At 37.7% G+C, this 72,089-nt stretch overlaps 1 long non-coding RNA gene and 2 pseudogenes across 1 annotated transcript; 2 read left to right on the forward strand and 1 right to left on the reverse strand.

Annotated features, from left to right (window-relative positions):
• Positions 1-4,679: 4,679 nt before the first annotated feature.
• On the reverse strand, positions 4,680-7,148 carry LOC143621331 (uncharacterized). Its single transcript, XR_013151492.1, has 4 exons — positions 6,804-7,148; positions 6,608-6,726; positions 6,310-6,526; positions 4,680-4,895 (listed from the first exon to the last, which is right to left on the reverse strand). It is a non-coding gene; the product is annotated as an uncharacterized LOC143621331 (long non-coding RNA).
• A 13,859-nt stretch (positions 7,149-21,007) lies between these two features.
• Positions 21,008-33,912, forward strand: LOC143621304 (glutathione S-transferase 2-like; annotated as a pseudogene).
• Positions 33,913-61,579: 27,667 nt separating this feature from the next.
• LOC143621305 (AAA-ATPase At3g28580 pseudogene) lies at positions 61,580-63,364 on the forward strand (annotated as a pseudogene).
• Positions 63,365-72,089: the final 8,725 nt, after the last annotated feature.

Below are 72,089 nucleotides of genomic sequence, written 5' to 3' on the forward strand. Positions count from 1 at the left end.
CTTAAGTGAGACTAGAACTTGCGCCATTTGTATTGAAAGTTACACTCCTTTACCACTAGAACAACCTAGTTATTGTATAGTTAGAGTAAACCATTAAATATACATATTTCTTTATCATATATATATATATAATTGTGCCCCCGAAAATTATGTGCCCCTGTCGGCCGCTCACATTGCCCTATGCCCGAGCCACCCCTGTATATCACTAAGACAAATTTATGTGGTGCTTATCACACTAAGACAATTTAGGTAGGGATGACAATGAAACCCGAACCTGATGGGAAAACTAAAAAACCCAAAATATTTGGGACTGGTAATACCCATCCCATTAGGGTGTGGAACGGGTTTTGGATTAGTTTTAAATTTTTCATGGGTTTGTGACGGGTATAGGATTTGTAATATACCCGATTACCCGATAACATAATCTCACTTACCCGAGTATAACCCGATATAACTTTCGTTATATAGTTAAATTAAAATGAATTAAACCATATATATTAAAATGACAAGAAAAGTCACCCAACATGTGCATAAAAGTAATCTTCATTTGGTGAATTGAGATTATATAATTATATAGGTACAAATGAGAATTAACGTACAAAGTTAAAACTAGATTAAATGATTATTTTTTTTGCTTAACAAATGACAATAATGCTTTTGGAAATTAAGTTCATCAATTTTTTTTATAAATGCTAGGTGCGTGTGTTTACGGGTAAACTTGAAAATTGACTTATAAATTTTTGAAGTGGACATTTGTAATGGGACAAGTAAAAAGGAAAATATTGACACTTTTAATTGGACGGAGGGAGTAACAGATAGTATCTCTGGTTTTTAAAGCATATTAAATGTTATATCATAGATATATACGATTATCAAACCTAGTATAGTCTTAAATAATGATATGAAACTTGTTACATGCAAAAATTGACACTTTATTATGATGAAAGCTGTGTTTAAATATTGTATATTCCACTTTTGTAAATTTTCATATTTAGGGGTGTTAAAATGACTATATTCAATGTAATGTGTTTAACATGTTTGATTTAGCTCAGTTTGGTAGTCGGTTGCGTAAACAGTCGAAAAATCGGCTTTTAACGCATAACCGACAAGGTTTTAAAATCTTGTTTAGAACAGCTTTTAAAACCTTAAAAATAATGTATATTATGTAATTTAATATAAATAATAAGACCAAGTTGATAAAACTAAATCTTAAACTGTTCGTATCGCGAAAACAACACAAAAGCGTTACAGATAGCCATTTTTGTGAAAATTATAATTAAAATGAAAAAGAAAATATTTTTACAAAATAACTTATAAAACTTATATATTTTAATTTAAAAAGAAGCTCCTACACTTTAAATAAATCATAAGTAACATTTAATATAATAAATAATATTTAATAATACAAATATTATTAACTGAAATTTTAAAAAAAACTAGTTGCGTTTCACATGATTAATTGATATCTTTGGTGTTTAGATAAAAATACTAAGGCTAGATATGTAAGTATTATATTACTGTATTTTGTGTTTGTGTAAATATATTTGATTATTGGACTTAAAACAAACTGGATGTCGCCAACGAATCATTTGAACATAACTAACTTTAGTAAATGAAATGTTTTTCCTAATAAAATAAAAACATTTGTGTAAATAATTTTAAGTTTAATTGAACAAACTTAAAATTATATATATTGAAATATTAAAACCGTATCATATAATAATAGGAAACAAGGAAAGGATAGAAGAATCGATACCAAAGGTGAGTTTCTTACGAACCTTCTTGTTTTTAATAATGTTTTATAAATATTTTTAGGGATATGCATGTTATTAAAAAATACATTTTAGTTTACAAACCGTATTAAATGAGTCAACTTGAAATTATAAACCGTTAACCTTGGTCTAGGTCGGACAAATATTGATAGATCTATCGGGTGATGCCCTTATTTAGCCAGATTGATTGACTGGTTACGAAGGTGAGAATATTTTGAATTTGGTATGCTTCGTGTTTATTCATTTTCGTAGTCATACATGTGTCATTGTCTTTTGCTTGTTTACGACTAATATAGTAATATGTTTTGTCTAAGAAATAAAATGTAAGTTTTTGGATATATGAATATCTTGTCGTGGGATGGCAAGGTCAATGTGTAAAGTCAAGGACTTTTACACCAGCGAATCGAATAAAAATGTTTATATTGAGAACTCACAACATTCATGTTGACAAACGTTTTTGGCATGCTTTTAAGGTAAATGATGTGTTAGAAACTTCCTGAGAGACCGAGAAAAAATGGTTATGATGTGTGTTTGAATCAGGAAAATGTTGGTTGACGTATTTTTAAGTTGGATTTAAGTTGAATAAAATTTCATGTAATATAACACGTGTCAATACTCTGATGGTTAATAAAGTCCAGCTTTGGTTTAGAAATGTTTACTTGTTTATGATTGGCTAACATGACATCTATCACCACCCGATATAACTTAATCAAAGTCTTCCACTGCTTAATTAAAATTTTCAGGGTGTGACAAATAGATTTTAGTAAATGCATATTTATACCCATTTACAACCTTTTTCACTCAAATTCTCCTTCTTCCCTCATTACGGTCTCAATTTTTAATAATTCATTTCCACAAATTTCTTTTTCCCTGTCTTCTTCACATTGGTCGCCATAGTGGTAAAAACGTGACAATATTGTGATACTCGTACAGTGTTTTCCAATACTCCCATTCTTCATTTCTGTATAGGGTTGTAAATGAACCGAACCGGATAGAATATGGCCTTGTTCGTGTTCATCCGATAAGCGAAAAATTTATGAATAGCTAACTGAATTAAATTTCTAGTTTGTGTACATTCATTAAGAAAATGAGTTGTTCATGAATGGTTCACTAACACAAATGACACAAAAAAAACGTTTCATTTGATTTAGCTACCCAAGTATGGTTAGTGTCAACGGTTCGGTCCAACTACCAAGTTTGTGTTGGTGATTTTTTTAACATTCATATTTAAAAGTTAGTTTTACATATATTTTTTAACATAATACTCATATATATTTTTGTTTTATAGTTAATAGTTTTGCTTAAATATATATGATAATATTAGAAAATATATTAAAACCTTTAATAATAAATGAATCATGGAACATACGTTAGCGAATGTAAACGAACACATTTCTCCACTATAGTCCAATGGAATTCGGAAATGAAGATATTTATATTTGAAATTTATTTGAATTCAAATTAAAAACGTTTTACTAACCGATTTAAAAATAATTGATACCGTAGGAACAAGGTTCAAGTCTACTCGTCAGTTAAAATGCCTCAATTGCATACATCACTACACTTTCACTTGAAACCTATTGTGTAGGAAAGCCCTCATCTCTTTTTCGTGGTCATCGATCTTGTTGGAGATAAATATTCAATCTTTTTATTGTATATATAGCAAAAGAAAATAATTCTTCTCGTGAGATAGTTCGAGATGCATATAACATAATAAATCAATGACTTTTATGAAAAGAGGAAGACACTTGATTTTTATTGTTTACAAACACAATCAAACGAAATTGCTTGTTAATGCCCATTTATATTAGACAAACGGAAATATATTTGTCGAGCGTTCAGTCAGTTTTCAAACCAAATCCTAGCATACTTTTCTCGATTATCGAATTATAGACTTTTACATTACATTCATTAAAAAATAATAATATATACATCATTTATGATTTAGAAACATACTAGCAAAGAGCCCGCGCTTTGCGGCGGGTACACAATGGGATTCGATGGGTAAGGGTTGGTTCGTTAAGGTACCGACATTTTACACATATCGACTCAAACACAATGGTCATATATAACAGCTGAAACTTACATCAACAAAATGCATGTATTTCTCTACTTCATTGATCCTTATAGCCGAAAATGTGACAAATCACAAATGACATTAAATTTCTATCTCTTTTATGTACCTTCTTCCCGTTAACACATTGAAAGAGACACATTAGTATGATTTACACTATAACCTAATTCAAAAGTCAGAACCAAGTTTTAGGACTTTGATCCTGAAACTAAATGGCATTCATCCAAAATGGATAAAACATAAATAAATACATCCACAAACCCATTGGAAATTGATTTCGAGTTTTATGTGTTTTCCTTTATCTTTAATGCGTTATGCCTTGCATTAGCATATTTGAAGTAATCAGATTAAATAAAAATGAAAATGAAAGCAGTTTTTATAAAGCAAATTAATTGTACTTGGAAGTTTATAACAACCTTGGATACAGTGAATATCAAAAAATCAAGAAACACTTTTAATCCCTTAAAGCCTTTGAATACACTTAACAACATAAATAAAATAGTACCTTGTAATTATCAATTTAATACGCGACATAGCATAAATTAAACAAATGTAATAAGCTTTAACCATTACTACCCAAAGTGCTATGTATTGGGAACATCGTTTAATTTAGGATTGTAAAGCATTAGCGAGCCTTGTGTATATTTTAACTTTGGACTATTTTGGGCTTCTATGTTTTAATTTCAAACTACACAAGAGCTCGAGCTGAGCTTATCCTTGCTTAAAATATTTCTCAAAAGATATAAAAATAATAGAAATGAATACAAATTAATAAATAATAAACAAGACGAGCTTTAGAATAATCATCAAAACGAGTCGAGCTCAAGCTCTGGTAAGTCAAAACGATTCGAGTTCGAGCGCAGTCATGCTCGGGCTGGGCTCCGTTTACAACCCTAGGGGCTTATTTAGGGAAATAAAAAAAAACCTTGCTGCATAGAGAAGGTTAAGGTGACTTGTCTTCAATCTCATTCTTGAACCATGCACTTTGCTCCTAATATTGAGATATATTGCTTCACCAGACTGCACTCGAGAAAGACAAAAGCGTCAACCTGTAGAGCTTTATATGATTGGTTTAATATCGAAAACCATAAACCCATAGTGACTCATAGCTTAAAGCAAGTAAGGTGATTCATGATGGTTATTAACTACTTAACTAACAAAAAAAATTAGAATTAAAGTTATGGTTGAAATGGGCAATAATCAGTTAATTATTAATTAACAAAAAAAAATAGGGGCAGAGTTTCAAGACCAAAATGATTCTTGGCCTTTTTTCTACCCGAATTTTCTATCCTAGATGGTAAAATAAAAAACCAAACCAACCCCATTATTAAAACCGAAAAAACAAAAACCGAATTGTTTTTAATAACACATATCACCATTGAAGGGTAGCTGGTTCCGCAGGTAATGAAGTTCAAGTATCTAGGATCATTTGTTCAGAGCAATGGGGAATTAGACAGTGATGTGACCCATCGAGTTCAGGTAGGATGGTATAGATGGAAAGCAGCCACAGGTATATTGTGTGACAAGAGTTTCCCAACTAAACTAAAGGGAAAATTTTATAAGGTCGCAGTTAGACCTGCAATGCGATATGGAACGGATTGCTGGGCCAATAAGAAGGCACAGGTGCGGAAGATGGAGGTAGCAGAAATGAGAATGCTACGCTAGATGTGTGGGCACACAAGGTTAGACAAAATAAGAAACATTGTGTTTCGGGAGAGATTAGGGGTAGCGAACATATCGGACAAGATAAGAGAGTGGAGATTGAGATGGTTTGGACATGTGAAGATCGAAGACAGACGACGAATCCTGTTAGATCCGTAGAAAACATTACCATAGAGGGGAGGAGGGGTAGAGGATGGCTTAGATTGACTTGGGATGAGAGGATTAGACATTTCTGATAGACCTAAACCTCTCAGAGGACATGGTTGAGGATATGAATATTTGGAGAAGTAGAATTAAAGTTAACGATTTTTAGGGAGAAATGAACACTTTAGGGTGTCTATTAACCTTATTCTGGTCACACACAATAATGGTATTTTCTTCCCATATATATAGTATTATTATTATTATTTGTATTATTATTATTATTACAATTTACTGTTGAACTTTGATTTCCTTATATTGCCCATACATATTAGAGCTGAGGGTCTCTCTGGAAGCCACATCTTTATCCATTTGGATAGAGGTACGGTGTGCCTACATCCCACCCTCCCTAAACCCTACTTATAGCTTTACTGTTGGTGGGATTTCACTGTGTATGATTGATTGATATAAACCAAAATTTGGTTTTTGGCTCGGTTTGAACGCAAACCAGCCCATGTGTGATTACCCTCAAAGGGGAAATTGCAGATTAAACTAGCAAACCTGAATGAAACTCCAAATATTGAACGGGATTGTGATTAAAAATTAGTTCCTCGAATGTTAAAATTGTGAAATACAAAAAACATAAAAAAGATAGCAGACCTGAATCATCTTGTGGGCAAACAACATAGCAATATTCGGCGCATTCATCTTATTTACTCGATCGTATTTAACAACATCCGCCATTAAATTAATAGCATAATTGAGAAGTGAAGTCTCAGTAGAATGTAGGTGGGTTTAACAAGGTGACTCGTCTTCTGCATTGCAGGGCATAACTTTCTCTGGGGTCAAAGAGTCGAGAACACCTCTAGGAAATTCTCTAAACCATTCATGTTTTTTTTCAAAAATAATTCATCTTAAAATATTTTTTGTTAGATTAGCCATACTATGAAATGTATACCTTAATCAAACCAGCTAAACAATGAACATCAACTCTATTCGGTACAAACTCTCTGTTGTGCTGCTTCCTAATATACTCTTCTTGACCATTTTTACCATTTATCCGGAATATTTCTTCCACTTTCGTTAATAAATCATGTAATATATAAATATGTCTAATTCAAATGTTACAATACACATATGTGACATCGGCTTACTTGAAGACCGCTTTTGCATCTTTTAAAGTATATGGTTGGCGCACATTGTTACCTCTCAAACTATAAGAAAATTGCATCGACTCCACCGATACTCCAAACATGCACACACCATCAGTTAAACCACACATTATACCAAATCAATAAACCAATATGAACATCAATCATGATTAAAAAAACATAGTCCGAAAATATTTAACAATAAACATTAAAGATTAATTGTTCTTTTCTTCATTAAAATATAAAAGCCAATCATCATTATTCTTAATGCAACTCCACAAAAAATTACCACCTACTTGCCGTTTTCGATTATTAATTGTTGTGGTTATTAGCAAAACTTAGTTGTACAAAATAATTGTAAGGCCCCGTTTCCGGTGCCTCACTTTAACGTCAGATTTACTCATAAACACAGTTCTACAAATCAGAGTTTATTAAAACTTTCGCGGAATATAAAACTGTAACCGTTTATTACAAAACATTTAATCTTTTCTTTAAAACCATAACATAAATCATCATATTAAAACATCATTTCTTCCATTTTCGAATGCCAGCCGTTCGATCCATGCCATGTGCCAACCTCATGCTAGCTCTTTAATCATATACACATGCGTGCATACTAAAAGTCAGCTACGCTGAGTGAGTTCTAGTTAATCAGGCGACATACAATACATACACATATCTTACATACATACATATCTTAACCTTGTATAAATATCTATAAGAGGACACCACACAATATCTATTAAAAGAACTATTACTATTACCCTACTATTTATATTCTTCATTGAAGGACACTCTATATATATATTCTCCATAGAAGGAACATACTATTTACTTCCATAGAAGGAACATTATGCTTTCCATTAAAGGAACACTATGCTTTCCATCAAAGGAACACTGGGCTTTCCATTAAAGGAACACTAAACTTTCCATCAAAGGAACATGGGGCTTTCCATTAAAGGAACACTATGCTTTCCATTTAAGGAACACTCTATATATTATCCGTAGAGGGAACTCTATATATAAGTTATCATTTAATATCCATATAAGGAGACAATCATCACTATTCTTGGCAATACATGCAATATCCGAAGATCGATCACGTATCGACAAGTAGTCATCCCTGCATTACATACAATATCCATATCTTTATTTATAACCTAACGGTACATGCAATATCTGAAGATTGTTCACGTACCGACAAGCAATCAATCGTATCTAACACATATATCATATATGGCATACACTTACCATTTAAGTTAAGTGTATTAACTGTCACATCGAGTATGCACATAGCCCCGAAAACATAACAAGGAAATGGGCTAGAAACTCACCTGAACTCGGTTACTTCTTCCGTTAATGGTTACTCCTTTCTTTGGCTGTGCACGGCTAGCTGTATAACAATTATGCGTATTGATTACTATCACTTTTCATATCGCGTTTCTAGTTAAATTATTACCCTCAACGAACGGGGGTCCGGGGGCAGCTGTCATAGCCCCTGAACCCTATACCCAGGGAGGGAGCCGTGAACATTGATTGGTGGTACTAGTGTTTATTAAATTATTTTGCAGCGGAAAATTTTATCAGAACCGTAGTTAGGAAAAATGATCAGAGTTATAAAAACACCATGATTATTATTATGATAAAACGGGAATTTAATCCCTTTTGATACAAACATAAGTTTTATAGGGTTAAACCCATATTTACAAAACACGTTTCTTTATTCTGGTGACAAGCCACTTATTTAAGCTGGAAGCCCGCAAGCATCATTCCTTTGTCACTAACAAGTCACCTGAAACATGTTTTAAAATATTTGACCAGCAAGAAATACTGGTGAGTACATTCATTTGTAAATGACACATTTTACAGTTACATCATTAAGATGTTTTTACATCTGCCTGCTTACAAATTACCGAAAGGTACTTATCACTCGACCGTATCTATGACTGTGGTCATATTACTTATTGGCTAACACTTGTCCTATAAGTAACGTGTAATAGCCCAGTAGGAAAGCCTTGTATACAAAACCCCACAATACCAGTAGCAACCATCTCGTAAGTCTACAGAGACTTAATCACTGTAATGTATTTAAAATACTTTAAAATATATATTTGAAAACATTTAGTCCAATTGCCATGAGTTTTATAAGTTTTGAAATTATCATGACAATGTCGGAAAAATAGTTGTCTCACGTAAATGTGAGTGGTACAAAAACTCGAATGTCTCACCTTGCAAGTTTACAATTAAAGAACACTTTCTGGTATTAAGCACCTAGTATAAACACAATGTAGTATGTCTAAGTTAGTATAAAACCAATAATCATAACGATAATCACGAGATTAGAAACTTTACACGATGGCACAATGTCATACCTTAACAGGCAGAGCTTTTGGATTCATGTATATAAGCTTCTTTTGATCAGATAGGATATCGTTGCGATAACTCGGTATTATACTATTAATATATAATTATATGTGTGTGTGAATTCAGAGAGAAAGAAAGTTTTGAGCGAAGAAATTAAGTCCCGTTGCCTTTCTATTTATAGTAAGTTTCGGACCCCATCGCGGTACGCGATGGCCATAAATAGAAAGTCGTCGCGTACCGCGAAGCATCGTATAGCTTCGCTGAGTCAGCCCTAGGCTTGCCACGCCACGTGGCAGGCTACGTGTCACGTCTGCGTAACCTCCACGTCGCGGTACGCGATGGGTAACCCAAACTTGTCGCGGTACGCGATGGAAGGATTTTTATTTTATTTTAATTTCCAATAAAAATACTAAGGCGGCCCTTAAGCGGCTCGCGGCGATGCGAGCGTGCAAAGTGCAAAGTGCGCCATCAAAGCGCCACATTGCGCCCATCGCACTTCGCCCGAGCCAGTGCACGTTCGGGTGCTTCGCACCCTCCGCTAGGACCACTGGGTGTGATATGTCTTATAAGAACATTAACATAGAAATTTTCTTTCTTATAAAGAGCTCACTAGTTTGTTAATCTATCGATGTGGGACAAGAGCTTACAAACCTATTTATACTATGGTGGTTCCTTCTCCATTTCTTTCCTCCACCAATGTGGGATGGAATTTCCTTCACTTATCTCTTTATCCTTTATGTGTGGTTTGTTATAGTCTCCCCTCCTTATTTTGAATCTCGTCCTCGAGATTTGATTGGAATAAGTGTGGGTACTTCCGTTTCATTTCGGATTCCAATTCCAAGTATATTCTGGTCCACGTGTTGAATCCCACTTCATTTTGACCAGAACTATTCTTTTATGCTTGAGATTCTTGATCTTTTTATCTTCAATTTGCAAAGGACTCTCAACTAATTTCAACTTTTCATTTACGTTTATATCTTGAAGGGGTACTTCTAGTGTTTTATCAGCTAAACATTTCCTTAAGTTACTTACATGAAATACATCATGTATACCTGACATTTCCTCTGGTAATTCTAGCTGATAGGCTATTGGTCCATTTCGTTTGAGAATTTGAAATGGTCCAAGAATCGTGGACTTAACTTTCCTCTCTTACCAAATCGGATTACTCCCTTCCATGGAGATACTTTCAGTAGCACTTTGTCTTCAACTTGAAATTCCAATAGTTTGCGTCGATGATCCGCATAACTTTTCTGACGATCTCGTGCGGTTTTTAATCTTTCCTTAACTTGATTTATCTTGTCAATACTTTCTTGTATGATTTCAGGACCTGATAATTGTTTTTCTCCTATTTCTGCCCAACATACTGGAGTTCTGCACCTTCGTCCATAAAGGGCTTCAAATGGGGCAGCATTAATACCTGTATGATAACTGTTATTATAGGAGAATTCTATTAGTGGTAAATGGTCATCCCAATTTCCACCAAAATCTATTACACATGCTCTTAGCATGTCTTCCAATGTTTGTATGGTCCTTTCACTTTGACCATCAGTCTGTGGATGGTATGCTGTGCTCAAGTTTAATTTTGTTCCCATAGCTACTTGAAAACTTTTCCAAAAATGAGAAGTAAAAGGCTATCCCGATCCGATACAATGGATAATGGAACCCCATGTAATGAGACAACTTTGTCTACATACAGCTTAGCTAATTGTTCCATTTTGAAAGTTTCCTTCATTGGTATAAAATGAGTTGATTTTGTTAATCTGTCCACAATTACCCAGATTGTGTCATTACCTCTTCTTGTGATAGGTAATTTGGTAACAAAATCCATTGTTATTAATTCCCATTTCCATTCTGGCATTTCTAATTGTTGAAGTAATCCTGATGGCTTTTGATGTTCTGCTTTAACTTGTGAACAAGTTATGCATTTTGAAACATAACTAGTTATGTCCTTTTTCATTCCTATCCACCAATAGATTTTCTTCAAATCTTGATACATTTTATCTCTTCCAGGATGCATTGTGTATTTGGAGTTATGGGATTCTTCGAAAATCTTTTCTCTTAATCCTCCTATAATTGGTATCCAAATCCTGTTCCCCATTTGGAGAATTTCATCATTTCCTTTGACAAGTAGATTAATGGTACCATTTCTTTTCTCATTAGCAATATTATTTTCTTCTATTGCTTGTTTCTGAGCATCCTTTACTTCATCAATTAAATTGATTTGAAGTTTTAACCTTAGAGCTCGCATTCTTTTAGGTTTCTCATGCTCTTTTCTGCTTAACGCATCGGCTACTATATTTGTCTTACCTTCACGGTATAGGATTTCACAATCATAGTCGCTAAGAATTTCCATCCAACGTCTTTGCCTCATGTTAAGCTCCTTTTGCCCAAAGATATATTTTAAACTTTTATGATCTGTGAATACAGTAAACTTACTACCATATAGATAGTGTCTCTAGATCTTTAGGGCAAAAGTTATTGCTCCCAATTCTAAGTCATGTGTTGTGTAATTCTCTTCATGCTTCTTTAATTGTCTAGATGCGTAAGAAATAACTTTCTCATGTTGCATTAGTACGCATCCTAGTCCTATTTTAGAAGCATCACAACGAACTGTGAAATCTTCAGTTCCTTCTGGTAGCGCAAGTATTGGGGCATTTGTTAACTTTTTCTTCAAAGTTATAAAAGCTTCTTCTTGCTTAGGTCCCCATTCAAACTTGACATTCTTACACGTTAACTTGGTTAACGGAACTGCTATTCGGGAAAAATTTTGAATGAAGCGTCTATAATATCCTGCTAATCATAAGAAACTTCGAATTTCTGTAGGAGTTTTAGGAATTTCCCAATTAGTAATAGCTTCTATTTTGGAGGGGTCCACGTGAATACCTTCATGGTTAATCAAGTTTCCTAGAAACTGTACTTCTTGTAACCAAAATTCACATTTTGAGAATTTAGCGTAAAGCTTCTCTTTTCTCAATAGTGTCAAAAGTGTATGAAGATGTTTGACATGTTCTTTACTGGTCTTGGAGTAAATAAGTATATCGTCTATAAAAACGATTACAAATTTATCCAAATATGATTTACATATTCGGTTCATCATATCCATGAATGCAGCTGCTGCATTGGTTAAACCAAATGGCATGACTGTAAACTCATAATGACCATATCTTGTCCTAAAAGCTGTTTTAGGAACATCTTCTTCTTGTACTTTTAATTGATGGTATCCTGAGCGTAAATCGATTTTAGAAAAATATCGAGCTCCTTGTAGTTGATTAAATAAATCATCAATTCTCGGTAAAGGATACCGATTCTTAATTGTGACTTTATTCAATTCTCTATAATCGATACACATACGCATTGACCCATCTTTCTTTTTGACAAACAGTACTGGTGCTCCCCAGGGTGATGAGCTAGGTCGTATAAAACCTTTTTCTAGCAATTCATCTAGTTGCTTTTTTAATTCTAACATATCTGTTGGGGCTAATCGGTATGGTGCTTCAGCAACTAGCGCTACTCCTGGTATTATATGGATTCTAAATTAAACTTCACGATCAGGCGGTTGTCCAGGTAATTCTTCTGGAAAGACATCAGGATATTCCGATACTACCGAAATTTCTTTTAACTCTTTTCCTTTGGCGCTGATGATTACAGAAATCATATATACTACGCCTTGTTTCCTTAGATAGCTTGCCGCTTTCATTACTGATATAAACTTTCTAGGCTTGAGCATCTTATCTCCTTGAATTGTAATAATTTCTCCTGTTGGCGAGCGAATTTCAACAGAATTTGTATTACAGAGGATTCGAACATGATTGGCTGCTAACCAGTCCATTCCTAGTATAACATCGAATCCAGCTAGATTCATTGGGAGTAAATTTGCTTTAAACTGGTGGCCTAGTAAGTTTATGTTTTCTTCTTGGAGTACTTCATGAATATGAATGGAATTTCCATCGGCCATTTCTACTGTGCAGACTTGATGGAGTTTGGTTAATGGTTGATTTAAGGCTTGGCAAAACTTCGTGTTTATAAAACTTTGGTTTTCTCCGGAATCATACAATACTTTAGCGTAAACGTTATTGATAAGGAACGTACCCGCAATGACGTCTGGAATCATTGATGCTTCTTGTGCAGTAAGCCGAAAGGCTCGTGCATTCTTCTTAGGCCCATCTTTGTTCTTTGCCTTGTTGTCAGGCACCTTTATCAACTTTGGGCATTCTGGACGGATGTGGCCAGGTTCTTCGCAATTATAGCAAACATGACTTTCTTTTCTCCTACATTCTTCATCTGTATGTCCAGCCATTTTGTAAAAATTGCAATACTTAGTTTTCTTAAAAGCGCATCTCCCTGAATGCCTTTTTCTGCAAATTTTACAAAAAGGATGAGCATAAGATTGCCCTGTTCCTTTCTTCCGAAATTATTGGGAAATCTTCTGGGCTAAATCTTTCCTTTTATTTTCTTCCTGAGTTCGGACTAATCCGTCTGTCAGGGTATTTGCTAGCTCAACTGTTTCTTCAATAGTCTGAGGTCTAGCTGACTTTACCAGATCGCGGATTTCACTTACTAATCCCCAAATATAACGAGAAATTAGTACTGATTCTGGCGAACCCAAAGCCGGTACCATTCTTGCATATTCGAAGAATTTTGTCGTATACTCACGACACTTAACACCTTCCATCTTGTGGTTTAAGAACATAGTAGCAATCTTCTCTCTTTCATGAGGAGGACAAAATTTCATTTCTACTATTTTTTTAAATTCTTCCCAGGTCATAGTATAGACTATGTGACTTCCTTTTGATTGGAGAATCGTGTTCCACCATTCCATTGCTTCATTAATGAAGAGGTTAGAAGCATACAATATTTTATCTTTTTCAGCACATTTACTGATTCTTATAATAGCTTCTGTCTTTTCTAACCAGCGTGGTGCTGAAATAGGTCCTTCTTTTCCAGAGAATTCGGTTGGTTTACAAGCCAAGAAATCTTTGTAAGTACAACCATGAACTTTTGACTTTTTGGGTAATGGGTTACTATTTCCTCCATTCACGCTATGACTAGCCTCATCGTTAAACTTACGTTTATTACTCTCGGTCGTATGCCTAATTGCAGAAACAGGTTGCCTAATAGCATCAGCAATTAAAGGAATTGTTTCAGTGATTTTCAGAGCTATCATATTTTCTATAGCATTCATATTCAGATGAGTTTCTTGATTATGAATTTCATGATTATGCTCGTTTCCGGGATTGTGCTCATTTATGTGACTATGCTTATGTTCGCGATTGTGCTCATTTTCACGATTATGCTCATGTTCGCGATTATGCTCATTTTCGTGATTATGCTCATTCGACATCTGAATTATATATGAGAAAAGAATTATTAATATTGCAATCAAATAAATAAGATAAGCAAGATATTAATAACACATAGACACAGAATATGTCAAAATCGTCGATCTTTGCGACATTTACTCTTTATATATATATATATATATATGCATCACTATATTTTACATCTATACACTTTTACATATATGCGTTAATACACACCTTTCTTACATACATACACTCTTTTTTTTATCAAAGAAATTACGATAATGCACATATAAATATTATATATATAGCTTTACATATAAGGCTCTCGGTCATAGTATTTCCAGAGTAGGGTCTCCCCAATATTCCTCAGCCTGTTGGCGGTATCCACCAATTCATCCCCATAGTGACGGAGTTCGGTCGTCATTTCCGGCGTTATGGTGGGGTAGTTTGTGGTTTCAGCCTGGAATGGTGCATAAGGATTTGACATCATTGTTTGATATTGCCAATCGTTTGTCCAACATTCTTCCATTTGAGCCTAACTAATGATGTCATCTGGGAGCATGGTATTATTTGTATCCTGGGATGCTGGAGCTTCCTACACCTATATCGTTGAATATTGGTTGGAAGATTTTACATTCATTTAGGCATCTTCCTAGTTGCTCTTCCATTGGTATTGTTGACATAGGTGGTGGTCAAGTTGGTGGTGGTTCTATGGGTTGTGGTTGAGTTGGTTGTTCGAGTTGTGGTTGAGTTGGTTGTTCAGGTTGTGGTTGAGTTGGTTGTTTGACTGTGGTTTTTCCTTTCTTATTTCTTCTCAATCCTCATTTCCAGTCTTTGAGCCTTCTTCTTCTTTTAGGCTTTGGTTTCTCTACAGGTAGGGCTTGAAAGATCATGGGTTCAGGTTGTTGTTGACTAGCTTCTCATTCTTCTATATCCGTGGAGTTAACGGATATGTGTTCAAAAGCATCAACTAGCTCACTCATGCTGTTAATCAAAAATTATAAAACAACGAATTTCAAAAGAAAATAGTATTTATTTTCACGTGTGGTTAAAATCTTATTTTTATGGTTAACACATAGGTTAATGCATGTATTTCCTAACATTATTTTTTTTAAGATTAGGTATTATTAAAATACCCATATTGCTTAAACCAGTGGCTCTGATACCACTTTAGCTGTCACAACCCCTGACCCCTATACCCCGGGAGGGGAGCCGTGAACATTGATTGGTGGTAACGGTGTTTATTAAATTATTTTGCAGCGGAAAATTTCATCAGAACCGTAGTTAGGAAAAATGATCAGAGTTACAAAAACACCATGATTATTATTATGATAAAACGGGAATTTAATCCCTTTTGATACAAACATAGGTTTTATAGGGTTAAACCCATATTTATAAAACACGTTTCTTTATTTTGGTGACAAGCCACTTATTTAAGCTGGAAGCCCGCAGGCATCATTCCTTTGTCTCTAACAAGTTACCTGAAACATGTTTTAAAATATTTGATCAGCAAGAAATACTGGTGAGTACATTCATTTGTAAATGACACATTTTACAGTTACATCATTAAGATGTTTTTACATCTGCCTGCTTACAAATTACCGAAAGGTACTTATCACTCGACCGTATCTATGACTGTGGTCATATTACTTATTGGCTAACACTTGTCCTATAAGTAACGTGTAATAGCCCAGTAGGCAAGCCTTGTATACAAAACCCCACAATACCAGTAGCAACCATCTCGTAAGTCTACAGAGACTTAATCACTGTAATGTATTTAAAATACTTTAAAATATATATTTGAAAACATTTAGTCCAATTGCCATGAGTTTTATAAGTTTTGAAATTATCATGACAATGTCGGAAAAATAGTTGTCTCACGTAAATGTGAGTGGTACAAAAACTCGAATGTCTCACCTTGCAAGTTTACAATTAAAGAACACCTTCTGGTATTAAGCACCTAGTATGAACACAATGTAGTATGTCTAAGTTAGTATAAAACCAATAATCATAACGATAATCACGAGATTAGAAACTTTACACGATGGCACAATGTCATACCTTAACAGGCAGAGCTTTTGGATTCGTGTATATAAGCTTCTTTCGATCGGATAGGATATCGTTGCGCTAATTCGGTATTATACTATTAATATATAATTATATGTGTGTGTGAATTCAGAGAGAAAGAAAGTTTTGAGCGAAGAAATTAATTCTCGTTGCCTTTCTATTTATAGTAAGTTTCGGACCTCATCGTGGTACGTGATGGCCATAAATAGAAAGCTGTCGCGTACCGCGAAGCATCTTATAGCTTCGCTGAGTCAGCCCTATGCCTGCTACGTGGCACGCCATGTGGCAGGCTACGTGTCACGTCTTCGTAACCTCCACGTCGCGGTACGCGATGGGTAACCCAAACCCGTCGCGGTAAGCGATGGAAGGATTTTTATTTTATTTTAATTTCCAATAAAAATACTAAGGCGGCCCTTAAGCGGCTCGCGGAGATGTGAGCGTGCGAAGTGCAAAGTGCGCCATCAAAGCGCCACATTGCGCCCATCGCACTTCGCCCGAGCCAGTGCACGTTCGGGTGCTTCGCACCCTCCGCTAGGACCACTGGGTGTGATATGTCTTATAAGAACATTAACATAGAAATTTTCTTTCTTATAAAGAGCTCACTAGTTTGTTAATCTAGCGATGTGGGACAAGAGCTTACAAACCTATTTATACTATGGTGGTTCCTTCTCCATTTCTTTCCTCCACCAATGTGGGATGGAATTTCCTTCACTTATCTCTTTATCCTTTATGTGTGGTTTGTTATAGCAGCGCCCCTGGTAGTGGGGTCTTGGTGTGGCAGCCCCTAGCAGGGTCCAAGGGGCAGAGCCCCGGGCTGGGGTCGAGCTGCCATGTCAGCTTGAAAAAATTTTATTTCTAATAGTTGTCTTATCACATTTTCGATTAGGATTTTAAATTATTATCTAATTCGCCATCTCAATCGCTTTAACGAATTAAGCCTAATTCGTTATCAAAACATAGCCTAATTCGTTATCCTGCACATGATCTGATTCATTAAACAGCTTAATTCGTTATCTTAGTTCGTTAACCCATTTGCTAAAACGAATTAAGCCCGATTCGTCAACTGGTTCGTTAGCTAATTCGATATCTTTCTGATTCGCTAGCTGATTCGTTATCTGGGCATAACGAATGGGTGATCTAATTCATTATCTTGCCAGAACGAATTGGCTAATTAATTCGTTACTTTTCCTTAACGAATCACATCAGTCTTATCCAGACTTTGACCCTGAGGTCAAGGTTAAAATCGATATGAACACAGAACAATCAAACTACATCAGATCTGCGATTAAACCTTCATTCCTTAACGAAATATCATGATTTAGGTATCAATGAAATCGTCTAAGCAGCGCCTACAAACCCTAACCGTTCAATCGTTCATACATCGGGTTTTAAAGGTGCGATTCGAGCATCTATATTACGGGTCTTTTTAGGGTAATGGTTAACCTGTCAAACTGTAATGGATTTCAATGAGGTTTGCTTTGTTAGGTTCGTTTTTATCATATGTATACAGATCTAAGACTACCTAAATGAATCCAGATCTAAAGGAACGATTTCTAGTTATAAACGTACCTTAAACGAGTCGGTTTACGAACACGGATAAGCCTTGACGTTGTTTTGGTTCTTCACGATAATCTAGCACCAACGGGTTCGGGTTTCCACCTTCGAATCTTGGCTCGGGTTATAGGATGATGTTTGTGTGTGTTTATCAAGGTGTAGGCTATGGTGTAGATTTGGATAAAAATGGAAAGAATTAGGGTTTAAGGGGTATTTATACTCCCTTAAGCCCATGGACCTAAGGCCCATCTTTCCCTTTTGGTCCATAATTAATTCCATCTAAAAGTCTACTTATCCTATCATATTTTATTATTATTATTAACCGAACGGGAAATTGGGATGTTACAATAATATAATATAATAAAAGAGCAAGATTCATCAAACCGTTTAAAAAAATTGCAGATGGATCACTTGTGACATTTGTTTCCGGGTAACATTTCTATTAATTTCGTACATTTTTTAATCTATAATGAGAATTCGGTATCGCCTTGCTTATGATAAAAAGCATATTTAAAACAACGTGTATTCGTTTTTTAAACCCTACTAGTTGCGGTTGATAGGCATTTCATCAAGCAGTTGATAGACACAATGTTAAAATCTAAAAATCCCCAAATTAGTAATACCTTGCACTGGGAACTCTACGAGGGACATTGGTGATTTCTACCCCAGACCTTGCTAGGGTCACCGGCTGCTTGTTTCTTCCTTAGATCTCGAATGTTGCTCGCTACACAAACCGATTACCCTTTTGGCCTTCTAAACTCGCCTAAAATAAATCAATCGTTCAGCAAAAAATTATGTTTGGAAACAGTGAAATTAGAACTTAAATATTGAAATTCAGTTTAACAACCTTCTGATTCACGCTTGAATTGAGCTTTTTCAAGATCTCCAGTGAGGGAGGCTTGTGAAATTTTTGCTGTCATTCTAGCATTTTTTCCATCATAAATATTTCAACTGCATCCAGCCATACCAATAATCAATAATCAAGCTAACAACCAATAAATAATTCTCGGTCTAGATTCAGATTGTACCAATTCATCAGTTACTTCATTGACAGTTTTTTTGTTTAACGAATACCAGTGAAAGTGAAATTAGAGAAGAAGAAGCATGCAATTGGTGTTATATCCGCTGGGAATCTTTTGCTCTGGGCGTTACGTGCGAGTTGTTGGAAACCCTAATATTGTGTGATGATATTTTACAATCATTGTTCTATATGTAACATAAAAGAAGCAGTCAAGTAGTAAATGAGGGAGAAAACAAACGGAAGTGAAATTTAATGGTCGCCGGGGTAGAAACTTTAACCGGTGATATAAGGTCGCCGCAGAAATTTAGCGATGTCCTGTGAGTGGGTTAAAACACAATTTTATCCATTAAAAATGCTTTATATGCAATATAGATAAGGGTAAAATAGTCCTTCCAAATAAAACTACCACATTTAATCTATTAACAGTTATTCGTTGTCATCGTACTCAGTAAATGTAAATCCAACCAATAGCAAAGCTATGGTAGGGTCTAAGAAGGGTAAGATTTAGACGACATTATGTCACACCCCACTTTAGGGCCAAGGGGTGTGACCACAAGTTGGTACCTCTTTTGTAAATTCATTAGAGTTGCGGGTTTTATTTCAGCGGAAGTCTTTAATAAAATATTATTACTTTGAAAACTTATTAGCGGAAGTCTTTAGTAAAATCATATTGATAACTTATTATTAAAAACTCGGGTTTGAATACCCGTTTGATATTTCAAATACCTTTCTTTTAGAAATTATAACTCTTTGTAATATTCTAAAATAAAATATCTGAGCCATCAGATAGCATCTAATGACTATAACTCCAATCTTCTATTCCCCCTTTGCTTATATGTTCTAACCTTTCTTGTTTCTCTGTAACATAGGGGAAAAATACGTCAGCACAAAGCTGGTGAATAATGCTGACTCAAAAATCTCTTTTTCAATACCTTTGTGAAATCAACAATAATACCTTTGTGACTACTCATTAGGCACCCAACTGAATTGGGAAAAAATTACCTTAAGTACCATGTACAATTAATTATATACACAATATCATTTCTTTGAACAGTCCCGTAGACCTTCAGAGGCATGTTTGATGATATGCATGGCCTCTGGGAAATGCCGAGTCACCATGTATGTTTGGATCCCGACACATGTATACTCTTAATCAGAGTGTCCGTTTCTTATTATTGTACACAAAGATTTAAACATTCAGACTCATTATAAAAAGGTTTGGGGTGTATTCACCTTGTCGTTTTGGGATCGGCTTCAACACCGTCCGAGGGTCTTTCCCTTGCTATCTTGCACCTATAGTACGAGTATAGCCTTCTCTTTTGGATCAGCTTCAATACACTGTCCGAGGGTCTTTCCCTCTGCTTTGTTATCTCGCACCTATAGTACGAGCATAACATTTGTATAAATAACTATATCAACGATCTAGCTTTAGACCTTTAGTCTATTTCTTATAGCTTTAACCTTGATAAAAGCTTTTGTTTATTCAAAACATTTGGACCTTTAGTCACTTTGTTTGTTTATCATTTACACACGATGTTTCTTCTTCAAGAAGAAACATTACTTTATAATATTATATTTCTTAACAATAAAGAAATACTATTTAATTATATTCCTTGAATAAACTTGCTTACGTTTCTTAATCAAGAAGAAACTATATTTAAACTATAACCTTTGCTTAAGAAAAGTTATTTTATTCTTAATCGTAATCAAGGTTTGGCTATAACTTCGACTATGGTCTAAGCCATTTATAATATATTAATAACTTACGCAGAACTCCTTACCTCGCACGGGTATTTGGAGTTAGATATTCCTAAGTTTATACGGCAGCACTTCTACTCTATACGCACGTTTATCGAGGCGTTCTTGATCCACCTTTTCTTGGCACGCAAATCGAGGCAATGTTCGGTCGTCGGGTTATGCACGTACTTCGAGATGGAATATCGGGTTTCTTGAGTGGCACGCACTTCAAGGAAACACCGGGTATTAGGAAAGTATAACGAGTAATGATTTTCGAGTCAGTGGCACGCAAAACGGTGTTCGGCACGCAAACCGAGGTAGAGAGAGTGTAATTTTAGAGAGAGAGTATGGGAGTGTGTGTGAGAAATGCCGTGAGCCTCCCTATTTATAGCCAAAATTGGATCCTATCGCGATACACGATAGGTCCTATTTTTCCCGCCATCGCGTAGCGCGATGGCTCCTCTCCTGAGATCACGCCACGTGTCGCCACGTGGCCTGACACGTCTGCCACGTGTCGCCACGTGGTCTGACACGTCTTATGCCGGGCTTCCACGTGTCACCAGAGTGTGACACGTGTTATGCGTCATCACGGCCTTCCTTGGACTCATCGCGTAGCGCGATGGGTCCATATATATATTTATTTTTCAGTGCGCCATCAAAGCGCCACATTGCGCCCAACGCCCTTCGCCGTCGCCGTCGCCTTCGCCATCGTCCTCGTCCTCGCCCGTGCGCGTGCACGTCGGGTGCTACGCACCCTCTGCTAGGACCACTTGGTGCATGATATTCATAAAAGAATATAACTATGGAAATTCTCTTCCTTATAAAGAGCTTCCATTTCTTTACCACTTTCCATGTGGGATGGATTCCATCTTCCTTATTTATACCTTGGTGTAAGGCTTCCACTTTCTTACATCTTCCTATGTGGGATGAAATTTCTTTCATGTAAGTAAACTTAACTTAGGAAATATTTTTATTTCCTTATTTTTCTTATAATTCCTTATTTAATATTTTCTCTTGACTTGTCTTGATATTATTTTTGATCCCTCAACATTTCTTAAGTTGTCAAATTTGAATCGAAATTTTGGGGATGTTACACATTACTTGTACACCGTAGAAATAAAGAGGATGCTTCCATTAAGACCCCGACTCGATAGTGGTTTTGCATCAAGCCTTGGACATAAGGCAAATAACACTCAACCATCGAAACACCGGCCGATTAATGCATATGCCCTCATATTTTGGCTACGAGTGCCACCACATGATGCATGAGTAATCTTACGCCACTTTTAACGTTATTTTCACGAAATTAGTAAAATGACGTCAAAATTAGTGCAATTTTACTTTTGCCCCCGAGGGTCCGCATGTATATACATTATATGCGCTCACTGCAAGCACGACGTTTATTCAACTATTATTGATTTTGTAAATTGTAATACGTAACCGTCTTTATTTTTTAGCCCTTTAATTAATAAAGAAGAAAAGGAAAAAAAAGAGTGCAATAAGAATAGGAACAAAAAGTCATGACTACGTGTGAACCCCCCCCCCCCCACCAAGATTTGTTGACCACAATAAGTTTCTAGAGACCTAACGTCACCCAAAATTTAAAATTTTAGAGCATATTTAAGTGGGAGACATTGCAGAATCACCATTTCATCAAAAAATTTGATCATCATGGTGTGTCAATCTCTCTGTTTATTTCAATATATTTCTCAATAACAAAACTGTTGACACTAATTTAATTGATTTTGTAGTCGAATCTGCAGCTATATTCTTTCTTCATGAGCAGTTGCGCGTATTCTGTTCGTATTGCTCTCAATTTAAAAGGTTGTCTCATCATTCTTGTCTACATGGAGTATATCTATTATTGTATTAGTATTTTAATCCCAAATGATTCATTTGTTGTGGTTTGCCAACAGGACTTGAATATGAATACAAAGCTGTTAATCTCTTCTGAAGGGAGCATGAGAGTCCCGGTAACACTTATTTATTTTATTTAGATATTTGGTGATTTTGTTAAGTGACTATTTGTTTAAACAACGTATAGGAACGCTTGAAATATAATGTTGAGTAACAAATGTTGAAGAGGTAGGTCCCAGCAGAGCCCAGTTGGACCCGCAAGACTCACTTTGAAGAGGAACGTCTGCGCAGAAACCAACTGGATCCGTAGGACCAACCATGCTCAGAGACGTGACGTCCTTACGCGCAGTACGCAAGCTGTTCCCGCAGGAAATGCCTCCCAATGGTGAAGGACTCCGCCTGTCCCCGCAGCCTCGGATACAAGCCATCAGGGAAGGCCACCCGCGCAGCAAGGCTACACGCACAAGGCACTTAGCTCTCAATCACTCAGTGTCACCTGAAGGAATGAGCAAAGCCGGGAACAATCCCGCACAAGGGCGGGAGGGGGAATACTCCCGCCCAAATAAGCCAGTCCGTACGATACGGGAAGATCTTCTGTACTGTACCTGACGAGGTATGGGAAAAAGATCTGACTAAAGATACGACAGCTTATTGACCACAGTATGGCGAGCAGCATGCTCCTGTACTGTGTCACTATTAGCCGCTGCCTACTCACCAACTACTGCCATACCACGTGCGTAGCCGGCAGTTGGTGGAAAAGGAATAGTACACAGCAGGCATGGTCACTATCAGCCGCTGCCTACCCACCAACTACCAGCAGGGCACGTGCGTAGGCCACTGTTGGTGGAACAGGAACACTGTTGCAGCCGGCCACACCTCCTTGGAAACCTACCTTCGGCTATAAATACCACAAATGGTATGACCATCTAATCTTAACATATCTTATCTTGTATCATCATAATATACCTGATATCTGCTCTAGCAATCTCTTAATATACACTTATATTTAAAGAGCAATCTAGTCTGATTCTCACGCCGGAGGGTGGTCACAAGGAGGAACCCCCCCCTTCTCAGTGACAAGCTCACGGTGTCTGTTTTGCAGGTTATCAGAAGAACCATCTTCTCAGGGTCTAACCCCTCGTGGGAAACAACTATCTAACCCCCAGGTTACCAGTAATCTGCCCGGGGTCCGGTTAGTGTTTCTTCATTGGCGCCATCCGTGCATAAAGCTAGAACATTTTTCTCCAGTTTTTTCAAACTTCTAAGATGGTTAAAGAAACTCCGGTAACCACAACCCCAGCTACTGGGGGGAATACCGGCAACACAGTTTTTACAAACACTACCCCGGCTACTCTAGCCGGGGCAAGTGAAGTAAATTTTACGAACACTACCCCAGTTACCCAAGCTGGGGCAAGTGCAGTTAATAATCGCTCACTGGGAATCACCGATACCCAGTTAGAGAAACGAACAAGACTCCCCCGCCAAACACTCGATGAGGTTAAGGCATGGGCGGAGGCACGTCAAAAGGATTCCAAGCTGAGATGGACGAACGCTTGCGTTCCGTCCAACAGGCTGACGAATTCGAAGGATACGGGGACGATGACTCGGAGGAGTCCGACTCCGACGCGAACCCTCGCCATAGGGCAAAAGGGAAGCGTAAGGAAACGGACTCCCAACCGAGAAGGCATTTTGGACATGCCTTCAAACCAAAAAGCACAGGTGGAAGTCCACGAGACTTCTCCAAAACATTCAGACCAAACGTTGCAAATGCGGGAACGTCCAAATTTGCAAGGGACATTGCGGAAGCAATCGCCCCAAAAAGTGCCAAACAAATGTCCAGCATAGGCACATATGATGGTATATCTGACCCAGATGATCATTTGAACAGATTCATAGCGGGGGCAACCGTCAGTAGTTGGACGGAACCCACGTGGTGTTACATGTTCCAAATGACGCTTGTCGGGGCTGCTAGAGCGTGGTTCGATCGTCTACCAGTCAACCACATCTACGACTGGGCAGACTTCCAACGGAAGTTTAGCCAACACTTCAGCCAGCAAAGAAAGTATACCGAGGAGCAATGGACAATCCTCAAGTGCATTCGAGAAAAAGATGAATCTTTGCTAGACTTCATAACTCGCTTCAACTCGAAGAAGCTAAGTCTGGGTAACATTAGCGAAGATCTTGTTCGCGCTGCTTTTATTCAGGGCGCAAACGACCCAGAGCTCATCCGCACCTTAACGGGTAAAGATGGCATGCCATCCACATGGGATGCCATCATGACAGCAGCTAAACGCTTTGCGGAAACGGAGAAGCAACTGGGTAGAGATCTCCCACAGAGCACAAACCTCTACACCCAGAAAACAAGGGAAGACAACGTCCTTACCGCCCGATTAAACAAAAAGCGGAAGCTAGGCATTTGGCAGTCAAGGGTAAACTTTGACACCTCATCCGGCTTGCAGCATCGGTTAGGCGGAAGAGATAACGTACAGTCCAACAAGAACTCCAGATGGACGCCGCTCACCAAAAGCGTCACCGAGATATTCGCCACCGAGGAGCTCCCATGGCCAAAGCCTCAAATAATCCGACATCGTCACAATGCTGATCGGAGCAAATACTGTGACTTTCACAGGACAAAAGGCCACAACACTGAAGAATGCATAGACGTAAAGGACATGGTCGAAGCATTCGTCAGAGATGGGACGCTCGCGCACCTCGTGGCACAATGAACACTGAGCAGGCTGATGCGTGTAGAACCCCAGCTGGGGAATACACGAATAAAATTCCAGCTTCAATATGGAGACCACATGCTGCGTAAAGAACGAGATCCCGAACCAGGTGCGTATCGGCTCGATGGCACTCCCATCCCAACAACATGGAAGGGAGCTCATTTACACAGTTTGCATGTAAATCAATTCCAAATTTGTAAAAGGCCAAGAGCCACTTCTAATGGAAACGATTCTCCTTAAAACATTGACGCTGATGATTCTACATTTATACTTTATGAACTATCAACACTGATGCCGGTTTTCACCGCATACATAAGTGAGTCGTTGCGTGGGGAAGGTGGCAAAACCCGCATAAACCCAAAAAACGACAAACCTTCACGCAAGTCAGTTGAAGGGGAAAAGTTCAGTTTTCCTACTAAATGAAAGTGCCGGTCTATCCGCATGAATCATGATAGAGGAAACTGAACACTAACCTATTAACAACCGCGCGTCGAACGGTTAATTTATTCAACACGGATATGCCGGTTTTCACCGCATAATTAGGTGAAGTCGTTGCGTGGGGAAGGCGGCAAAACCCGCATAAACCCAAAAAACGACAAACCTTCACGCAGGTCAGTTGAAGGGGAAAAGTTCAGTTATCCCATTAAATGAAAGTGCCGGTCTATCCGCATGAATCATGAAAAAGGGAACTGAACACTAACCTATTGACAACCGCGCGTCGAACGGTTCAATACAGAATTTCTAACAAAAGGATGAGGAAAACCTACACGCAGGTCAGATATGGGTAAAGTTTAGCCATCCTACTAAGTGCAAGTGACGGTCCTACCCGCACAATCACGAAAGAGGAAGCAAAACTTCACACCTATTATCTACCACGTTCAAAGGTTAACTTATCCTCGGAAAAGATGAGGAAAACCTACACGCAGGTTAGATGCAGGTAAAGTTTAGCCATCCTACTAAGTGCAAGTGACGGTCCTACCCGCACAATCACGAAAGAGGAAGCAAAACTTCACACCTATTATCTACCACGTTCAAAGGTTAACTTATTCTACACTTGGAAAATTGCTAATTTAAACTAAAGTATGCAAGTCATATAACGTTTATAAAGCAAGGAATCCAATAAAAGAAGCGGTCTTACCCGCACAAAAATTTATATTTCACAATGATTCATTACAAGAATGGCCGGGTAACTACCCGCCTACAAGAAAATAAATCTATACAAGTTAATCTATCCTAAGCAGTGGGAAGGGATCTTCAGGATCAGGCTTCAGGGCCACTTCCACTTGGACCAGCACCATCAGTAGAGCGTGGCAGTTCAAGGAAAGCCTTAAGGATAGCTAGCCCATCATCAGCAGCAGCAACTTCATTCACCTTCTCCACCACCGGATGCGGGAAGGCGGCGTACTGATTCACTGCTTGGTCGTAAACAGCTTCAGTATCAATATTGTACAAAGGGAAGTTGGAAGGCGGGATGCCTTTCTCAACGAACCCTAGACCAAGCATGAAGCCGACCTTTTCCCCATCCTCGTGAGAAGCGTTGAGGGCTGCGCTCATAGCATCATCGTAAGAGGTCTCAGCAAAGACCCGATGCACAACCTACAAGAAAATATACAAGTATCAGAACCTTTTCTATTTACAAAGAAAAGCGTAAAGACAAGAAAAGCTTACCTGAGACAACGCTTCTCGAAGAAGCCATTCCTTGGCAACCAGAGCTTCTTGGAGGGCAGCTTGGGCTTCGTTACGGGCGCGTTCGGATTCACTCTTGTTGAGGTTGGCAAGCAACACTTCTTTAGCCGCAGCCTCTTCGACGCCCTTTAGCTTCCGCTCAGTATGGTCAAGCACCCCCCTCTGGTCCAAGATCTCCTGGAGCTTTTTGGCGTCTTCCATCGCCAAGGCATCATGAGCCTGCTGGAGAGCCTCTAATTTGGCTTTAAGTTCTTCATTCTCCACGCGTAGAGGCTCAGCAACAGCTTCAGCCTTGGTGGCCCTCTCGGTTGCGTTCCTCGCAGTTTCCTTGGCCAGCCGAAGCTGTTCATTAACAGCTTGGGCAGCCTTGGAACGGGCCTCGAGTCGTGCCTAAACTTCAACCTCGAGGGCCTTGAAGGCCTTCTCCTTTTCCGCAGCTACGGCGGAAAGCCTTTGGTTCTCCTCCCGGACAGCCCGCGCCTGAGCCACTTTTTTAAGGCGAGCTGCTTTTAACTTGTCGTTTTCACGACAAAGCAGCTCGACACGCGGCTGCATCCGGGCCAGGAGAACCCGAAGCTCATTGGTTAGCCTACCCTACTGGTAGCTAGCCATGGCTTCCCCCAACGCACCACTGGGAGCAGCGTGACGAGCCCATTCCACGCACTCCACAGGGGTACGAAGGGTTGTTCCTCGGCGAATGTTCCATCGTGGAACATACACTTCATTGGAATCCGACACTGCAAAAAACACAAAGCAGTTAGGAAAAGATAAAGAAAAAATATATATGAAAAGGGCCAAAAGAACCCTACGCACCTGTAGGGTCAATTACAGGCCGATAGCCGCCGAACCCATCACCTGAACCCAACGGAAATCCGTCCAAGAGGTCAGGCAGATGGGAAGGTGGCAGAGATTGGCGAGAAGCCCCATGCGTACCTGATGGATCGGCCGTCGTTGCCGATGGCGGGGGCATGGTGGCAGCCGCCGAGGTCGCCGCCGCGGAATCCGCAGCAATAGTAACCGCCGGCTCGGTGAAGGATGCTGTAAAAATAGCACTCACAGCCGGCGGTGACGTCATCACAGCTGGAACAGTCGGCTCAAAGGAGTGAGCAACTGAACCAGCGGAAGCAGGCGCAGGCGCCTGGGTCGACGCCTCAGGTAGGCTGACCAAGCCTACCGTCATTGGCGGGGAGGTACCACTCTGCGCTCCACCCTGGAATGCGTCAACATCCACGCCTGCACAAAGAAGATAAGTGTTAACGATATCAAACTATGAAGATAAAAGCTAAAGGAAGTTGTACTTACGGGTTTTCTTGAGCCTGAAAGTACGGACGGGCGGGGATGAACCCGATGGAGCCGGCCTCTTCACGCCTGCCACCGTCGTCATCCTGGGCTCTTCGGTGACAGTTGTCACAGCCTCCGGAATTTTATCACCACCGGGATTCCTCGCCACCTCTTCGCTCTCGGTCTCCGAATCAGACCGAGGCGCTGGATCGGCAGTGGAGGCCTTCTCTTTCCCCTTCCCGCCGGCAGCCTTCTTCTTCCGCACCAACGGAGGACCATCTGCGGATTCCTCATCAGAACATACGATTAAAGGAATTCCAGCAGAGGTTTCAACATTGAGGGGTCGAGGGTCGAATAGCGCCTTACCTGGCCGACGGGCGCTAAGGATCTCATGGCCTAGCGGATAGACCTCCACGAACCGATCCGCCGTTTGTTCCAGGATGGGCAACTCATTCTCGTCCAGAGCACGAGTACCCATCCGAGCGGGACCGTCAGCCTCCCGCGGGTTCAGGAGCGACTGCAAGTCGTTCCCCTCTGAAATAAACAGGAAAAAAGTTAGAAGAAATTCTAAATCAACAAAAAGAAAGAAAGCATACCGTAAGGAACAGAGTTCGAACCGTATTCGAGGACGATTGGGATCTTATGCGCATCCGCAGCCTTCCACACCCGGCTCATCCCCAGCATCACCATCCCGGACTCCGCAAACCGGTAAACCGGAGATTGGACCCGAGATATCTTCGCAAACCATTCCGCCTCCTGGTAGTTGGAGGCGTGAAGGCTGGGAAGTGCTTGCCCGTTCTTGAATTTCATGGCAATGGGGATGGCGCGAGCGGATATGAAGAAGAACTCCCGCTTCCACGAGCGAAGACTGCGCTCGGTCGCGCAGATCTTTAAACCCTTAATCCGGGTTGTCAACGTGTACCACCCCTGGATGCACCTCCAAGTATAGAAGGTCATCAGGCGGTCGACATAGGGCTCGATGCCCAAAATCCGGCACACCCACTCGAAGTGGCGAATCTTGGCGATCGCCATAGGGTGCAACTCGGTCAAATGAACACCGTGCCTCTCAAGGAAACGGTAAACAAACTTTGTCAATGGGAACCTAAGATTCCCATAAACAAAGAATGCAGCATAAACCCCGATCTTGCCTCTGGGGGCATCGTACACCGTCTGGTGGGGTTCAGGAAACTCAGGCTCGAGAGACTCGAGCATGAACTTCCTGACGACGTACCGATACAGATCGCCAGGCAGAGCACACTGGCACTCGCCAGCAGTACTCTTGTCATCGACTGCAGATTCGAGATCACGAGACATCTTGTAAAAGAAGAAGAAAACGATTTCCGGAGAATGCTTGCCTGAAAAGGTGAGTATTCGCCGGAAATCGCAAAGAAGATGAAGAGAAGAGTGAAAGTATGGATTACAAAGAGCCCTCTACCCCTTTATATACTAATCGCAATTAATGCGATGAAATTAATGCGGAAGAGAGAGAAAACGAAGGTGCAATGAAACTATGACACGTGGCAAAAAGCAAGCTGGCAACAGCTGTTGACAGGACGCATACCATTAATTTCGCGGCCACGCGCCCGAAAATTCGCGCCCACGCGCCTGAAAAAGCGTCTGGAATGACCATGTACTGACACGTCACCATAACTTCCTGCACGTCCTGACACAGTCAGAAGAAACCGTCGCACGACGTTTCAGAGTTTTGGACTGTTCTTTCCACCAACTCTTCGAATTTCAAAATTCAAAATTCAAAAAGATCAAAAAGTAGGCGGGAAAATACCCCTTACCTTGGCAAACAAGTAACCGTAAGACAGATGCGGGTACAGTGTTAAGGCAAAACCCTTCACATACCTAGCACCCTCAGGGAATTGAAGCCAAGAAAACCTTGGCAAATAAGTAACCGTAAGACGGATGCGGGTACAGTGTTAAGGCAAAACCCTTCACATACCTAGCACCCACAGGGAATTGAAGCCAAGAAAACCTTGGCAAACAAGTAACCGTAAGACGGATGCGGGTACAGTGTTAAGGCAAAACCCTTCACATACCTAGCACCCGCAGGGAATTGAAGCCAAGAAAACCTTGGCAAACAAGTAACCGTAAGACGGATGCGGGTACAGTGTTAAGGCAAAACCCTTCACATACCTAGCACCCGCAGGGAATTGAAGCCAAGAACCTTGGCAAACAAGTAACCGTAAGACGGATGCGGGTACAGTGTTAAGGCAAAACCCTTCACATACCTAGCACCCGCAGGGAATTGAAGCCAAGTATACCTCGGCAACCAAGTAACTATAAGACGGGTGCGGGTACAGTGTAAAGGCAAAACCCTTCACATACCTAGCACCCGCAGGGAATTGACGCCAGGAATACGTTGGAAGTAAAGTAACCGTAAGACGAGCGCGGGTACAGTGTTAAGGCAAAACCCTTCACATACCTAGCGCTCCGCTGGGAATTGAAACCAAGAAGGATCTTTTGGGCAATGCTTGCGGAAACGGTAATAACATCCCCGCATAGCGGGAACGTCGAGAACTACGTTGTTTGAAGCTCCATGATGGAATTGGTGGTTTTAACATAATTGATCACTATGTCCAAAACTACCAAAACCTCATGGAGAATCCACACAAGTGGGACTCAACGCTCCTGACTTGCGAGGAGGTTACAGACCTACCCGCATCATACCCAAAGACCAAGCAGGAAACTCGGGAATTTCTGCAAGTGACAAGGACTTCCGCGGGAGGAATCCCCATGGAAAACCTTAAAATACCCTTTTTAAAACCCTTTGCTTAAGTCCAAAAGTTCACCTCACTTTATTAAACACCCATGAGAAGAACATTGGACTGGGGGGACTTGAAGAGGTAGGTCCCAGCAGAGCCCAGTTGGACCCGCAAGACTCACCTTGAAGAGGAACGTCTGCGCAGAAACCAACTGGATCCGCAGGACCAACCATGCTCAGAGACGTGACGTCCTTACGCGCAGTACGCAAGCTGTTCCCGCAGGAAATGCCTCCCAATGGTGAAGGACTCCGCCTGTCCCCGCAGCCTCGGATACAAGCCATCAGGGAAGGCCACCCGCGCAGCAAGGCTACACGCACAAGGCACTTAGCTCTCAATCACTCAGTGTCACCTGAAGGAATGAGCAAAGCCGGGAACAATCCCGCACAAGGGCGGGAGGGGGAATACTCCCGCCCAAATAAGCCAGTCCGTACGATACGGGAAGATCTTCTGTACTGTACCTGACGAGGTATGGGAAAAAGATCTGACTAAAGATACGACAGCTTATTGACCACAGTATGGCGAGCAGCATGCTCCTGTACTGTGTCACTATTAGCCGCTGCCTACTCACCAACTACTGCCATACCACGTGCGTAGCCGGCAGTTGGTGGAAAAGGAATAGTACACAGCAGGCCTGGTCACTATCAGCCGCTGCCTACCCACCAACTACCAGCAGGGCACGTGCGTAGGCCACTGTTGGTGGAACAGGAACACTGTTGCAGTCGGCCACACCTCCTTGGAAACCTACCTTCGGCTATAAATACCACAAATGGTATGACCATCTAATCTTAACATATCTTATCTTGTATCATCATAATATACCTGATATCTGCTCTAGCAATCTCTTAATATACACTTATATTTAAAGAGCAATCTAGTCTGATTCTCACGCCGGAGGGTGGTCACAAGGAGGAACCCCCCCCCCCCTTCTCAGTGACAAGCTCACGGTGTCTGTTTTGCAGGTTATCAGAAGAACCATCTTCTCAGGGTCTAACCCCTCGTGGGAAACAACTATCTAACCCCCAGGTTACCAGTAATCTGCCCGGGGTCCGGTTAGTGTTTCTTCAAATGTTTTACAATATTGTAAGTGGATGTAAACACCAGTGTTGTTGTAAAGTTTACAAGGGGCTAGTTGGGCGGTTTGGAACTAACTAGAGATTAATTGATAATAATAGGGATTATCGGATTTCAGTTTTGTATGTAATACAACAGATTTATATGTATATACAAAATATTTGAAAATTTGTTATGTAACTTTTCAAACTTATTAATCAGATTGGAACTAAGTATAATGTTTCAAACACTTCAAAGATCTTGACTATTTTGGCCGATTTTGACAGAAAAATTATCAACTTTGACCAAAATTTGGAAGATTTTGACCAAAATTTGACTGATTATTGATTAGTCGCCCCTCAAATCGATTTTTCCAACACTGGTAAACATTAGCCACACAAGTCTCATTTGCATAACTCAATTTAAACAAATGGTTGTTTTTTTTAAACTGTAGAGTATTTGAAGATCAACCCTAGAGTATTTGAAGATCAACCCTATTGGGTATGTGCCTACTCTAAAGGATGGTGATTTTGTTATAGCTGATTTTTTCGCAATTATAATGGTTAGTAGCTTACATTGCGGGAAATTATAAGTGCCTTTTTTGTTTTATTTATTTGTGGTTTTCCCATTATATAATGCAGTACCTTGAAGAGAAGTACCCTCAATGTCCTTTGTTGCCCCACGACCTTAAGAAAAAGGCATTAAACTATCAGGTAGATTACATTTTGTAATTTATGTGCATGCATTAACTTTATGCGCATGGTTATTTTTTACTTTGAAATCTGTAGGCTGCAAATATTGTCACTTCAAGCATACAGCCTCTTGTTCGGTTACCTGTTTTGGTGAGTTAGATAATTACCTTTTTACAAAAAAAAGATGGCGTATGGATTCTTATTTTTTTTCCAATTTGCAGGGTTACATCGGACGGAGTCTTGGCCAAGATGAAAAGATTACATGGGTTCATAAGCATATGGGCAAAGGATTTGCAGGTGAACTCTTGCTTTCCCACAATAACCAGGAAATTCACTTTTGAGATATATTTTACAATGAAAACAGATTCGAAGGCTTATAGCATAATCCAAATGGTTCAAGTTTAAATATGTTACAACTAATGTTTATTATAAGTACAAGAGATTCGTTAACTAATTTCTGTAAACTCACTTTGCAGCTTTGGAGAAATTACTAAAAGATTATGCTGGCAAGTACGCAACAGGAGATGAACTTTTTCTGGTGTTGATTCTTTTTTTTCTTTTTTTTCCACATATAGTCTAGCATCTTATAAGCTGACCTGTTAAAAGTTGTCGCGTATAGAAAATTAACCTAACTTCTTTTAAAATTCAAACAACATACTTAAATATGCTTACAGAGTAATGTATTCCAACCTGTTGCAGGCTGATGTGTTTCTAGAGCCCATCATTAATATGTCACAACGATACAACTTTGACATGGTATACTATGCTCTTATATATCAATTAATTTACAAAATGATATAGAGATTTATAGATGTTTTGAACTTCGTTTGAGAGGATAATTAAAGTCATTGTTATTTGTTGGTGCAGAGTGAATACCCTCTTCTATCAAGGTTAAGCATGGCATACCAGGAGGTACCTGCAATCCAAGCTGCAATGCCGCAAAACCAGCCAGATGCTGCATCCACTAACTGAGAGACAGTATTTGGAGGATTCATCTTGAACAATATTTCTTTCGGGTTTTGTGTTTCAAGTTTCAACTAGATGTTGAAAATCGAGTGAGGATATATCATGATTAAATGGGGATCAATAATTTGTGTTTTTGAAAGTAGAAAATTTTTATTTTATTTGCAACTTTCATATGTTTTACACAGGCTGTAAACATTCATCAAGTTGATATTTTCTAGCAATATTAAAGCAACATAGATAAGTTTGGGAGGAACTTGCAATCTTATTACTCATGATAACAAAAGCATTCTTTGAAGGAAACTTAGTTTTTAGCATTACATATTATAATTTTCAGTATTATCTTCAATGTTTTCAGACCCGGACCGGTGATCGACCCGGACGCCTTACTGGGTCACAGGTCGGACCGACCCGGGAGGTCGAACCAGTCATCGACCCGGATGACATCATAAATAATATACATATACATATATATAATACATGGGACTTATGTCATATATAATATAAGTATATAAAATATGTGGACATTTAACCAATGCGAAACTATGATGACTCTACTTTAAATATAAAATAAAAAATAAAAAAACAGAAGGAAAAAGACGAGGTAAAAGGATGTACTTAATTTTAGTAAATAATATAAAATGAAAAAACATTAACAAGGGAAAAAAATTATCGGCGTTCAAAAAGAAAATTGACAAAAGCTAATTTAATCTTAACTCCCAATTTTAAATGTAAAGAATAGAATATAAGATTTGTGTTTCAACAAAATAACAAGAATATGGTTTGGTTGGTTGGCAACTTGGGAATTCATTAGGCCCTTTTCTCCTCTCCTAATCAGGTTCGATTCCCATTGTAAGCATGGCTTTTTATATAATTAAAAATGGTTTTAGGTTCGATTCCCATTGTAAGCATGACTTTTTATATAATTAAAAGTGGTTTTGCCGGTTCGACCGCCGGGTTACCGGTTCCGTTCGGACCGCAACCCGTCTAACCCGGCCGGTCCATTAGAAAACGGGTTATATACTACGACCCGGACCGGTATTAGCACCGGGCCCCGGTCGGAAAACATTGATTATATTACTATAACGTTGCTCCTGGTTCTAGGGTTGCTTTAGAGCCGTTTGGTAAATATTCCAATACAAATCAACAACATAACAGTTTGCATCACAGCTGAAAAATCAATCATCGTATGGTGTAAATTTTGATTATATCTTAAACATGGGTCAAAACAAAGAACCTTAATCACGTATATTAAAGCAGTAATATAAGCAAACATGTAAATTAGTAAGACTTACTTGTGGGAAACACGATCTTTGATGAAGATGATGAAAATATGGTGAATCCTGTTATGATGCCTTTTAGTGATGTATCATTTAGAGAGTTGAGTTCATTGGTGATTATTAGAGTTTTATAGTGCTAATGATCACTAATGATGAATGGTTATAAAACTTATTGCATTCTTTTTGTTAAAGACGTCTATAGGGAAATCATAAAGCCCCTTAAACTTATTACAATTACTTTCATCAAGTAAATGTTGGGGCTTGTAGTTATTGTCATATTGGTAAACTTAATTCAAATGATTCACAAGGCCACATTAACATATTGTTTTCAACATTCTCCCAGCCGGATGATCATTTGTGATGAACATAAGTTTGGCCAAGTTAAAACACTAATCAAGTTTCACATTAATACTATAGCATATAGTTATAGTCATTTGGATTTTAATTAATTCGAGACCACCAACAGTCATACTAAAGACTTAATATAAAATTAGTTAATCATAAAACCAAAATATATAAATAAACCCTTAAATATACAATATTTAATTTGTACAAATTTGTCTATCATTAAGCACGCATAAACATTATTATAGACAAAACAAAGTATTGATGAAATTAAAATAATTCATACATACTACATGCTATATAAGGTCTCTACTAATACTCATTCGCAGTATGAGTTCTCGGAAATTTTAGGTGGGAGACTTTAAGTTATCGGATCCGATAGCATATCTTTGGTGTTAATGTATTCGATACAAAGATTATTTTCATTTACTCGTTCGCGTATGACTACGAAGAAGTACTTTGTATCAAGATGTAATCCAATGCCACTCGAACTGTTACCGATCAAGAAACTAATGGCATTTGAGTTATTATAGTAAATCTTCAATGGACGTGACATGGAGTTAGTAAGTTTGAGTCCACTTATCATATTTATTAACAACATCCCATGGCACGTTGCATTGTACACTACAACGTATTCAACCAATAAGGCCTCGTTCTCGGTGCCCTACTTTGGCGTTGGATTTACTCATAAACCAGTTCTAAATATCATAGTGAATTAAAACGTTCACGGAATAAATAAAACTTTCAATAAACATTACATAACATTTCAAAAACTTGTCTTAACAAACATCTTTGTCTTTCATTTTAAAACGTCATTCATGAACATATCAAAATTCTTCGAATGCCAGCTTCATATTCTTCTGCCATGTGCCCTCTTCAAGCCAGCTGCCTCATTCTACTAACCTGCGTGCATACTAAAAGTCAGCTATGTTGAGTGAGTTCTAGTTAAAGAGGCAACGCACATTCATACATTTACTTTTATATACGCATCTGAAGATACATATTATATACTTTACATGTTATCTTTCTTTCATTCGTACATATATACCTTCTTTCTTTCTTTCATACTTTCATACATTCATTCATACATTCTTTCATACCATCACACTTTCATACTTTTATAATACATACATAACTATCTTTACCATTTCAGTTATTTGTAGGGTCTGGTCCATTTATTCTCTATCTCAGATATTATTAGGATCTGGTCTCTTTCTTCTCTATTTCAGATGTTATTAGGGTATGGTCCCTTTCTTCTTTATCTCAGATATTATTAGGGTTTGGTCCCTTCTATCTCAGATATTATTAGGGTCTGGTCCTTCTTTCCTAACAACCATACATACACTTCTTTATACGTAAATTCGATTATATACATTCATATATCATTCATGCATCTTATGTAAGACACACCTTTCCTGGCAATACGTGCAATATCCGAAGATCGTTCACGTACCGACAAAAATACATTCATAACATAAATATAACTATCACATCTATCATTACGACATACGCTTACCACTTAAGGTAAGTGTATTAGCATTCACATTGAGTATGCACACAGCCCAGAAAACACAACAAGGCAATGGGGATAGAAACTCACATGTGTTCTATTACGTTCACCGTTAGTGGTTATTCCTTCCTTTAGTTGTGCACGGCTAACTGTTTAACAATTACGCGTATTAATTACTATCGCTATTTCTAGTTTAATCATAACCCCCAACGAACGGGGTCCGAGGGCAGCGCCCCTGGCAGCGGGGTTCTAGGGGCGGTAGCCCCTAGCGGGGTCCAAGGGGCAGAGCCCTTGGTTGGGGTTAAGCTAGCAGGTCAGCTTGAAAAAAAATTATTTTCTTTAACTGTTCTTAACAAAATTTCCATTAGAAAAATGTTTTATTGCTAACTCATTAACCATTTAAGGTATCTTTCATTAATTAATAAAGTTCAAGGGCTTCTATGTAATTAAACCATTTATTCTAAGTCTAGGGACCTTGCTGTCATTCTTTCAATCTTAATTGGTTCTCCAGTTCGTTTCGTTTAACGAAGGAGGCTCTTTTGTTATTTCTTAACGAATGGACCCCTATAACGAATGTACCTTTATAACAAATTGGCCTTTATAACGAATTGACCTTTATAACGAATTGGCCCTTATGGCGAGCTGACCTTCATAACGAATGGACTCATTCGTCTGGTCTGGCTAACGAATGAACTCTATAAGAATGAGGTTAACGAATGGACTCACTTAACTAATGGCCTTAACTAATGAGGTTAGTTCGTCATTCTTCCTTAACGAATGGTCATAACGAATTAAGGCTTATTCGTTACTTTTCCTTAGCGAATGGGCATAACGAATTAAGGCTCATTCGTTAATCTTCCGTAACGAATTAGGGTTAGGTCAAATAATGTCAGAAACATTCTCTGACATGCTTAACCTCGTACGACAACTTTCCGGCGCCGCAGTGCCAGAAAAACGGGCGGTGGCCGAAAAAACGTATTTTACACCGTTTTTCGTCCCGTTCGATCCAGATCCGAGCTAGGGTGACCCCTAAGCTCGCCTTTTGACCGGTTTATACCCGATTCCATCCGGATCTAGTGACTTTAATGGTTGAGGGTGTCGGCTCGTCGTTTCGCCACTAGATCTAGCGGGTTTGGATCCATTTAAGGTCATAACATCATTACCTCGGGTCGGGATCGGTTCTTCTCCTTGGTTTCGGTTAGATAAAGAGAGGATAAGAGAGAGAGAGAGAGCTTAAGTGTGTGTTTTAGATGGTGTATGGAATGAGTGGAAATGAATGGATTATGGGTTAGTTAAGGTATATATATCACGGGTCATGGGCTTAAGACCATGGTCTTTCTCCCTTCCTTATTAACCCAAGTCCATTACCTATATTACTTAACCCAACACAAGCCCATCTCATAACATCTAATATTATTATTTTACTAACCGAACGGGAAACAGGATGTTACAAATCTAGCTTGTAAGCCACCTCACCCACACGATCAACAATCTTAAACGGTCCAATGTACCTTGGACTCAGCTTTCCTCTCTTCCTAAAATGAATAATTCCTTTCCAAGGCGAGACCTTGAGCATCGCATTGTCACCAACGTTAAACTCGATTGGTCATCGTCGCTTATCAGCATAGGACTTCTAACGATTTTGAGCGGCTTTCATTCTTGCTTTGACCTGAACAAACTTTGAAGAGGTTTCTTGCACAACTTCCAAACTTCCAAGCTCCTTTTGACCAATCTCTTCCCAACATACAGGGGTTCTACAACGTCTACCGTATAGCATCTCAAATGGTGACATACCAATACTTGAATGGTAGCTGTTGTTATAGGAGAACTCTGCCAGATGAAAATGATCATCCCAACTTCCTCCAAAGTTTAAAACATAAGCACGTAGCATACCCTCAAGGGTTTGAATAGTCCTTTCAGACTGCCCATCTGTTTGAGGATGATACATCGTACTAATGTTCAGTCTGGTTCCCATAGCTTCATGGAACTTCTTCCAAAATCTCGAAATAAAGCGAGTATCTCTATCAGACACTATTGACAATGACACTCCATGTTTAGCCACAACTTCCTTTATGAACACATTTGCTAACGTTTCTGACGAGATAGTCTCTCGTATAGGCAGAAAGTGAGCACTCTTAGTCAAACGGTCCACAATCACCCAAATTGTATCATGATGTTTAGCTGTACGAGGTAGCTTAGTTATGATTCCCTAATGCACTTGTTTCGACAAGAGTAAACTTGAGATAAATTCAAAGACGAAAAATTAAAAATAAAACCAAAACAAAAACAATTTTGCCACCCGGCCTTCAATAATTCTAACATATTTCGGGATCAAATTTCATTTTTGTTAAACTAGCAAACTTTTATGAAAAGATCCGAACATGGAATCATATTGATTAAGATGCTTTCACGATGATTCATTTTCAGCATTATTATGACATAGAGAACAAGTTGATAGCAGATATTTAGATACTTAGCATGATTTTCATTCCAGCTGTGATATGCATTAGGTTCAGTTAGGCATACAGCTTAGATGGACATCACTTATGGACCTATGATGTCTCTTATCTCTTCTCAAAGCGTATTTCACTTTCTCTAGATCACTCTAATTTGACTCCAACCTCCTAGTGCTTGATCAAAAGATTTTTACTATACAAACAAAAGTTTTAAGCTTTAAGGTTGAATATTGGACTTACATGCCATCCGAACTTACAAGCCTTACATTCATAGTGTTTAGAACTTATTTGAATGCCCCACCCTTGTAGTTCTAATTTGACCCTTTAAGCTTTAAAACGATTTTATTTTCAACATTATCTACTAATAGCAAATTTTATTTTATTTTTAATAAATAAGAAACAAATATTTTGGTGATCAATACACTAATGGGCTCGTGTATGACTGGTTAATTTCTTTTCCGCCTATCATTCGAAGAGATGCATCTAGAGACATGCACAAATCTTCAAAATAACTCTCCACAGTAAGTTTAGCATATTTAGTATACATCACTTCAAACTTTTACGCATCATGGAAAGCTACCATACATATCAATGACCGATCAAAGGCCTTTTTAGCCTAGTAACTTCACACGTTAGGCACACAAAATCAATTTATATATCATTTTCCAAAGGTTGGATCAAATTTTCATTTAAAAACCTTTTGAGCTTTTATAAAGCTTGTAACTGAATAATCATATCACTTCCTATGTAGAAACAGAACCAAAAGCCAAAAAAATTTTATCCATAGCCGTTCCAGCTATTCAACCCCCTCCTGAAATAAGAGATTTTAAATTAAAATCTAATTCTGAAATATCTAAATTATTAGATACTAAATTAGAATTTATTTCAGAAAAAATGAAAGGTTTAAATATAAATACTCTTTCAAAAGAATTTTCTAAATCCACAAATAAAGAAAATTATAAAGAACAAATAAACTTAGAAATTGCTAAGTTACAGAATAAATATGCTAATAAACCTAGCATGAATAAATATTATTATGATAGACACATTTTTAATTTTATAATTCACACACACACTCTTTTTGAATTTTTGAATTTCATAACGCACGCACACTCTTTTTGTATTTTTTAATTTTCTCCCCCTAAATTGTGCAAAAAATTTAACAGAAAGAAAAACTTTTATGTACAAATTTAACCTCAAAAAGACTCAATAGCATTTTAACAAACCCTACAAGCACATTAAATCTGGTTGTTCCGACCGGTTTTGTAAATAAGTCCGCCACATTATTATCAGTGTGAACTTGTTCAAGATGAATCAAGTTTCAGTCGTAACAGTCACGAATGAAATGAATTTTTATGTCAATGGGCTTGGTTTCAGAATGCTGAACATGATTTTTAACAATGGAAATAACAACATCATTATCACAAAATATAGGAGTGTCAAGAAATTTCAAACTGTAATCCAGTAATTGGTGTTGCATCCAGATAACATGTGAACAACAGGCAGAAGCAACAACGTACTCAGCCTCAGAAGTGGATGTGGACACCGTTTGTTGTTTCTTGCATTGCCACGAAATGAGTCGATCACCCAAGAACTGACATCCAGCAGACGTAGATTTCTTATCAATATCATCACCTCCATAATTGTTGTCAGAAAAGGAATATAAATCAAAATATGAGTTTTTGGATACCAAAGACCTAGCTTCGGTTGCCTTCTCAGAAATCTAAAAACACGTTTAACAGCAATTAAGTGAGAAAGTTTACGATTAGCCTGGAAACGCGCGCATTGACAAACTACAAACATGATGTCCGGGCGACTGGCAGTTAGATACATCAAGGACCCGATCATTGATCGATAGTACGTTTGATCAAAGGATTTTCATTCAGGATCAGATGAAAGAAGAGGTCTTTCCGCCATAGGAGTCGCCGCACAGTTAGAATCTTGGAGATCAAACTTTGACAACATGTCCTTGACATATTTCTCTTGATGTAGCAAAATTCTTGTCAAACTATGACGAACCTGAAACCCAAGAAATGTCGTCATCTCCCCAAAGAACTCATCTTGAATCTTTTCCTCATTACCTCCTCAAATTCAGAACATAGAGCAGTACTAGTGGAACCAAAAATGATGTCATCCACATAAATTTGAACCAAAATCAGATATTTCCCGAAAATTATAAGGAACAGAGTCTGATCGATGGTCCCTCGCTTGTACCCGTGTCCCAGCAGATGAGCAATCAAAGTAACATACCAAGCCCGAGGCGTTTGATGAAGACCATAAAGTGCTTTGTCCAACTTATAGACATGAGTATGATGCTTTGAATCGGTAAAACCCGGTTAATGATTCACATATATATCTTCATTTACTTCTCCATACAGAAACGTCGTCTTAACATCCATTTGATAAACCGTGAACCCCATGTAGGAAGCATATGTCAAGAAAATCTGAATGGCCTGGAGACGACCCACTGGAGCATACACTTTAGTGTAGTCTAAACCCTCAACTTGACGAAAACCACGAACCACAATCCGTGCTTTGTTTTGAACAATAACTCCAGTGTCATCTTGCTTGTTACGAAAAACCCATCTCATGTCTAATGCCTTTTTCCCGACGGGTAACTCCACCAATCTCCAAACCTTGAGTTTATCAAACTGATTCAGATCTTCATGCATAGCATCCACCCAACTTGGTTCTTGCAATGTCATCTCAACAGACTTTGTTTCAATTTGAGAAATAAAACGGGAATATAGACAACTGTTGATGTGTCCTATTTGACTTCTGGTTGAGACGCATGATTCAAGCGGACCTATGACGTTCTCGATGGGATGATCCTGTTGAACCTTTGTTGGAATAGAATGATCGGGAACAGAGATGGTAGTCGGTAAATTTGTAGGATCTTCAAGGAATTCACAGAGAGGGTTCCTCCATTCAGATTTCGCGGTACTATGCGAGTACGAGGTACTTGCAATGTATTCATTTGGTAAGGAGAATGTCCACTAGCCATAGAAGAGGAATCACCATAATCAATCATTTGAACATTGAATCTTTGTTGTCCAGATTGACTGCCTGATGCTTGACTTATTGGATAAACTCTAGGAGTTTCAGCATTAAAGTCATTTGGCTCTTCATGTCACACCCCCTTCTAGGGCTAGGAGTGTGACCCATAAGTTGGTATCGTATTTGTAAATAAATCAGAGTTGCGTTAGTTTGCGGAAGTCTTATAAAACTTTAAGGATCAAAAGTGTAACTTAGATATATATTCAAAAGACGGGAATTATAAAATACCCGTTTGAGTTTACAAAACATTATATGTTTATAATTACAAACCACCATATTAAAGTTTACAAAAGAAATCCGAGCCATCAGATTTATATACATAGCACTTCGATACTCCAAGCGCTAAACTTGTTCACTTGCAAAATGTAATAAAATACGTCATTAACGAATGCTGGTGAACACGCTGACGCAAAAATATTTCTTTTACTTTATTACCCCTCTAGACTACGCCTGTCTCGGCCCAATGTGGCTTAGGAATAACAAAGTCAAATAACACATTATAAATATGAGCCTCTACTCTAGGTCACCTCAGCAAACACCGCAGCGTTCGACTTAGTTAAGTACCCGTAAATATACACAACGGTCGTACTCCCTGCAGGAGAGCATCCTACGACCAAGGGTGGTGCGATCATGCCCATACATCGCATAGTACCACCTATGTAAGGATCCAGACATACGTATACCACAGCCTGAGGGCTAGGTTTATACTCTTATTCATAACGGTTTTAGGAACACATAGTTCCTTGTAAACAATTTCAGAAAGCAAGTTGACTCATTTTAAAATAAGTAAAAGTTTGGGGGCATATTCACCTTGTCTCTTTAGGATCAGCTTCACTCACCGTCCAAGGGTCTTTCCCTTTCTTTATCTCGCACCTATAGTACGAGTATAAATATTTGTTAGTCGGATACACGATCCGGCTTAAGACCTTTAGTCTTATATCTCAATCCTCGATTGAACCTCTAGTTCAATTCTTTGTTTACTTGAAAACCTTTAGTTTAAAAGTAATTTATAAACCTTTAGTTTATATTTAAAAACCCGACGTTTCTTCTTCTCCAAGAAACGTAATCATTTTTCTTTATTATTTAAGAATACTCTTTATTCATTAAATAATATTTCATAACAAAGAATATTTACATGTATACTTACACACATATATACGTATTCAATAATATTCATAATCACACTTTCATTCGTTTCTTTGTAATGTTTTCTTTTCTTTTCTTTTATCGAGGTATCGAGTATAACCTCGATTTAGGGCTTAAGCCTTTAATATAATATTGAATTATATTGTATTCATTATTACGCCTAACCTTAATGGCGTATAGAAACTCTAGGGACACGAGCAGCACTCCAACGCCGCTTTACTTTGCTCGACACGCTAATCGAGGAACGCTAAATCTTCAATACTCTACGACACGTTTTACGAGGTTCATCGCCATTATATCAAACACCTTTCTTGGTATGGTGGAGGGTGGCACGAACTTCGAGGAAACGTTATACACAAACAAGAGATCGGGACACGCTTTACGATGAAATATGGCACGTTTATCGAGGTGGATCGAGTATACGATTGTCGGGATGTAGTGAGATGTTAGAGAGAAGAATGTGAGCTGAGTTTTGGTGTGCAAAATGTGAAACCCGGACCTTGCTATTTATAGACTTGAAATTGGTCCCCATCGCGCTACGCGATAGGTACCTGGGCAGGCCTATCGCGTACCGCGATATAGACCTGATGATGCAGATGTGTAGGCCTGCCACGTGTCGACGCGTGGCAGACGCCGCTCCACGTGGCGGCAGTGTTGCCACGTGGCAGCACATGGTGCCACCGTGTGCCACGTGGCACACGTGTCACACAGTGTCAGACTCCCCATCGCGATACGCGATGGGAGTCTCTTCTGACTTGTCGCATACCGCGATGGGTCAGGAAAATCAGAATTTACATTTTAGACCCTCAACTTTGGAATTTGGCAATTTTAGTCCCTAGACTTTGGAAAGTTGATACTTTGCACTCGAAATCTTCACGTTTTTACACTTCAATAATAGGAATTTGTTGTTGATTCTTTGTGGACAGATTTCCCATTGGAGCAATCAAGGCATTCGTCACTTGGAAACTTGGCTTTTCTTCTTTAATAATCGTGTTATTCCCAATCATCTCATGTTCAGCAGCTTGAAGGAAACAGATCACATCATCAAGCTTGAAGTTTGGAAAATTGTCTTTCACCTTAATGAACTTGCTGACAATGTACCACACTACAGACAAAGATGACAACAATTTCTTGTTAAAATCAAAGTCGGTGATAGCTAGATCAGTTGTTCTTATCTCATTAACAATTGCTACAAATCTTTGCAACACAGATTTTAGCCTCTCTCTCCATTGAACTTGAATCTCCAGTTGTTGTTTCAATCTGTCTATATTTTTGTCCTTTAACTTAGTATTGCCTTCAGACATTTCCACAACAACATTATCCATGGCCTTTTCAGCAGTATGATGGTTCACACTGGTCAGAATTTCCCATGAAAGACCTAATTTCAGCATTGAGAGAGCCTTATCATCTATTTCCTTCATCTGCCTTTCAATTGCATGATTGTTATTTGTTCCTTCAGAAGGAACATAAAGACCATTTCTGATTGAATTCCACAGTTTAGTATCATTGTAGCTCACAACAGCTTCAAACAGCACCTTCCATTTAATGTAGGTTTCATATCCTAACAATCACGGAATTTTGTTACTAGACACTTCTTGGTCATCCATTTGTCTTTTTAGTAGAGTTTATCAAGAAAATATTTTTGGAATTTTGAATTAAAAACTAAAATTATCTGAAAACTTGAAAAATATTTGAAATAATCAGATGTGTGGATGAAATCCTTATATCTGATGAAAAACATATGAATCTGACCAAGAATGAGACACAACTTTAATAAAAAATAAAAGTAAGATGGGTGACGTCACTTTTCAATGAAACAGTGCTGTGCTTACGCCATCGTCTTCTTCCTTAAATTAGCTCAGATTCAATAAAAACTCCACAATCAAACTTCTTAAGCAACACGCCGGTCTTCACAAGAGCTAACACAGACTCTGATACCACTTGTTAGGACTGATTTAAACTCGTAACCCACATAAACTCTTATACGATTGTCGGGATGTAGTGAGATGTTAGAGAGAAGAATGTGAGCTGAGTTTTGGTGTGCAAAATGTGAAACTCGGACCTTGCTATTTATAGACTTGAAATTGGTCTCCATCGCGCTACGCGATAGGTCCCTGGGCAGGCCTATCGCGTACCGCGATATAGGCCTGATGATGCAGAGGTGTAGGCCTGCCACGTGTCGACACGTGGCAGACGCCGCTCCACGTGGCGGCAGTGTTGCCTCGTGGTGACACGTGGCAGCACATGGTGTCACCGTGTGCCACGTGGCACACGTGTCACACTTTGTCAGACTCCCCATCGCGATACGCGATGGGAGTCTCTTCTGAGCTGTCGCGTACCGTGATGGGTCAGGAAAATCAGAATTTACATTTTAGACCCTCAACTTTGGAATTTGGCAATTTTAGTCCCTAGACTTTGGAAAGTTGATACTTTGAACTCGAAATTTTCACGTTGTTACATCCTCCCCACCTTGAAACAAATCTCGTCCTCGAGATTGCTTTACTCGAATAAGTGGGGGTATTTCTTTCTCATTTCCGATTCGAGTTCCCAAGTATATTCGGGCCCTCTACGCGAGTCCCATTTAACTTTCACTAGTTTCAAAGTTTTTCTTTTTAATTTCTTTGTTTTCGAATCTTCAATTTGTATTGGACGTTCTACGAATTTTAAGTTTTCTTTATTTTCAACGTCTTTTAATGGCATAGCCAAAGATTCATCGGTCAAGCATTTACGCAGATTCGAAACATGGAATACGTCATGTATCCCTTGCATTTCCACAGGCAGTCGCAAACGGTATGCAACAGTGCCGATTCGTTCAAGTACCTCGAAAGGTCCAACGAATCGAGGACTCAATTTTCCTTTCTTACCGAAGCGAACAACGCCTTTCCAAGGCGAGACTTTTAATAACACTTTGTCACCGACATTGAATTCTAACGGCTTACGACGGACATCGGCGTAACTCTTTTGGCGATCACGTGCCATCTTAAGTCGTTCTCGAATTTGGATAACCTTGTTGGTAGTTTCTTGGACTATCTCGGGTCCAGATAACTGATTGTCTCCGGTTTCAGACCAACACACGGGCGTTCTACACTTTCTTCCATACAAAGCCTCGAACGGTGCGGTTTGAATACTTGCGTGATAACTATTATTGTACGAGAACTCCATTAGGGGTAAGTGGTCATCCCAACTTCCACCTAGATCGATCACACAAGCGCGGAGCATATCTTCCAACGTTTGAATCGTCCTTTCGCTTTGCCCATCGGTTTGTGGATGATAGGCAGTGCTAAGGTTCAACTTCGTACCGAGAGCTTGTTGGAATCTTTTCCATAAATGAGACGTAAAATGACTGTCTCGATCAGAAATTATAGACAACGGTACTCCATGCAAAGCAACGATGTTGTTCACATAAATAAGCGCTAATCTATCCATAGAGTACGACTCATTGATGGGTATGAAGTGTGCGGACTTGGTTAAACGATCCACAATTACCCATATTGCATTGTGTTGTCGAGTCGTCTTTGGGAGTTTGGTAATGAAATCCATAGTAATCAATTCCCACTTCCATACGGGAAGTTCGGGTTGTTGAAGCAATCCTGAAGGCCTTTGATGTTCAGCCTTGACTTTCAAACATGTCAAACATTTCGCAACATGCGAAGCAACATCCCTTTTCATCGCATTCCACCAATAGTTCGCATTAAGATTGTGGTACATCTTATCACTTCCGGGATGCATCATGTATTTCGACTTGTGAGCTTCATTCAAGATTTTCTCACGCAACCCTCCAACGATTGGTACCCATATCCTATTGCCAAGTCTAAGGATACCATCGTCACCTTTGACTAGCGAGTCAATGGTGCCATTTCGTTTTTCATCGGAGATTTGGTTTTCGTTGATCGCTTGAGTTTGCGCGGATTTGATTTGTTCGAAAAGATCGATTTGTATTTCTAGGCGCAACGCTCTAACTCTTTTGGTCTTTTCATGCTCTTTATGACTTAAGGCATCAGCCACGACGTTGGCCTTGCCTTCATGATACACAATCTCACAATCATAATCATTAAGAGTCTCCATCTATCGCCGTTGGCGCATGTTGAGCTCTTTTTGATCAAAGATATGTTTCAAGCTTTTATGATCAGTGTACACGGTGAATCTTACTCCGTAGAGATAGTGCCTCCAAATCTTAAGTGCAAAGATTATGGCGCCTAACTCTAGATCGTGAGTCGTGTAATTCTTTTCATGTACTTTTAATTGGCGAGAGGCGTAAGCAATCAATTTCTTTCGTTGCATTAGTACGCATCCCAAACCCGAGTGAGACGCGTCACTAAATACCACAAAATCCTCAGTACATTATGGCAAAGCCAAGATAGGTGCTTTGGTGAGTTTCTATTTGAGTATATCAAACGCCTCTTGTTGCTTCGTTCCCCATTCATATTTGATGTTCTTTCGAGTTAATGCGGTTAGAGGAATGGTGATACGAGAGAAGTTTTCGATGAATCTACGGTAGTAGCCGGCCAAACCTAAGAAACTTCGGATCTCGATTGGCGACTTCGGGACCTCCCACTTAGAGATAGCTTCAATCTTAGCGGGGTCCACTTGAATACCTTTAACGTTAATGATGTGTCCAAGAAATTGCACTTCGTGCAACCAGAACTCGCACTTCGAGAACTTGGCGTACAACTTCTCGGTTCTAAGGATTTCAAGCAAAGTACGAAGGTGGATTTCATGATCGGCCTTAGACTTAGAATAAATAAGTACGTCGTCGATGAATACGATAACAAATTTATCCAAGTAAGGCTTGAAAATACGGTTCATCATATCCATGAATGCGGCCGAAGCATTAGTAAGTCCAAACGGCATAACCGTGAACTCATAATGTCCATACCTTGTTCGGAAAGCAGTCTTTGGAATGTCTTCGGATTGGACTTTAAGTTGGTGATAGCCGAAACGAAGATCGATTTTTGAAAAGAAGCTAGCACCTTGAAGTTGATCGAAAAGGTCATCAATACGAGGGAGTGGATATCGGTTTTTGATTGTAACTTTGTTTAACGCACGATAATTGATACACATCCTCATGGAACCATCCTTCTTCTTGACGAACAGAATTGGCGCTCCCCAAGGCGAAGAACTCGGTCGAAGGAATCCTTTCTCCAAAAGCTCGTCGAGTTGTTTCTTTAACTCCTTCATCTCGGTTGGCGCTAAGCGATACAAAGCTTTAGCGATCGGAGCAGTACTGGGAATCAGATCGATCCTAAATTCTACTTCACGCTCAGGAGGGATTCTGGGAAGTTCATCAGGAAAGACGTCAGAATAGTCAGAAACAATAGGAACGTATTTGATTTCTTTTGGCTTAGATTCTTCGGTGACGTAGGCCATGAATGCGAGGCATCCTTGATTTAAACATTTGTTAGCCCTAATCATGGAGATTATGCTAACTTGGCCAGCGTCTTTGTCCCCTTCAATTCGAATCGTTCGTTTATCGGGGGCTTGAAGTTCAACAGTTTTGCTATTGCAGATGATACGGGCATGGTTATCGGATAACCAATCCATACCAAGTACAATATCAAAACCAGCCAGACTCATGGGTAACAAACAAATAGGTAAGATATAACCGGCTAATATAATTTTTCCGTTTTCAAAAGCTTCGGAGATTTTAACGATTTCGCCACTAGCAGTCTCGACTCTTAGAGTTTTATCTAATTTAGTTAATGGTTCATTTAATAGACTATAGAAACATAATCTATAAAACTCAAATTGGCACACGAATCATATAAAACTCTAGCATAGGTGTCGTTGACTAGAAACGTACCGGTTATGGTTTCCGGCATGTCAGCGGCCCTTTTTGTGTCGAGTACGAAGACTCAAGCGTTTCCCTTCTTGTCTTTGCCACTTCCACCCGCACCGCCACCGGCGGGTTTGTTCTTTGGGCACTCGAAACTCAGATGGCCCATCTCCTTGCAGTTGAAGCAAGTCATTTTCTTCTTCCAGCAATCAGCAGTATCGTGACCAGTGCGATTGCATGACTCACACCCTTTAGGAGGTGGGGCGAAGTTGCATCGTCCTTTATGATACCTTCTACAAGTCTTGCATTGTGGCGTGTTTGAATTAAATCGGCTTTGGTTCACGCCTTTTCCTTTGAATCGATTATTTCCTCCACTTGTTCTTCCTTGAGTCGTTGGTGTCGTAACCTTCTTGTCTTCTTCTTTGTTACGAACCATGCCGCCCATTAGTTAACCGGCTAACTCCATTGCAGAATTAGCGGTTTGCGGTAGGTGTGACCTTACCTGTCGCGGATTTCCCGTGGAAGTCCCCATATATATCGCGTGACTTTGCTGGACTCAGGGTTAACTAGCTGGGGAACAAGGCGACAATACTCATGGAATTTGGTATTGTATTCTCGGAGGTTTGTCCCTACGACCTTGAGATTCAGAAATTTTGTTTGAATCTGATCGGTCTCGTGCATAGGACAGAACTTAACCATCAACAAGGCTTTAAACTCTTCCCAACTCAAACCATACATAACCTCTCTTCCTTTGCTCATTAACAGAGCATTCCACCATTCCAACACCTCTCCTTTGAACATAAGAGCAAAATATTGAATCTTTTCTACCTCGGAACACTTACTAGTAATCACAATGGTTTCCATCTCCTCTAGCCACCTCACAGTTGAAATGGCTCCTTTGTCCCCATGGAACTCTTTCGGTCCATAGTACTTGAAGTCTTTAAAAGAACAACCACTTATCTTGAGCTTCTTGAACTCACGTCTAACACCACCATCGGCGTTAGACTCATGCACACTCTCTTCAACATGAGACGGGTTCGGACGGGGTTTTTCAGATTTTCGGGAGGGATGAACAGAAGGATTAACAGATTGTGAATTTCAAGATTGCCTAGAGTGAGATCTATTCATAGATTCTTCCCTAACAGCATCTTTTATCATCTTTTGTATTTTATTCATATATTTCTCGGGAATATCTTCCTCTCTCTCATTCTCGGGGCCTTACCCTTGGCTTTAATCTCTCTCTCTTTACGAGCGTTTTCATTGTTGTTACTTTGTTCAGACACTTTTTTCTTTCTTTATCAATTTGGTCTGAAATTTTTAACAACATTACTTTTATTAAACACACAAATTTTATTTATAATACAATTATATATATATCACAAGGATATATATTTTATGATACACATACATATATATATATATTGTTTCAACGATATATATATCATCCTATCATTACATTAGAACGTTTCAAACGTTCTTTATTCATACATCACACATACATGACTTATTTTTACACATATGTCTTCACATCACACACCACCATATTCAGTCCTTCAAGAACTTCTTCACAACCTTCGTTAGTTTGTTGCATTTACGAAGGAGTGATTCTCCAACTTTCTTCTTTTTCTTCTCTTCCTTGTGTACCTTCTTTCTCCAGTCGTCGGTCTCATGCAGTGCACGATCCAGATGTTCTTCATACGACTGTGGGACTATGTTGGGGTTTCCGTACTGCGGAGGTGGGTCGCGGTAACCCAGTGTCAACATCTCGTAGTGGTTCCGCGGTTCAGGGTACGGAACATAGGTCTGATCAGTTGCGAGGTAGAGGTAAGTCTTGGCGTCTTGATTTTTCTCACGAATCTCGTCGGCTTGTTCTTGAATCGAGGGAATTCTCCCTTGAAATGGCGGGAAGCTTGACGAAGCTTGGTTCCTTAGATTTTCAAGGTGTTGGACATATGGGTCCACAGAACCATAGCTTGCATTATGGGAAGTGAGTGATCCATTCATCGGGCTTGATATCTCGTTAGGATTCTCAAGATGCTCTTCTTCCATATCTTCCTCAGACTCTTCTACAAGGTCCTCCTCATCTTTTTCAGATTCTTCTTCTTCATCGGGATCTTCTTCTTCCATGGGTTCCTCATCTTCTTCATCTTCCTTCATAGGTTGTGTAGTCTCAATGTTCATGGAAGGCATCTTGAAACTCTCAAAAGACATCATTATTCTAATCTTGGGCTTTCGGGACGGCCCTTCTCCATTGTTGTTTGGTTGTGAGCTTACTTCATTAAAAGTAGAGCTTCCGGTAAACCACCGGCATGGGTCAGAATGACACTTCATCCAGTCGGAAGATGGAGATTTTGGTTCTTCCTTGATAGGTAAGTTGGACAGGAAAGCATATGTCGGATGTGGATTTGGTGGTACATATCCAGTCGGGAACTGTTGTGATATCTCCATGGGTTGATAAGTGGGGATCTCTGATGGGTGATACGTCGGTACTTCTGACGGTTGATACATTGGCATAGTCGGTGGATGATAGCTTGAGTGCCTCGGTGGCTCAACACTTGGCTTTGGTGGACTATCGGGAACGTCAATCGGATAGTGCCTACTTCCGGGATAGTATAAGGGTTTGGATAAGTCTCGTTCCACGTCTTGGTCAAAGAACGCTTCATAGTATCCATCGCTCATGTTGTCTTCGGGGTATGGTTCGGCTATACCGGCTTCTTTGGCCTTGCGTATAAATTCTTTAATGTGAGCTTTAAACGACATCTAATATTATAGGTGGTTTAGAATATAGAGAGGGATAGAAAGGTTACTAGCCTATCTTATCCTTAAAACATATAATCACAAAATTCATAAACTTGGATCGAATCTTGGGTATTGTTTTATGATACCCAATTCGCTAAGATCGATGGCTCTGATACCAACCTGTCACACCCCCATCTAGGGCCTAGGAGTGTGACCCATAAGTTGGTATCGTATTTGTAAATAAATCAGAGTTGCGTTAGTTTGCGGAAGTCTTATAAAACTTTAAGGATCAAAAGTGTAACTTAGATATATATTCAAAAGACGGGAATTATAAAATACCCGTTTGAGTATACAAAACATTATATGTTTATAATTACAAACCACCATATTAAAGTTTACAAAAGAAATCCGAGCCATCGGATTTATATACATAGCACTTCGATACTCCAAGCGCTAAACTTGTTCACCTGCAAAATGTAATAAAATACGTCAGCAACGAATGCTGGTGAAGACGCTGACGCAAAAATATTTCTTTTACTTTATTACCCCTCGATATTACGCCTGTCTCGGCCCAACGTGGTTTAGGAATAACAAAGTCAAATAACACATTATAAATATGAGCCTCTACTCTAGGTCACCTCAGCAAACACCGCAGCGTTCGACTTAGTTAAGTACCCGTAAATATACACAACGGTCGTACTCCCTGCAGGAGAGCATCCTACGACCAAGGGTGGTGCGATCATGCCCATACATCGCATAGTACCACCTATGTAAGGATCCAGACATACGTATACCACAGCCTGAGGGCTAGGTTTATACTCTTATTCATAACGGTTTTAGGAACACATAGTTCCTTGTAAACAATTTCATAAAGCAAGATGACTCATTTTAAAATAATTAAAAGTTTGGGGGCGTATTCACCTTGTCTCTTTAGGATCGGCTTCACTCACCGTCCAAGGGTCTTTCCCTTTCTTTATCTCGCACCTATAGTACGAGTATAAATATTTGTTAGTCGGATACACGATCCGGCTTAAGACCTTTAGTCTTATATCTCAATCCTCGATTGAACCTCTAGTTCAATTCTTTGTTTACTTGAAAACCTTTAGCTTAAAAGTAATTTATAAACCTTTAGTATATATTTAAAAACCCGACATTTCTTCTTCTCCAAGAAACGTAATCATTTTTTTTTATTATTTAAGAATACTCTTTATTCATTAAATAATATTTCATAACAAAGAATATTTACATATATACTTACACACATATATACGTATTCAATAATATTCATAATCACACTTTCATTCGTTTCTTTGTTATGTTTTCTTTTCTTTTCTTTTATCGAGGTATCGAGTATAACCTCGACTTAGGGCTTAAGCCTTTAATATAATATTGATTTATATTGTATTCATTATAACGCCTAACCTTAATGGCGTATAGAAACTCTAGGACACGAGCAGCACTCCAACGCCGCTTTACTTTGCTCGACACGCTAATCGAGGAACGCCAAATCTTCAATACTCTACGACACGTTTTACGAGATCAAACACCTTTCTTGGTATGGTGGAGGGTGGCACGAACTTCGAGGAAACGTTGTACACAAACAAGAGATCGAGACACGCTTTACGATGAAATATGGCACGTTTATCGAGGTGGATCGAGTATACGATTGTCGGGATGTAGTGAGATGTTAGAGAGAAGAATGTGAGCTGAGTTTTGGTGTGCAAAATGTGAAACCCGGACCTTGCTATTTATAGACTTGAAATTGGTCCCCATCGCGCTACGCGATAGGTCCCGGGCAGGCCTATCGCGTACCGCGATATAGACCTGATGACGCAGAGGTGTAGGCCTGCCACGTGTCGACACGTGGCAGCCGCCGCTCCACGTGGCGGCAGTGTTGCCACGTGGCAGCACATGGTGCCACCGTGTGCCACGTGGCACACGTGTCACACTGTGTCAGACTCCCCATCGCGATACGCGATGGGAGTCTCTTCTGACCTGTCGCATACCGCGATGGGTCAGGAAAATCAGAATTTACATTTTAGACCCTCAACTTTGGAATTTGGCAATTTTAGTCCCTAGACTTTGGAAAGTTGATTCTTTGAACTCGAAATTTTCACGTTTTTACACTTCAATAATAGGAATTTGTTGTTGATTCTTTGTGGACAGATTTCCCATTGGAGCAATCAAGGCATTCGTCACTTGGAAACTTGGCTTTTCTTCTTTAATAATCGTGTTATTCCCAATCATCTCATGTTCAGCAGCTTGAAGGAAGCAGATCACATCATCAAGCTTGAAGTTTGGAAAATTGGCTTTCACCTTAATGAACTTGCTGACAATGTACCACACTACAGACAAAGATGACAACAATTTCTTGTTAAAATCAAAGTCGGTGATAGCTAGATCAGTTGTTCTTATCTCATTAACAATTGCTACAAATCTTTGCAACACAGATTTTAGCCTCTCTCTCCTTTGAACTTGAATCTCCAGTTGTTGTTTCAATCTGTCTATATTTTTGTCCTTTAACTCAGTATTGCCTTCAAACATTTCAACAACAACATTATCCATGGCCTTTTCAGCAGTATGATGGTTCACACTGGCCAGAATTTCCCATGAAAGACCTAATTTCAGCATTGAGAGAGCCTTATCATCTCTTTCCTTCATCTGCCTTTCAATTGCTTGATTGTTATTTGTTCCTTCAGAAGGAACATAAAGACCATTTCTGATAGAATTCCATAGTTTAGTATCATTGTAGCTCACAACAGCTTCAAACAGCACCTTCCATTTAATGTAGGTTTCATATCCTAACAATCACGGAATTTTGTTACTAGACACTTCTTGGTCATCCATTTATCTTTTTAGTAGAGTTTATCAAGAAAATATTTTTGGAATTTTGAATTAAAAACTGAAATTATCTGAAAACTTGAAAAATGTTTGAAATAATCATATGTGTGGATGAAATCCTTATATCTGATGAAAAACATATGAATCTGACCAAGAATAAGACACAACTTTAATAAAAAAATAAGAGTAAGAGTGGGTGACGTCACTTTTCAATAAAACAGTGCTTTGCTTACGCCATCGTCTTCTTCCTTAAATTAGCTCAGATTCAATAAAAACTCCACAATCAAACTTCTTAAGCCACACGCCGGTCATCACAAGAGCTAACACAGACTCTGATACCACTTGTTAGGACTGATTTAACCTCGTAACCCACATAAACTATTGACAATAAGGATTACGAAATAAGAATGTGAAAACCCCTAAATTAAAGCTAGCAGAATCAACAATAATAAGAGTGTTGCATAATAACACTAAGCTAACAAACACTCTATAAACTCAAAAGATTTTCATTCATAATATTCAGTGAAATACAATAGGAAATTGCTATTAGGGTTTCAGCTAGAATGTCAGGTGCGGTTGCCTTTCCGTACAAAATATTTTGTATGCCTAGAAAAGTGTGTAATCATCTATTGTAATAAATGTGACCTTGTATTCCGTTTTCATAGGCACACTTGACAAACCTTCTAGAAACCCTAATCATTGTTAAAACATATTCAAAATTATTACAAGTGTCAAATAGGTCTTCGAGTAAGCTTTTGTCTTTGTCGAGCAGACCTTGTAATTCGTAACTGTGCTTGAACGTTCCTTCGAGTAAGCTTTTACTCAAGCAGACTTCATTCTTCATGATATAGCCCAACTTTGCTCGGAAATATTCCAGCAAATATAGTATGCTCGGGTACTATAGCTTTCTTAAGATTGAACTTTGTTCGTAGAAGTCCCTATAATAACTCCTTTTACTTCTAACAAGTATGCTTGAGATCATCTTATTGAATCCTTGCTCGACCCACCAAATTACTTGTTAACTTGGTTTCAGCTAGGATAAGTCAAGAGTATGCTCTACAGCAAACCTTACTCGACTAAAGAACAACCTTGCTTTATGAAGTGTAGTTTGCTCGAACCTTACACTCAGAAGAATTCCAGAAGATAACATTACCCGAATGAGATACATTGCTTGAATAAGTGTAAAGCTTGCTCAAAGTGCATGGTTTGCTCGAATTACATACTTAGCATATTTCTGAGAAGGTTGAGAAGATTCAAATCTTGATCATCTTTTAGGCTCAAAAGAAAAACGGTTTAGGTTATTATAGATTATTTAAATATTATAATTTTAATAATTTACACAATGGCCCTTGAAGTTTCAATTATTTTTAAAACTGAATATATATCATAAGTACATATTAAACCTTTAGCTTTTAAAAGCTTTATGAATGGAATAAAAGTTAATATTCTTGGATTATTTCCAAGTTATACCTGCATAGTTTGGAACTTGTTTAAATAAAAACTTTAAATAATCATAAATCATCGAGAATAATATATTATTAATAAGTGATGACTATTGAAATGACAAAACGGGTCTGTTTAACGAATAAAAACACATAAAATACATGAAACGAAACTTGATATATGTATATATATATATAAACAAAACCAAAATTTTAAAATTGGTTGGATTTTCGGGTTTGAAAATTAGCGAATGTTGCACTGCATCCATGGGATGTAACTAGGATATTTTTATTAAACACTGTACAAAATATTACAATATATGATAATGATATATAAAAAGAAAAATAAGGTTAAATAACTTAGGGACCAGGAAAACTTCAAATGGGCCCTCCTCCATAACTAAACGACCCACCCTCTTTAGTATTCTAATTGTCAACAAACGAACTCGACGTGGACGGCCTTCACTAATCCTAACAAGATAGATAAGGTTACCATGCCTATTGAATTAGAGTAAGTAAGAGTTACTTAATGCAAAGGAGATAATTGAAGAATATAAATGGTCATACCTTGTTAGGGGCAGTGTGATGCAGCTAGGCGTCCTCCATTTTTTCCTTTGATGGAATTAATCGATAAATCATCCAAGTTGGAGATGGATATTAGATGTCTAATCATCGATTATTTAACGATTCTACCAAAGAGTGATCTAAAGAGTTACACTTTGGATAACAAACAAGGAACAATATTTAATAGCTAATTATAGTTTACCAAACACAGATTTCACATCGGTGATTAACTATTTGGATATTATTAATAAGGCGCGTCGGTTAAACCGTCTAATAGTAAAATGTCGGTATTTAATATTTATAAGATAAATATTAAAAGACAAGGATCAGTTTGTCATTAACTATTAATTACTATGATTTATTGTTACTAATTATGAGGGTGTGGTTTGTAACTTGAGATATTATAAATATATCTCATTGCTCATTGGTTAAAACCCTAATCGAGTTATTTCGAAACCCTAGCCGCCACCTGAAACTACCGTTGCCACAACAGTCGATCATCATACCGCCGCATCTTGTTGCCGCTATTATTCTCGTGTGCCTGATTAGACCGTTGTATTGTGGAATCTCGTGAAAGGGTTTTGTTTCCTTGTTCCGATTGGTGTTCAATCTAATAGCTAGACGTTTGTTGATCCTTAGTGCGGGTTTTTGTTTTCTCATCACAAGATATTAAATCTGAACACCCTATGGTTGTAATTGTTTATTCGATTTGTATCTGGATCACTGCCCATTATCGAATTTGATTCGAGTTCGTGTTCACGCTTCCATCCTTATTTGATATAAAATAGTATTTCATTAAACCGTACACAAATTCCAACAGTAGTGTTATGAGTGACAGTTGGAGTGATTTAAAGGAACAAGAATTCAGCGGCACTATGCCTTGTCTTACACCCAATTTCCGCCTCGAGGGCGTTCTTGTTCTGTGTCAACTCACACCGCCAATTCCCTGGGGCATTAAATCTCATTTCCAAGGTTACCTATTCTGACGTCCGTCGTCGCCAAATAAGGAGGCTCCTTTTAAAAACATATCTATGTTTTCTATTGAAAAAAATATATTACGAGTTCTTCAAATAAGGAAAATTGGTTTAAATAATCCCAATCACGCCATATTGGTAAATATTAAATAATAGTTCTAATTTCACACTTGACTGGTGGCGGTCCCAACTAAAAGTGTATTTGTTTTCAACGGTCTGCGACTAATGGATGATTAACTCTCTCTTATGTGGCACGCACAACTGTCAAAAAATTCTTATGTGACACGATTAAGTCCTTATAAACTTCTTTTAGGTATTATACAACCAAAAACTTGAACTACGTCTCTTCATTCAGTTAGTAATCGTGTTAGTGAATAAAGAGATGGAGTTCACTTTTTTGTTTTTATAATACTTAAAAGATGTTTATAAAGAGTCCATGCAACGTAATCGTGCCACATAAGATTTTTTTGACAACTGGCCGTGCTATGTAAGCAACAGACTAACGGAGTTAATCATTCGTTAGTCACGGGCCGTTGAAACCAAATACACCTTTATTTGGAACCGCCTCCCGTTATGTGTGAGTCAAGACTATTATTTTTCAATAAAACGTAGTTAAGATTATTTAAAACCAATTCTCTTTCACATAATTAATATATCAAACAGAAAAGTCAAACAACTTTAAAGAAAACAAGAATTAGTGTTCCTTATTGGTTTTTAATTTAAAAATGAAAAACTTTGTTAAACAAATATACCATTTATACTACTTGTAAAATACAAAATAGCAGAAGTAGCCCATAAAAATTCGGCGATTTATGTTAAACAGAATTAGTCTACGAGAATGTACTAAGCTATATGGTATTGTTTATTAGCTCATTCTTTATCATTTGTTAACGCCACATTAGTTTTTTCTCTATCATTCACTGCACCACCCAACCTATTTTATGGCTCATCCCCTTTGTTTATTTAATACAAATTGTATGTATAATGTTTAAAGCATGGTTATTAATTATTTTATGAATCTTTCATTATATAAACTATAAAACTTAATCTTAGACACTAGAAATAATATAATAAAATAAGCTAAACCTTAAAAGATCACTAAAAATCAAACATTAAATTTAAACACTAAAACTTTAAAATTCACTAAAAATTAAACACTAAATTTAAACACAACACTTTAAGAATTAACTTAGGGGTGTTTGGGATTGCTTAATTTATCTTCATATGACTTATAGTTATAAGATGTTTGGAAAAGTTAACTTTGTGAGTGTATAAATCATAAATTATAATTTTGTAACCTATAACTTTTGACTTATATAAGTCATAACGAGGTAGAATAAGGAATCCCAAACACCCCGTAAAACATAAGAAAATCACAAAAATATTTAGTCTTCGTTGTTGGAAGGAGGCGGTTGTGACCATATATGTTCAATCTAGTCCGATCGTAGCGTGTCACGCGTATCTTCATTCTCCAAAGCCAGTCTATTATACTCTCTTTGTGTTTCATCAATTTGTTGATATTCGATGTTTTTAATCCTCATACACACAAATTGCATGTCCCTTGTCTTTAATAAACATGTTATGCATAATGACTATGGCGTACATCATCCGTCTAATTCTTTTATGGCAACCATGCTCGTGCCAGCTTGTTTACAAACATGTCACTTTGACTTTAGAACACCAAACATCGTTTGATATCCTTTCTTTCCGTCTCTGGAGCTTTCTTCGTTTATCATCTAGTGCACATGTGAACGATTTCACAAACATGGACCACGGGGGATATTCCGTCACCAAGCTAATAGACATGCTTGTATTCGATCCCGGAAACTTGAACACTAAACTCCTTAGTGATACCTACTATGATGTCATTGAATAACCTCAACTGATACAGGACTATTAAATCATTATTTGTACCTGTAACACCCAAGTAGGCACGTTAAATTCATTAATCTTGTGAAGTGACTGTTTGTAAAGATACTCGGGTGTACATGTTCACCTCACATGTACTGAACCACGCCAAAAATTGGGACAGTTTGTCAACTCCAATGCATATAATCAAAACTACCATGCATTCCATGAAATCCCTTTTTGTTTCATGTCACATATAGTTTCTGAATATCGCTTCAAGTTGGGCTACGTAAATATCTCTTGTATATATCTTAATGTTATTTTTGCAATATTTATAACACTTTCACGTACTGCTTTTCGGTAATTTGAAGATACTCGTCCAAAGCATCATGTGTCGTGCAGTATGTCATATGTCGGATCGTTGCAGTTCACTTTTGTAGAGAAATAAAGTCTTTTCTCCTCTCGTATAAGGATGTAATTCAAACCACAAATCTGTTCTCTTTATATCTTCGACAATTCTTAGAAATAGCCGTTTACTCATTCGTAAACGTCTTCCAGAATGTTTATATGTGAAAGTTGCGTCTTTGACAAAGTAATCGGTTACCATGCGTTTGTGTGCACCCTTAAGATCTTGATTCAACCGAGCTTTTCTTGTAAGCAGACTCAGCGTATGCCGGTCGTTGAATAACATCTCGATCATACAATTCATTGCTTTAACACAAAAAATCTGCATTGTCGGATGAAGATGAAGGGTTTATGCTCAAATTTTTAGTTGAAATGGTTTTGTTTTGATTGAAATGGGTTTGTTTAAATGTTTTGAGAATGGCTTATATATATATATATATATATATATATATATATATATATAAATAAGGGGTAAGAATCCTAAGAGAACCACTTGCAAATTAAGAACCATTTTGAACCATTAAAAAAACCTCTAAAAATATATTTAAAATAATTATAAAACAAAAAAGAACAAAAATTTTAAAAAAGTAAAAAAAATCAAAATTCTTATATTTCATTCCGGTTTCATAAAAAAAACTTCGTATCATTCACATATGTATAATTCCAGTTAATCTTTAGTTACATAATGTACACATGTATACATTATCATTTACCTTAAATTGTACATATGCGTATAAAAAAACATGTATATACATATATGTACATATTATACATATATGTATAATTTAATTAAACCGAGACGTTTTTTTTTATGAACCCGGGATAATAAATAAGATTTTTTTTTTTACTTTTTTGTTTTTGCTTTTTTTTTTGTTTTATGATTTTTTTTATGTTTGGGTTTTTTGTGGTCTAAAATGGTTTTCAATTTCAAAATAGTTTTCACATGATCATATATATATATATGTGTGTGTTTATAATATAAATAATAATTTTTTTAAAAAAAAACTAGTGTCTAACTATCATATATTGGCCAAATGATGCGCGTACGACATGAACCACCACGGCCCCACCATCCATACCGCTTAGTCTAAGATCCAACGATGCATCACAACAATCAATAGACGGGATGGACTTTTATGGTGGGCCACTATTCAAAAGTAATAAGTAATTACCCGGTGATAAGGCCTCCGCCCCCCCCCCCCCCCCCCCCTCCTTAAAGTTTATACCACTTTCAAGGAATCAGTTAGTTTTTTAATATTTTTAGTTCGTTGCTTTGTCTTTTTGATTTGGTTTCCAAATTATGTAGCTTAGTTTCCCAGTGTTGTTTAGTGTATATTAATTGTTACATTTTTGAATCGTCTTTTGCTTTCAGTTATTATCATATCCTAGTAAGAAGATGATGAAGGATCACTTGACAGAAATTGGGTCAGTGGTGGCGAGTGTTATGTTTATCTGGGCGATATTCAACCAGTGGTTTCCGGAGGAGCTCCGTACCTACATACGAAGACACTTCCGTACAGTTGTTAATTATTTCTACCCATATGTCACAATCAGCTTTCACCAGGACGACGAGTTCCAGCAGAACATGGCGTATAAGGCCATTGAACTCTACCTTGGCGCCAACTCAATAAAGCGTGCTAAACACCTAAGAGCGAATGTGATCAAGGACAGCAAGCACCTCGCCCTCAGCATAGACACCTATGAAGAGGTTTTGGACGAGTACAAAGGAATCAAGGTCTGGTGGAGATCTGGAAAAATCATCCCCCAGCAGCAGCCCCTGTACTCTGCTGGCAATAATGAGAAGCGGTACTATTCACTCACATTGCATCAAAAGCACCGTGATATTGTCACCCAAGATTATGTGCAGCATGTTCTTGAACAAGGGTATGAGATTACCAGGAAAACAAAACAACGTAAGCTTTACACCAATAGCAAAAGTAAAGGCTATTATGGTAACATGTCAAGTGGAGTTACATCATGTTCAAGCACCCGTCTACGTTTGATACACTTGCGATGGATCTGAATAAAAAGAAGGACATTTTGGACGATCTTTTGACATTCAGCAAGTCGAAAGATTACTACAAGAAGGTGTGTTATGCTAATTTTATTTATCAGTTATCTTTTTGTTATGCTTGTAGCTATCATATATATCAACATATATTATTGTCGTTTCATTGTAATTATTATCTTTTCACCAATATATATTGTTTCATTCTGTTTTGAAGGTGGGCAAGTCGTGGAAACGAGGATATCTTCTTTATGGTCCACCAGGGACTGGGAAGTCTAGCATGATTGCTGCCATTGCTAACTTTCTTGATTATGATATCTATGATCTTGAAATAACTTCGGTGAGCACTAACACGGAGTTAAGAAAGCTAATTATCGAGACAACAAGTAAGTCCATAATCGTGATCGAGGATATCGATTGTTCCCTCGATCTCACGGGTCAGAGAAAGAAGGAAAAGGAGGATATTAATGAAGAGGAACAAATGCACGAACAATATGAAAATGAGAAGAAAAAGAAAAGTTAAGAAAGCTAATTATCGAGACAACAAGTAAGTCCATAATCGTGATCGAGGATATTGATTGTTCCCTCGATCTCACGGGTCAGAGAAAGAAGGAAAAGGAGGATATTAATGAAGAGGAACAAATGCACGAACAATATGAAAATGAGAAGAAAAAGAAAAGTGAAGTGACTTTGTCTGGGCTTTTGAACTTCATTGATGGATTGTGGTCGGCTTGTGGCAGTGAGAGAGTGATCGTATTCACTACGAATCATATCGAAAAGCTTGATCCGGCTCTTATTAGGAGAGGAAGAATGGATAAACATATTGAGATGTCGTATTGTTGTTTTGGAACGTTTAAAGTTCCTACAAAGAACTATTTGGATATTGAATCACATGAGTTGTTTGAAACCATCGGTCGATTGTTGGACGAGACCAACATAACTCCAGCCGATGTTGCTGAAACTTTGATGCCGAAATCAGCTGAAGAAGATGCTGAGAGTTGCTTGAACAGTCTGATCAAATCTCTGGAGAATGCAAAAGAAAAGGCAAGACTTAAAACTGTGGAGGATGCAAAAGGTGATCCAAATGCACAAGAGTTGTGAAAACCCAACACCGAAGTAACAAGATTGGCAGCCTTGAAAAAGTAGTAACAGATCGATTAGAAATTTTGAGTCTTTATTATTATGTTTTGTCATGTCTTTAGTTTAGTTGGTTTGAGTTTGAATTTGAATTTGAAGTTTCCGATAAGCTCCTTGACATAGTCTAGATAGGGGACTTAGTTTCTTGTTTTCATCGTACGTTTTTCAAGTTCGTTTATTTAATAGAAAAGGAGTCGCATCGTTATGCAAGAAAGCGATCCAGAAGGCTAGCTAGTTTATCACAATTTCATCGATATTGGCTTAAACTCGTGTATTCACTCTATTTTGTGTGTACGAGACCAACTTCCAGTAATTGTGTGAATCGGTCGGCAGTGGCGGATCTAGGAATTTTTCCCAGTGGGTTCACTGCTTTTAATGCTCTAATTTCATAGAACTGAACACACAAATTTTCGGGTTGGTTCGACGGTTCGAGTCAAGTAATGTTCATTTTAATTGTGCATGAGCAAATTGGTTAGGAACTTAGGATAGATGAAACTTGCAGATGTTCTAACTTTTTTAAGGAAATGTTCAAACTGTTTATTAATCATACATACCAAGTGAAACATGTTCGTCAATGTGCTCATGGAATTGTCCATCATGGTGGAGTCATTGTAGTTTTGTGACATTAAGTCACAATTGTTTTTCACTTTACCAATAAAACATTTGGTGTTCATTGAACCGTTTCCCTCTCATACTCTCCCTTGTCTATACCTTAATTGAATTCAAGAAGAACCAGATAAACTACACTATAGTTTTGTTTCATTTGTCTAAACCAATTTGTTCACGGAATATGCAAACCCAAAAGACACCATAATACTAATACTTACTTTGATACGAAGATTACAGTGCAAATGATGTGTTGAGCAAATTGGCCGATGATGGAATTCAAAATAAAAAATGAGTTTTAGATACAGGTTCTAAAAGAACACAGTGCAAAAGAAAACAAAAGAGTTTTTAGTAAATGTTCTAAAAACAACAACGCAGAAGGAAAAAAAGAGATTTAAATAAAAGTTATAAATGAACACCATGAAACACTGCACAGTTTCGAACCCGGGTTGCTTGCATAAAACAATGAAACATTAAGATTCTTGCACTGGAACACTTATTCAACTTGATAATAGGTTCACTTGGTAATATATGTATGGGTTCACTCCAGAGTTGTTATATAAAATATTTATTAAAAATTTGAAACTCGGTGGGTTCCCGTGAACCCGTAAGAATGTATGTAGGTCCGCCCATGTCGGTCGGTTTATACCCAAAACCATAACCATAATCGAATTATCAGTATACTAGATAGAGAAACATTCCCGACGACAGTATCATGTGTGATGTCGGTTACGTTGGCATCCGACTCCGTTATGTCCTCAATCGGTAACACCTTCAACGTTAGTTACTTGTCTGACATAGGTACCCCCGGTTACATGATCGACATCTCGTCGGTATGGCAGGAGGCGCCGGTTGACGAGTTTGGAGAATCTATATATAGAATAAGCCATTCATAATCTACAGAATCTTCAGTCATTTTCGTTTGCAAATATCTCATTGCCAATGTCTATGACTTTTGGTTGATCATCGAACTTCTTGATAACCAAAATGTTATGATAACTAGTCAAGTAAATGAGGGCGTGAGCGGCTGCCCTAGAAGTACCGGATTGAAAAAAATTGGTTTAAGTTTTTAGAAAATGGAATACGCGTGTGTTTAATTTGAGTTTGAAAATAAATTATTGCATCGTTAGTTTTTTTCAAATGGATTTCTCTAATATATGCCGTAACCTCACATGTAAGAGTTATTAGTTATATGGAATATTCTTTTTAAAACTATCATTTAAAGTAATTACATTAATCTTGTAATAACTACCATATTTAAATTTTTATTAATCCTTTCATTCATGACTACTAATTAAACTTTTTTACCTCCCTTTTTGAAATGAGAACTTATTCTTTCTTGCATAATTTTAATAAAAAAAAGCCTCCTCTTAATTAGAAAACATTGACAAACGAATTGTTTCTTAAAAAAGATTTCTTGTTTTCACTTGTTCTTCAATGGCATCTTCATCAACACGAAGCTCATTCAGATCCAAAAGAAAACGATCATCCATTTGCAGAATAATACGAATGTTTTATATCATTTAATCTTAAAAAAAAGGTAACGAAAGTTGTTGTTTAATAATAAATACTTATTAAAAATGGTAGAAAGTAGAAGTGATGAAAGAGTAATTTTTTAGGGAATTAAAAAAATCTAATTAGTAGTCATGAGTAGATGGAATTATTTAAAGGGAATAAAAAAATTGTTAAATATGGTAGTTATTAAATGATTATTGTAACTAATGTGAAGTTTCAACAAGAATATTTTATGTAATAAATGTTTTTTACGTGTGCCCTTTGGGCACTTATTAGAAAATCCATTTTTCAGAAAGTTATTTTAAAATAGACAGGATTTATGGTAACATTTTCAAAAGTCGAATAAAATAAAATTTTGTGATTGTCAAATACTTTTTAATTTTGTCTTGTTTGGTTCTATCATATCTGACTTGGCCCTAAGTTTCCAGATAAGCTGCGTAAGCTACTAGTATATCTAAATATAATTTAAATGATAAGTTTAGTTAAAAAGGATTATAAAGTGGATATAAAAGCGTACTTGCTTTAACAACAGAGAGAGGTTTCTTCAGCCGTCCAACTTTTGCTCTCGATTCAAGAGGGGAACAATAGCTGAAAACGGTTGCTGATACCCCGTAGGCTGAGAGAAAAAGGAGGAATCCACCCGAGCAAGGGCAAAATATAGTGGGGGCAGGGAGGGGTTGTGACCCCTGTTTTCAACTCCAAAGTACACATTAGATAAGAGATTTGTTTTTCAACTCCAAAGTATATATTTGGCAAGAGATTAGGAAGTTGCGATTGATTAGATGGTTCATTGGAGTTTTTGATATGTGCAGGCAATTTATGGGTAGAAATAGAATTATGTGAAGCAGATGATAAAGAAATAGGGGCATTTTCATAATTTAGTCCACTATAAAACTTATAGCATGTAGCATAGCTAATGTTGTCATATTGCTTGTCAAACTAAATATTAGTAACTTATATAAAATTTGTTATATACTATATATTTTACTAGTTTATTTAAATTAGTTAAAAATTTGTAGATGCTTACTTTTATTTATTCGTTTACCTTATTAAATTTTATTTTGCACAGTATAAACTATTTTAGAAAAAGAAATTTGTATATCGACTCTTCAGTTAAAAGTTTATGGTTCTGTTACTAATCATGCCTAAACAAGTTCCATAAAAGAGTGTAAATGTTGAAGTAATAGTAAGAGATGGCATCATCTACTCGTTAGTCCTTACTCACACCTAAGTATGTCATCTTATGTTCTTCAAACACCGACCACATCTCTTTCATTACTAAAGAAGCCTATATTACTTTTCAGATTTATTGAAATATATCCCACCCCCACCCCGGATTCAAATATTAAAATTCCGTCACTGCACCAGAGGAGGGCTCGCATCTGATTATGTAGTTAGTAAGGTAAATAATAGGGGTGTTCAAAGTCGGATATCCAGACTTTGGATATCCGAACATTTCGGATAGTGGATTTCACTATCTCCATCTGTCCGAAATTTCAAATATTTGAACTTCGGATATCCGTTCGTATAGTGAAATGGATATCCGAATTTAAAAAAAAATAATTATAGGAAAAATTTAAGAATTACTTTTAAAAATATTTTGGATATCGAAATATTACAAAAATTATCCTGAATATCCAAAATTTATCCAAAATATCAGAAATTATCTAAAATATCCAAACCTTATTCAAAATTTATAAATATTATTTACTATTTAATAACTAAAAAAATATTTAGATATTTGAACTATCAGAAAATATTCAAAATCTTTATCAGAATATGAAAATTCAGATATCCGAATTTTCGAATAATTCGAATTCAGATTTTCCGATATTTCGAATACGGGTACGGATTCGGTTTTTTAAACACCCCTAGTAAATAAGGCTCTCCCACCACCAAAATTTGAGTGAAAATATATTATAAATCAAGAAAAAAATTTGTTTTTAGTCAAATTCTTTTTGACCAAATCAGGCATCCTCTTCTTTCTCATTCAACATTAATTCAATCACATGTTGACCGATTGAAAACCAACTTTACCCATTCAAATGTTTTTCTTTTTGGAATCAAAGGGTCTAAAGCATGATCGAATCAGATGTCATCTCTTGATGGTTTCATTGAGATGTAAGCAAACTGTGACATTCGTCATTTTCTAAAACCGAAAACCAGACCCTTTTTTAAACTTTGTTATACTTCGGGTCCTTTAAAAGAATGCCTTTCATGTTATAATCATGTCCCATACTCATTGTGTTATTTTAATATCTTTAACGGTGCTTAATTCGTTTATTTTATGCTCGAAACCAACCCAAACCAAAGTAAAAGGATCATTTTTTTGCAAAAACCAAACTTTTCCCCAACCCATAAATCAGATTTTATTTAATTAATTATTTTATTTAATTTATTTATTGATTTAATCTATTTTAAAAACCAACCAACCACATTGAATGCAAAAGTGGTTGTAAGATAGTTTAATGTCGAACCATCCATGCAAACTTGTCACCTCCTCCTTGCTTATAAAACCAACACTTCTCAACTTTTAAAAATGCTAATATCTTCCTCTCTCTCTAATTTTAGATTTGTGGAAGCAAATTAAAGTGTTTTTGTCTAAGTTGACTTTAAAAGTCAAACAAAACAATTGCTTGTTTTTCAATCTGATTTGAGTAATGTTTTGGGATGTTTTCAATTTTTATTAGTCTTGTATATATACATATGTTTCATTGTTTTCCTTCTTCAACCTTGGTTTATTAAGGTTTTTATGTCATCCTAAGGCACGCATTGGCTTATTAAAGGCTAGTTTGGCCTGTTTTGGGATTTTGACTCGTTTAAAATTTCTTATTTTTATTTTATTTTTTGTTGACTCTAGGACAATGAGGATTTGTGTAATAAGATGGTAAACATGTATTGGCATCACACAATGAGTGGCATAATTGTTTTTCATCAAAAACCATTTCAAAACATCAAGAACATAGGTTCTAATGGTATTTCAATTCTAGACAGAAGTTGGTTGTTAAAGATTGGGCCATAACTTTGTCGTAACAAACTGGAATGGTGCAAGGCAAAAGTCTGTGATGAACTTCATTGAGTTGTGGTTTCAATGCTTATTTAATTTTATTTTAATTCATTTGTATGGCTTCAAAATCACTGTTTTCGTTTTAGTACGCATATTTACACCAATTGAGAAAACCGGCTGTTTCAGCCTATCTCAAATAATAACTTGGGGAAAGTTTCTAAATTAAAAATGTTCATAACACCCTAATTAAGTGGACTGAATATTTTTATAATTTTTAGAAATTTATTTATTTTTTTAAGCATTATTCAAATCAATGACAGATTCCGTCCAAATCTGATTAAAATCCTTTTGGTTGTTTTAGCACCTTAGATGTGATATATTTTTTCTTGATTATTCTTGGCTAATGTTTTGTAGTTATTTTTCATGTTAAAGGAAGATGGGTACTGGACTTGGTCTCAAACCAAGCTTTGGATTAAATAAACCAAGCAATCCACTTAAAACCGAATCACTCGCTTAAAAACACAAGTTGTATTTCAAGCGAGCGATTCTTGTATTTTCTTTCAAGTTTCTGTTTTATTTTAGTTTGTTGTTAGTTGTTAGTGCACGGTCTTGCGTCTCGAGTCTTTTTGTTGATCGTTAACGTATTTGTCGTTTTATGTTTAATGTAATAAACAATTAATGTATTTTATAGTTCGTTAAAGTATTAGTCTAGTTCGCTAAGGATGTTTAACGAACTAGATCTAAGTTAAGACCTTCCTGGTTCGTTAAGGATGTTTAACGAATCAGGAGTTGACTCGTTAAGATTATTTCGTATTTAATGTATATAACGAAGTAGATCCTAGTTTGTTAGGAAATGTTGACGAACTAGGTTTATCTTCTATATATAGTGACCTTGTCACTGTTTAATGTTAAGCTTTTGAGACAATTATCGAACCTCTGCCCGAATACTCTCTCAATCTTCATATTAAGTTTATTAATAATATACATACTATTGATAATATATACACATATACAACATATAATCAATCATGATAATGAGCTAGATCCAAGGTTTAGCATTAACCGTATACATCAGATCTGTGATCTGTTAATCGTTAAGTGTTAAATCAGGGGAACAAACAAGTGGTATCAGAGCTTTCGGGGCTCAATTACGCTTGATTTGGTTGTTTATTTGGATTATTGGACTGTTAATTAGTATTATGTATTGTTAAGGTTCTGTTTGATTGAATTAGGATCAAATTGAGGTTAATTGATTGAATTATGAAAGGATTGGACTGGATTTAAGGTGGTTAAGGTATTGGTGAGGCATTGTGAATTGGAATTGAGGTTAGGACTATGTATGGATTGATATTGGTGTGAATTCAGCGTTAACCGAAACAGAGGATTGATTTGGTATAATTGGATTTGTGATCTGGGTTAATAGGTCACGAGAATAGTTGATTTGGTTTGGTGTGGTGATGACGAGTGTTTTGGTACTTGATTTGTGAGATTTGATTGCGTATTGAGTGTGTATTACGGATTTAGTTTTTCTGGGTTCATGTTCTTCATTTCCAGATTTTTGGAAATCTTCTTTGAAGATTTGAAGATATGAATATTCAAGTTTGATTCGTTAATCTGAACTTGATTCGTTAACATATTTCATCAATTCGCTAAAGGTTATCATTGATTCGTTTCATCGGTTCGTTACTTAATCTGATTCGTTTCATCGGTTCGTTACTTAATCTGATTCGTGTCAAATAGATTCGTGTGACACATGTCTGCCTTGGAATTTGTGTTATAACAACCATTGCCACGTGGCATTAGGTGTCAGAGTTTGTTACAAACGGTTGTAACAACTTGATTCGCTATAGTTTGATTCGTTATCAACTGTAGCTGGTTCGTCATCTTATTTCTCTAAGCTTATCTTAGTGATTCATCACAGAAAATACTCTAGTTCGCTAAGCTTGTACTTTGTGATTCGCTTCGTCAAATCGCTTACTCATTCGTTGACCATCAGATTCGTTAATAATTAAAATTCTGATTCGTTACCTGATAAATCTTAACTTCGTTAAGGTTAATTCGTTTATCACTGTTCACAGTTCGCTAAAACTGTTTACAGTTCGTTACATTCATTGTTCACTATTCGTTAACCTTATTTTTCACAAGTCATCCTTTAATTTTTGAAATTTTTCAAAAATGGATGGTATGTATACATTAGCTTCTCAAAACATGTTAATGCAACAAATGTTGCAACTTGATACCGAGATAGGTTCACATTCGAAATGTCCAAGGTTGATGAAATTTAGTGACTCTGCTAAATGGGAACCTCGTTTTCGTGCTCATTTAGGTTCTGTTCATCCTGATTGTTCGTACTGTTTGGATGAGGTTTATACTGTTTCATTGATCGGAGATGAGACCATAGGCTTCAGACCTAAAGCTATCTCTCAATACTCACATGAAGAGAAGAAAGCGTTAGAAATTGAGACAAAAGTTTATTCTACTCTTACCATGGCTTTACCTGAGAACATCTTTCACCAAGTGGGTAGCACAAAAATCTGTGCTTCATTATTCCAACATATTCGTATGAGAAGCATGGGTAATACAGCTGAAAGCAAGAAGGTAATGCTCAAGTTTCAATTTAGAAACTTTAATTTACTAAAAGGTGAAACTGTTGAAGAGATGACAACAAGGTTTAATCACTTGATTGCTGAGATGGACAAAATGAGATTAGAAACTTCTGAGGTTGTTAAGATTGATACCATCAAGAGTGCATTACCAAGTTCGTATTCTACGTTTCTCATGGTATTGAAAGAAAACTGTTATTTTAATGAAGACCTGACTGCAAGTGAGTTTTTACAAAAGATTGAAGCTCGTGAATACGATCTCAAGTGTCAAAAATCTTCCAAGGAAAGTCAAGATCATGTTTTCTATGGTGGTAGCATGCTTCTAAGTTCAACCATTTCTCCAATCACTGCATTTCTCACACATAATGCAAGTGAAAATGCAACAACCATATATAGTGATCCTAGAGCATGTTTCTATGCTGGTAAACCAGGATCCCCAAATGTCTCTGCTGGTTCAGGAAGTTCATCCAATACAAATCAATTTTCATCACCTCCAAGTGTAAACATGAAAGAATCTGAACAAAACTTTGCCTTTTTATCAGCTTTCATGTCTTCTTATGAAAATTTGGTGAGTAGCAAAATTGCCACTAGTGATCTGACTGATGAAGATTACGATCAGATTGATCCTGATGACTTATAGATCATGGGTTTAAAGTGGAACATGGCGATGATTGTCCGTAAGGTAAAAAGATTTATGCAAAGAACTGGAAAAGATCTTGCTTCCATAAATAAAAAATTGGTATTTGACAAGTTAAAGGTGAAATGTTATAATTGTCAAGAGTTCGGACACTTTGCTAAAGAATGTGACAAACCGAAAAAGGAGTATACTGGTCCTCGTGGTCAAAATCAAAATTCTTCAACACCACGAGATAATGATGCTGAAAAGAAACCGTCTACCTCTGGGTCACAAGCAATGTTAGCTGATGGAAATGATTGGTCACAACGACTACTGTGTAAT

Source organism: Bidens hawaiensis, unplaced genomic scaffold (genome assembly GCF_021521415.1).
Source record: "Bidens hawaiensis isolate Kalapana, Puna unplaced genomic scaffold, B.hawaiensis_p1.1 tig00002839_1, whole genome shotgun sequence".
Lineage (NCBI taxonomy): Eukaryota > Viridiplantae > Streptophyta > Magnoliopsida > Asterales > Asteraceae > Bidens > Bidens hawaiensis.